Consider the following 72,089-nt stretch of genomic DNA (forward strand, 5'->3'; position numbering starts at 1 on the left):
ACTATAACTCACAATAATCTTATGAGTCTAGCTAATCATACTTTGCCACGTCATCCAAATACTTTGCGTTTCCACGTGTTGTGGTGTTATTAGTTTTGGTAGCAAATGACGGTAATCCCACTAATAGCGACAAATTTCTCAGCCCGTAGTTAAAGTTCAAACTTTTTTTGAAAACTCGAATATGTATAGCCTGGTCTTCTCTTCCTAGCCTCCTACCAGTGCCGAGAAAGTTAATCGGTGGAAATCTCCGGCGAAATTAGTCGCAAATGGAGAAGGAAATTCCGAGCCCTAATTCAAATTCAGCTCACCATTACAACCAGAAGAAGCTCGGGAAGCAGAGCAGCCACATATCCATGTCCGACACCGAGTCACAAGTTAGTCAGATCGATTCCTTCCATTCGCCTCTCCGATCCGACTCGCCTCTCCGCTCCGACGAGCCATTTCCGGACCCAAGCCCCAAGTCTCCGCCGCCGCTGCCCCTGTCTAAGGCGGTTGTTGCAGCAGATAAGCCCTCCTCTCCCCTCTATTCGCCGCGGAAGCCGTCGCCGCCGTCGGAGCACCTCAGGGCGCCTACTACTCCCCCGCCGCCGCCTGCCGTGGACAAGTCGCCGCCGAAGGTGTACTACAATCGGGCGGCCGGAGAGCCCGCGGCCACGAAGGTGAGGCCGGTTCGACATCGTGGGGACTTGGAGGATGGCGAGCGTTGGACCAGGGGGCCGGTTCTTCGGCCTTCGAGGACGGCCGTGGCGGTTACTAAGGCAGCGTTAGGGTTTAGGGTTTGTGAGGTGATTTTCTGCTTGATTTCCTTCTCGGTTATGGCTGCCGATAAAACTCAAGGCTGGAGTGGAGACTCCTGGGATCGATACAAAGAATACAGGTTTAAATCTTATATTCCATCCAATTCTTCTTCTTCGTCTTTTTTTTTTTTTCCTTTATTATGTCTGTAGGAACTAAAATGCCTTTATTCTGTGAGTGATTTGTTCCCTAGTTTTGTTTTCAATGGAAATTAATGGTCAAGAATTAAAAGGATCTTAATCTTATTTCTATATGTACCAACTACACTAATCTGCTTGTAAAGACTGATCTACAATCTTATAAGTTTGTGATTAAGCTCTTTGATTATGTCAATCAATGAATACTAGGTTGATACTTTGTTTCAAATTGTTGAATACTTAATTTAGATATTGAAGCATTAGACTCAAATTTGTGTGCCCCTGTAATAATTCCAATATAATTCTATGCCATTTTATGGGGCTTTGTTTTGCCTATATTGTATTCGCCTTGATTGCGATTTGCATTTATGGCATTGGATTTGATCAGGGGTATGTAGAAACATTGGCAGGAATACAATCTTAATGGGTTGATAATGATATCTTACTGTATACCTTCCAATGATACAGGGCATAATCTGTGGTCTATTATCTCTATTGCATCATGCACTAATATCTTTTGCTAATGTGGCTATCTGTTTTCTTGTTTTTTCTCATTACACTTGCTACCATACTTCTTAGAGTGTTGATACGAATCTTTTTCTTAATCTAATTCTTGATTGCTTTTTCTTTCTTGTGTTTAATCTCCCTACACTTGGTTTAGTTTTCCCTGTATTCTTTAGTAACATTGAATCTAATGGCTGGCACAGGTATTGTTTAGCAATGAATGTTATTGGATTTGTATATGCTGGATTTCAAGCCTTTGATTTATCCTACTATTTGGCCACTGAGAAACACTTCATCTCTCACCACCTGCGTCGTCATTTTGATTTTGCCATGGATCAGGCAAGTTTGCTTTATCAAAACATCTGTATCTCTATATTTCTCTCCCAAAAGACTTTTTTTTTTTTTTTCGGTCAACTTATAATTCTTAGTGTTTTCCTTACACCTAGGGTAAGAAGTTCATGAAATGAAAGATTTTTCCCCTTGGTCTACCTACTGGTTTGGAGAAACAATATAATAGATGTTTATTAAAGTTGGCAATTCTCCAGAGCTTTTTCTGTAATTTGAAACTGATGTCCCGCTTAGGAGTTTGTTTTCTTCCATAAGCATTGATAATTTGATATAGCTATCTTTTTTTCTGTGTTGACGGTTTCATCAAGTGATAGAAGTATCGAGCACAAGTGCTATTATTTATCATCCCTGTTCATTTTGTTATTGTGCTTGTATTTGAGTTTCTTTACCCATGTTATTGCTGCATTCTTCACAGGGAATGCTGATAAATTTACAATTGGAAAAGAATGTCTTTGAGAACAATAGTGCTTTAAGATAAACTTTATTGTTATCTGCACTTTAGTATAATGATACAACTCCTTGAGGGCAGTATATAGACACTATATATTATGTTGAATCTCAACACTGCACCATGCTTACTTCCTAGTAAGTCACCCTTCTTGTTCTTTAGTTATTTAGTTGTTATATGATAAGTAGGTGGACATTAACTATTTAAACACGTCCTTCCACGGTAAGCCACATCGCTTGATGCTGAACTCGGCCCTCTAAGCTGCAATCCCAACATATTAGATATCATAAAACCGGCTTGTTTCTTTGTGTACAAAAGTTGTGAGATTTGCAGAAACTAATTGGATATGCTATGAACATGCAGATTTTGGCATATCTTTTAATGTCGGCATCATCTTCTTCTGCAACAAGGGTAGATGACTGGGTATCCAACTGGGGGAGTGATGAGTTCACAGAAATGGCGACTGCATCCATCGCAATGTCCTTCCTAGCTTTTCTTGCCTTTGCCTTCAGCTCTCTTGTATCTGGTTACAACCTCTGCAACCGCACAGCTTGATCCTTCATTCAGCCAGCATCAATATACAATATATTTGCACTTTTATTTTTCTTTTCTTGTTTCTATGGTTTAAACAAAAAAAAAAAAAAAAAATCGCTGCATAAAGTTCATATATAGTAAATCCCTTCCCCAGAGCTGTACAGCTATAGTGATAGATTAAATAAAACATAATAAAAATAAATGTAATATATAAAAGTTCCAATCAAAATCATGCTTATATATATTGCGTTTAAATTTGTGTCATCTATTGTATTTGGTTTAAGTAATCAATTAGTCTACTCCCTACTTTTACTCTGACTTTTATCAACCCCATCAGCAGTAAAAGTGAAAGTGAAAAAATAGAGATTGAGAGATACAGTAAATACTTACAAGTCACTCATTTTTTGTCCTGATGTGACAATGTTTTAAATTAAAAAAAAAAAAAAAAAAAAGGTGGCGTGATTTTTGTAGAAGTGTAAAGTGTTTCCCTTCCTTAATTATACAAAAACTAGATCACATACTACAAAAATTGCTAAGATAAAAACAATATATACCGGGAGGATTCTTGTTAGAACATGCTCTGGTGATGGATGATTCACCACACCTGTGTGAATTATACTATCAAATAATGTACAGTATACAAATAATATATTTTTAATATATTAAAAATGTACATTGTATTCAGGGAAAATACATTATTTGAGTACTGAAAACACATTACTTTATATAATGTATATTCAGTACACGAATAATGTACTTTTAGTATATTAAAAATGTATTTACCGTATTTAAGTATTCCCACTTTTCTATTTTATGCGTTCAATTCGGTTAACGAGGTTTGACTGAAATTATTTTTAATTTAATTTTTTTATAATATTAAAAAGTAATATTAAACAAAAAAAAAATAAATTTAAAAATAATTAAAAATACCAAAAAATAAGTTTAAAAAAAGAGTTAATTAATATGATATAGAAAGTAATAATTTTGGGCGAGTTTTAGTGCGGTTGTTATTCTATGGACTTGGGTCCACCTTGCAATGTGAATCTAGGTCCATGTTCATAATTTTAGAATTCTATATTCACATATCACAATTTAAAAATTGTAAATATTAAGTAATTTAATTTTGTATATTGAGATTATTAAAATTGTGAATATAAAATTTTAAAATTATGAATAAAAATTCAGGTCCACATTGAAATGTCGACCTGAGTCCATAGCATAATTTGCCGTTTTAGTGAGTCCAATTATTTGGATAACTCAAAAGATAGATTTGTGGCCCAATTTACAAAACTTATCTAGTCAAACTAGTTGGAGAGTCACTAATATTAGTCAAAATATAGTAATATAGTTATATACCTTACGAAATAAATGGAGGTATAAATTATCATTACATCACCATTATCCATCATTTTGCCACCATTTCTTTTTAGTACTATGGACTCCGTTACGGCAAATTATATCGTGGACCATGGTCCACAATGCATTGTGAACCATGATCATAACTGATACTACAGTTGTGTTGAACGGATACTGCAGTTGTGTTGAAAAGATACTGTAGTTGTGTTGAAAGGAAACTGCAGTTGCACGGAACAGAGGCCGTTCATTCATTCCACACAACTGCAATATCCGTTCAACACAGCTGCAGTATCTTTTCAGCACAATTGCAGTATCCGTTCAACACAACTGCAGTTTCAGATGAATGACACGGCCTCTGTTCCGCACAACTGCAGTTCCTTTTCAACACAACTGCAGTATCCTTTCATCACAACTACAATATCCTTTCAACACAATTGCAGTATCAACCATGATCTATGGTCCACAGTATAAGTACTGCTCCGTTACCATCATTTAAATCCCTATATACCAACAATCATTATTTTATTATTATGCCAAGTTTGGTAACATAGTTAACTTATCAGTTAATTTTAATTTATTTGATCACTATTAACTGTTTCATTTGGTTAAACAATCAATATGAGTGTTTGATTAATTAATAATTTATTGTTCCAAAATGTTAAAATTTAAAAAGTTGTTCAAAACAGCTTGTTCGATCAAGTTTTTGAGAAAAATCATTTTGCATGTAATCAACTATCAGCTAACAACTAATTTAATAATTTACCACACTTTTCTACAATCAGCTAATACTATCAACTAGTCAAATTTACTAACTTAATTAATTAACAGCTATAAGCTAACAATTAATTATCAAACACGCCCAAATGGCCATCACTCATCTTTGTACACTAAAAGGCTCCACAATCGAAGGAAAAAAGAGGGACTATCCAGCCCAACAGCAATCATACAATTAACTCTCAAATGTTCCACCATGAATTCTACAAAATGATATTGAAGTTTAACTTGATATTACCTTAATTGCCCACGGTTCCCAACTTTAACAATCATTCATGTTCATTTATTTTCCATTGCATATTTATCACTTATTATATTGGCAAAGACCTTGTGATCCAGTGGCATCAAACCCTTTCTTTTATACAGGAGGTGGTGAGTTCGAGCCTCAGTCAAAAAAAAAAATCACTTATTATATTTCAGGTTTAGGTTTATACTATGTCAACCTAATAAAATCAATACCACATAGTCTTGTAAAATGAATTCCATTACTTATACTATTTCCTTTTTGTCTTGAGTATCATTTCGTAGTCTTATATATATGAAATGGTTCAGGTGTGGGTGTAGCTTCCTGTGCGATTATACGGTTATGCACCTTAAGCATTAAAATGACGCATCTTAAGCACATAAACAAAACACCATTAAGAATACAAATCACGTACCTAAAATTTGTAAATAGTGCACCTTTAATACACAAACAAAGCACATTAAGAACACAAACCACGCACCTAAAGTTTTAAAATGATGCACCTTAAGTTTCAACACTGATGCATCTTAAGCATACAAATCATGCACCTTAAGAAAAAAAACAACACACCTTTAAGAAGGAAAATCACGCAACTTAAGAATGAGAACTGCACACCTAAGTAATTGCACAATCACACTTGAGAAGTCCAACCGCGCGGGAACCCATATATATGTGTGTGTGTGTGTGTGATAAGTGCTTATTTGTTTATAATTTCCCCCTTTCACTAAGCCATTTTGCTTATTGATCATTCCAAATTTAATAAGATTAGGACTAAATTATGTTATTTTGCAAGGAGTTTGGAGGGAACTAGAGTCAAGAGGAACATTTTCAATTTATTTGGAGTCCATGGGAGTCAAGGAGAAGCTAAGAGGATGGATAAAACACTTCCAAGAGAGTCTAAGAGGGGTATTTTCAATGGTTTTGATCATATGGACAAACCAAGGAAAAAGTGAAACAAGTGCCAAAAAGCTTAAATTCCCGCATATATCGGTCACTGTTCGGTATTTGGACAATATATTGGCTTATAAATATCCAAATTGAGTGATTCTTAAGCCATTTGAAAGAAGACTCAAAGGGATACGATTCTTATGAAGACATTAAAGCTTAAAAAGGAAGCCAAAGAGGTCAAAATCGTCCTTGAAGTTGAAGTTCCAAACTTACATATTTCGTCCAACTCTGTCACTGTTCGGTTATTTGACCATATCTCAATCTAGGAATGTCCAAATAAGATGATTCTTGGCCATTGGAAAGCCAACTTGAAGGGCTACAACTTTGTTCAAGACCACAAAGGCCAATGAAATGATTTTGAGGGTGAAAAATAGCCTAGAAGTCAAAGCAGTTGCGTAAAAGAGAGAAATGCAGTTTCTAGAGAGGAGACTCACGGCCCATGGGGGTGACAGTGGATTTTCTACTGATTTACAGTGAAAAAACTGCATTATTAGAGGTCTGGGACATGGCCACCCCCACGGACCGTGTCCCTGGCCGTGGTACCACCCCTGTTCACTATTTAAGCTCGTTTTGAGCATTTTTCAACTTGGTTTTGACTCATGGTTGAACCCTAGACACTCCAATTCGCTTCCTTTCATATTTTTTGGTTAGATTAGACTAGATTTATGTTCTTTAACACTTTTGAAGCTTGTAGTCTTTGATTTGAAGCTTGGATTTCAAGATTCTACCACCCATTTAAATAGGGAAGCTTTCTTTCCCTTATCTCTTTTCTTTTACAAGATTTATGTTTATTACTTGTGCTTTTGTATTCTTTATGCTATTTAATCATGAGTAATTATTTTATGTGCTTGAGTTAGAGTTGTATTATCTATCTTGATGCTTAATTTGTGATTATTGTGAAAAAGGGGAAGAACCTCAACCTATGGTTCATGTGTTTATTAGGGTATTGTGTTTGAATCTTGCTTATGTTTGATGCACACATTCATTGGCATGTATTTGGAGGATTCATTGCCTCAATGAGAGTTGGGTGATGAATTCGTGCCACCCATTGCATAAACCCGATTTCTTCCCATGAAAATAGGAGAAATTGGAGGCTTTAAAATGCTTATGTGCTTTAAGAGCTAGGATTGATGTACCATGAAAGTGGAGCAATCCTTGCTCTAATCCTTGTTTATTTGCTTATAATTGTGGCTTTAGACTAAGATTCCTACGTGCATTCCCGCTTGATTCCTTGGTTATTTATTCTCCCTAACTCCGTAGGTTGTTGAATCATCTAGATGGTAATGCCTCTAACTTGAGTCTTATTTCTTTATTTTGTATTTATCTATTGGTCATATGTGTTTGTTCCACCTTATTGACGTTTGTTTAACTTCTTGTTGATTTCCTTATACTAGTCCCTAGTTTTGTGATTGCATATTGCATGCCATAATCCCCAATCCTCAACGGAACGATATTTCACACCCGTACACTCACCATCACTCATTTTTGCTACACGTACACAAAAAATTGGCGTTGTTGCCGGGGATTGACAATTTGGTGGTTTTATGTGATTACTTGTTTTACTAGCATTAGAGTTTAGGAAATCTTAGGAGACTAAGCTTTTTGTTTGTTTTTTATTACTAATGTGCTTACAAGTCTACATCATTTGATTTGATTGAAAGAGATTTCCCAAGATGGATCAAGGAGGATATTACAATTCACAATCCTATGAAAGGTATGGAGACTATATGTCTCAACAAGGATACTATAATGCCACATCCATTACTCCTTGTACAATTCAAGCCCCACATCTAAATAATTACTATGATGCTCAATTTCAAGACCCTTACCCACCGCAATCCCACTAAGACTCACCTTGTTATTCCCAACTTCCATACCATAGTCCCTATCCTCAACAATACCAAGATCCCCAATATGTTTCATATAACCAATACTCCCAATATTCACATGACTACAATCCACCTCAACATCCTTTCCCACCACAAGATTACTCTCCAAATCTATACCCCCACCCATTCATTACACACCATACCCCCAAGACACTCAACCCCCATAAGATCACTACAACTATTCACCAAGTGTGGGGAGCTATGGGACAGATGAGGAGATTTTGGCGTTACCTAGGCGTTGAGGAGTCACTATTGTACCCAATGATGAATATGATAGTTCTCCCATGGAACCACAAGCAAGACAACCTATTGATGAGGAGATGAAGTTTATGATGGCCAACATACTTGTGCAAATGAATGAGCTACAAGTTCAAATAGACAATTTGATTGCCCAAAGGCAATGCTTGGCAACTCAAGAACCCATTCAAGATTGTCTTCCAATGGGGAGGTTCTATCTACAAGAGTTATTATTACCAAATGAAGGCTATGTGGGTGAAGCAAATGAGAAGATATGTGAGGACCTTGAAGATAAAGATGATGAGGTTTATGATGAGTGCATTGAGATGGAAACACCAAGTTGGGGAGAGAGAGTAGAGTTGCAAGAGAATTATGATAATGAGCAACTTGAAGATGGTCCAAGTGAAGAAGTGCTCAAGAATGATGAAATTGATGAAATTTGTGGCACAAGTGATGAATATCCTTCAATGGATAACACTCCCTTGGGTGAGAATTTTAGAATAACTTGTGAACCGGAAGGTGTCAATGTTTTTGAAGGTGGAGGCCCCCATTGGCCTATATTCATATCCAAGGATTCTTACTTCATTTTGGTGCATAACGAAAACCCAAGGTTTCCATTACTAGCTCAAGAAAATGGACATCAAGAAAAAAAATGGGAATGAAGACTTTGGGATTGGTCAACCTCATCTCTACTACTAAGAAGCAATGTTTAGGAAGAATTCCTTGTTTGACTTGTGGATTAAAAATGGATTTGAGGAAAGACGCATGAAGCTTAGAATAAAGAGCATTGGAATCCTAGCATTTAAAGTAGTAGACTTGTGCATAAAGGAATTTGTTGATGGTCACCATTTGAAGCACTATCTTGAAGAGAAATTTGCTAGGAAGGATGAGATGTTCTTTCTCCAATCCAATGATGGTTGATATTGAAAGGTTGATTCGAGCTAGCGACGTTAAACTTAGCACTTCATGTGATGCACCTCATGTTATCCTTCATTTTATTGCATTTTATTTTCTTCTTTATTTTTCTTTATACTTTTATTTTTGATATATCATGCTTTCACTTGTGTTTTCATGTATATATTCTCTTGACTCTCGCCCAGGAGAAAAATAAGAGCCATTCACAGTCGTCCACGTGTCTAGATCAACAAATCATATGTAATTTTAAAGAAACGAAGCGGTGGCATTTTTGTAAATAATTTAAACTTTGGTGCAAGTAAATGTGTTATAAGTGCAAGTAGCTGGTGCACATTTGCAAGTAAACAGTGCAAGTAAAATCACTTACAAGTGCAAGTAATTTACATTGTTAATATTCGTGCACCTAGGTGCACCTAATTATAACGTTACGTGCACTTAGTATTGATGCTTAGTGTACATTTTACTTGCATTTGTAATACAATTTACCTACACTTAGGTTCACTATATGAAACTGTTACTTGCACCTGTAATACATTTTACTTGCACTTCAAAGTTCAATTATTTATAAAAATGTCACAGTGTTTTTTTTTAAATTAGTATTTCTGATTCGTTAGATCTGGACACGTGGACAGATGACATGCGTTCTCACTTTTTTCCTGAGCAAGGTTCGCACTTGAACGCACTCCTATATATATATATGATATAAGTTATGAAATATTATTCAGGTTGGTTGCTCTACCTTTTAAGTTTATGTCACTATCTACGTACAAAGCTTATATACATGAGGAAACAAATTAAAATCGCTTTGATATATGGATGAGCAAAAGGGCTCAGGTTGTTTGTTGCTTGCTACTCAATGCTATTACTGTATGAGATGCAGATTTCTGATGATAATATAATGCACATGTAGTAATTATGTATATATATGTAGGATGTAATTAAGTAGTACGTACTGTTGTCCTTAGCTTCTGCACACTCAATTCTTAATTGCTTAAAACCCATTATATTGCATGTTTTTATGCCTTGTATTTTGTGTTATAAAAAAATGAAAATTAAGTTTTAAATCATATCATGATGCACCACTTCAAATACATGTAACGTGTCTATAAATAAATGAAAAGTACATAATATGTTAACTACATGCACATAATATACAATTAACATATTGATGGATTTAATTAATCCGGAGGTCTGAATTAATAAACTCGAATAAATAATAGTAAATAGCGAATAGATGATTCGATAGGGAAACTAATGAACGAATGCCGCGGGGACAATTCTTGTATTAAATATAGTGTGTAAGAGTATTACAAAGGGTGTTTGTATTAGGACAATTAAGATAGCATGCCTTGTTAAGACAACAATGAGCTATTTTATACTACAAAGCTCTCTAACCGCCCCCTAAAACGGGGGTTGGTTGTAACAAACTTTGACCGTGGGCCCCCCGAGTCCTTATTTGACCGAACCCTCAAGACCGACTCAGGTCGGCAACCCAGTCGAGGCCCAAGGTGCCGACCCAGGGTCGACACCAACCACGACCTAAGGCCCAAACCGAGGTTTCAAGTGTCGACCCGAGGTCGACACCCACCATGGCCTAAGGCTAACCCAAGGTCCAAGGTGCCGACCCCGGGTCGGCACCAACCACGGCCCAAGTCCACCGAAGTCATGGAGTGCCGACCCAGGGTCGGCACTCGAGCCATAGCCTACATATTCTTTTTTTTTTTTTTAATAATAAAAATTTCTTAAGGAATTATGGATAGGCGTATAAATTTTGAAAAACGACTATTTGAGCAAACTAAAAATTTTATGTCATAAAGTTCCATATCCGAATTCCAATTCCAACAACCGTAAATCGTGTATTATCAAAGTTTGGTACCAACTCACTTCTTCTTCATTACTATTTATTACTACCTTTATTTTAATGTTTGACACCAATATTTGTGTTACGTTACGTTGAGGTGTTATTATATTGTTTTAACCATTAAGCTTACCTATATTATCAAGATATTAATTTTAATTTTGTATGCTATAAAAATATATACTTGACCAAATATATGAGAAGTGCAATTATAATATTATATTATATCATATATTTTTAACATTTTTTCATTTTTTATAATTTTTTATTTAAATTTATGATAACATAATTTCTTCTGTATATCGCCGGGTAAAACACTAGTTCTTCTTTAAAGGAGATGAACGGCCTAAAAAAACTATCACTTACTACGTACACAGAAGATCTTCCTTGGCCAAAAAAAATTAAACTCCCATAAAATCCTCCATAAAGAGTTGTTGAAAATGGAAGGTGGCGAATAAAAAATTTTCAAACCATGAGTAGAGGAGAAGGAAGCTTTATCAAGAACATTTGCTACTCTATTTGCTATCTATAGACATGCACCACATTAACTCATTGGGTAGCTCAAGTGGCAAGTGGGCTTTCTTTGTGGGAAAGAATTTCGGGAAAACTTGGGTTCAATTCTCATAAGCGATGATGGATTGGATCTTTGATTAATGGGCTAAGTATTTTATTAAAGGGTTGGATGTACACGTGAGACCATCCCACACAAATTTTTGCCCTTATATATAATGTTGAGTACTACTAATTCTATTAGAGCACCACTTCAAACACCTCGGCCGTAAATAGGAGTTCAGAAGTTCACATGTGAACTTGTGTACCATTGTGCATTGTTACTTTTGATCTTGTGGTTTGACTTGATAAATACACATCACTGCACCACTTCAAACATTTCGACCTTCTGATATATTATCAAAACGATAGATAGGAATTCACACCCAAATAGTGGTTCACACTAGAACCACACCCTATATATTGAAAACAAGGATGAAGGATTCATTAAGAATTTGTAGATTTGATCATCAATTTTTGCAATATAGATAGATAGATAGATAGATATAAATGTGAGACAATGACTCCTCGCGCATTGCGCGTCAAAAGCTAATGTTTATTGTTTGGGGTATAAAGGGACAATAGAGGAGGCCGTACCTTACCGTATGTCACCCCCACATGCTATGTCAATTATTTCCTCTACAACTGTCACAGTTAATTGTCCCATTCACCAACACCTTATAGGCCTAGCGACTTTAATTTCCTTTTTTTATTTTCTTAATTATATTATTAATTAAAGCCTGATTCCATTTTCAATTACTAAATTATGTTTACTACGTGACTCAGTTTTGTAGTCTAATAATAATAATTCCCACTGCACTTTTGGATCATGCATGAGAGTTATTCATCGCATCAACTTGTTTTAGAAAAGTCAAATTTATATGTTATTATATCCACATATTGTTGATTCGAAATAGAATTAGGTACAACATCTTGTCCTTTAATTACATTCCAATCAAGACAAATTATTTTTTATAAAGCGGAGTCAATAATAAGTTCATGAAAATTTGAAATTTAAAAAATACAGATCACTTGTGGTTAAGTAGATTGATTGATAGATAGGCGATGATAGGAACATAGGAAAAGCTTTATTTGTAAATTAAAAAAAAATGATATAACTTGGAAAAATATCATAACTTTCCATATTTATTAATTATATGTAAAGTGAGGGCAACCCCTATCAAGTTCATCGAACAGTTGACTTGGTAAGTACAAAGTTTCAAATTTAACTCTCAGTTAGAATGACATACTGACCTTCTTGGTTTGTACTGATTGACAATAGATAATCTAGATTGATTTACCTCTTTATGGTCCTTTGTTCATAATTCACATGTAAACCCTTGGCCTCGGTGCAAACAATGCAAGTTAATAATAGTATGGGACAAATATAATGGCGATTAGAGGCGTATAAAATTAAAAATAAGAAATGAAGCTCAAGTGGGCAGAAGCTAGATAGATAGGTGACAAGGACCATAATTGGGTCCCAACTCCCACAAGGATAATTAATTAATTGAAAAGTATGAGATTAGCGACAAGAAACTTTATAATTTAGGAGTTGATAGAGCTGGCGAGGGTATGATAATATCCATCTTTTCTTATAAAGAGATTTCGTGTCAACTGTAATTTTTCAATGATTTTATATTAATTATTGATTTATTATTCTTCTAGCACAAATTATTTTTGTATGGCATGTTGTGAACCACAAAGACTAGTATTTCCTTCCAAATTATAACTTAGACAAATACATGTCCATTTCATGAACTAAAAGACTTTGTGTGATAGTCGTCTCATAGAGCGATATGACTACATCACCCATGCAACATAGTTTTTGTTTTCAAGGAATAGAGTTAATTTCATTTTTGGCCATAAATTTATAGGTGCAGTCACCTTTAAGTCCATTTTTATTAGAATATTCAATTTTGGTCCTAGTATTATTGTGACGTGACCATTTTTGTCATTTATCAACAAAACAGTTTAAATATCGTTAAATACACGGACATTTCGATCTTCAATTATGAATATTTTCTATAAAAAAAATACATATAAAATATAGCGGTTCAACCTACTTTGTATGCAGTGAACATATTAAGTCGATACACCCATAATCCTAGCAATGATCATTGGAGTTCTCTTAAGCATCTAATGAAGTATCTAAAAGGTACTATGGATCTAGGCTTGCACTATGTGGGCTATCATTTTATGTACTATAAGGATATTGTGATGCAAATTGGGTAACGGATAACAATGAGATTTACTCCACAAGTGAATTTGTATTCACTGTGTGGAGCAGCTATATCTTGGAAGTCCGCGAAGCAAAATTGCATTGCTTGATCCACTATGGAATCTGAGATTATAGCAATAAATCTAGCCAGACAAGAGGCCAAGTAGTTACCATGTTTACTGGTTGAAAAACCACTGTGATGGGGGCTTCCAACCCGGCCTACTAGTTGCATTACATTGTGACTCTCAAGCAACCATTCATGTGGCTAATAATAGTGTTTACAATGATTAGATGAGACACATACATGTCAGGCATGAATTTGTGAGGCAATTGATGGAGTTATCACAATGGATTATGTGAAATCAAAAGAACATTCATGGCTGACACTTTCACGAAAGGACTCAGTCTAAAACTGGTATATGAAACATCAAGGGGAATGGTTTTAAAGACTGTTAGGTGACGAATGGGAATAGCTAATACCAAGACCCCCCTAGGAACGACTATTCCCTTTGCAAAGGTAATAGCTCATTCTTAGGAATGTTATTCCAATGACAATAATATGTCTAAAACAAATAATGGAATAGGTCTATTCCAAGAAATGTTATTTCATGAACCAAACATGCGATTAATGAGTTCATAGCCCTAAGAAATATGTGGTCCATTGAGACAGACTTGATGAGCTCATTGTGAAGCCTTTATTGGCTCTTAATGATTTCATGGCTCATACAAGCAGTTTACAATACAACACATGAAATCACGTATTTGAGTGTGAAAGATTAGCCCCCTTCCATGAAAGACTAAGGGCAGTCTTTCTAGAGCACTCATGAGCATCCTGAGGCCATTTTTGGCTAAGTTTAGCTTGTTTGCGGACAGTCTCACAACTTGAAGGTGAGATGCGTGTCATGGGGTTTATAACTCTTACAAGAAGAGTTCAAGACTTGATTCATTATCTATATCGGAGAAGTCCTTATGTCACTACATGTTAGCTCAATCCTTGGGATACTAACACTTAAGCATCAAACCTCACACTACTCATATTTTTGTTTTACATTTGCATTAGTTGGGGATTGTGAGTAAAGCAATCACTCCTAAACAAGTGGATCACCTCTTTTACTCCTAAACTGATGGATCATCAAACTTGCAAACCTAAAGTCACCGAGCTTTAAAGCCTTGTTATAAATAGATCCTCCTCATTACATTCAGGACACTAAAAAAAAAAAAAAAAATCATATCATTCTCTCTTATCCCTCATCTACCTATTTCTTTGAGCAGATAATGTGTGTTTTCCAACTCAAGGTTTCAGGTGTATAAAACTAGAGATTTTATCACGTTACCCGAGGCAAATAAGAGTGAAAATTTTTAGGTCTGACTCAAGTCACATCCTTACTATTCTCACAGTAAGTCATGCGCAAACTAATGCTATGTACCAAAAAAAAAAAAAGAAAAAAAAAAAAAAATCATATCATTCTCTCTTATCCCTCATCTACCGATTTCTTTGAGCAGATAATGTGTGTTTTCCAACTCAAGGTTTCAGGTGTATAAAACTAGAGATTTTATCACGTTACCCGAGGCAAATAAGAGTGAAAATTTTTAGGTCTGACTCAAGTCACATCCTTACTATTCTCACAGTAAGTCATGCGCAAACTAATGCTATGTACCAAAAAAAAAAAAAGAAAAAAAAAAAAAAATCATATCATTCTCTCTTATCCCTCATCTACCGATTTCTTTGAGCAGATAATGTGTGTTTTCCAACTCAAGGTTTCAGGTGTATAAAACTAGAGATTTTATCACGTTACCCGAGGCAAATAAGAGTGAAAATTTTTAGGTCTGACTCAAGTCACATCCTTACTATTCTCACAGTAAGTCATGCGCAAACTAATGCTATGTACCAAAAAAAAAAAAAGAAAAAAAAAAAAAAATCATATCATTCTCTCTTATCCCTCATCTACCGATTTCTTTGAGCAGATAATGTGTGTTTTCCAACTCAAGGTTTCAGGTGTATAAAACTAGAGATTTTATCACGTTACCCGAGGCAAATAAGAGTGAAAATTTTTAGGTCTGACTCAAGTCACATCCTTACTATTCTCACAGTAAGTCATGCGCAAACTAATGCTATGTACCAAAAAAAAAAAAAGAAAAAAAAAAAAAAATCATATCATTCTCTCTTATCCCTCATCTACCGATTTCTTTGAGCAGATAATGTGTGTTTTCCAACTCAAGGTTTCAGGTGTATAAAACTAGAGATTTTATCACGTTACCCGAGGCAAATAAGAGTGAAAATTTTTAGGTCTGACTCAAGTCACATCCTTACTATTCTCACAGTAAGTCATGCGCAAACTAATGCTATGTACCAAAAAAAAAAAAAGAAAAAAAAAAAAAAATCATATCATTCTCTCTTATCCCTCATCTACCGATTTCTTTGAGCAGATAATGTGTGTTTTCCAACTCAAGGTTTCAGGTGTATAAAACTAGAGATTTTATCACGTTACCCGAGGCAAATAAGAGTGAAAATTTTTAGGTCTGACTCAAGTCACATCCTTACTATTCTCACAGTAAGTCATGCGCAAACTAATGCTATGTACCAAAAAAAAAAAAAGAAAAAAAAAAAAAAAGAGAGAGAGAGAAAGTTCTTCATTTTTCTTACTTAGTAAATGAACTTAGGAAAAAAAATCGTGTCTTCAAAAATTTTCAAATATAAGAACATATTGATTAACATGTAAAAAATCACACACTCCAACTTCGATTTACATACAATTTTTAAATGATTTTTTCTATTTAGGTGACACATTTATATGATTTTTAAATGATCTTGATGACAGCAAATCAATGCAAAAGCATAACAAAAGAGGCAATGTCTCTCTTTTGGTATAGACTCTTTCGAATGTAGATCTCTTCTGATTGGCAATGTCTTACTGAAATAAGTGAATTAATTTCAATTTGTTTTAGGAATTATGTTTATTAACTACAATTTATTTGAAATTAATTTTATAATCACAAGTTTCTTTTAATTAACTACTAAAAAAGGAGGTAATAAACTGATTTTAAATTCAAATTAATGTCATATTGAATGCCAGGTCCCCTGTATATTACTTTTCTTCTCCCCTATATATTACTATATATGTTTGTGGCTGCCGTTATACTATCGACTCGCAAGGTGGACCCATCACAATTTATATACTAAATATTTACAATTTACATACTGAAGCATTTAGTTGTGAATATTCAGTATATCAATTGTGAACATTTAGTATGTAAATTGTGTATTTTGAACTCACGATCGGATCCACCTTAAAAGATAGATCTGGATCCACTAAATAATTTACCGTAATTTTTATACACAGACAGAAGATAGTTTCATTTCTTGTTCTTAAGTGGTTGTTCGAATATTAATTTTGTAATGACAATTGTTATAAAGTAAAATTAATTGGGATTAAAATTATTTTTTCCCTTCTATTGAATATCATTGTCGATATCAAGTAGTTGCACATGAATTAGCCCCTCATGAGTCATGACACCCTGATGACCGCTAGTCAAACAGCACCGAGTTGATATAAGAATTTTGTGTATGAGTCAAAAATACGTTCAGCTTTGTGCTGATTCAGTCAACTAAAAAGTAAAAAAGTGTTTTCAAAAAAATATTAAATAAATAAAAAAGTGTTTTGGCAATTTATATAATAATACTAAAAATAAAGTATTCTAATTTCTGATTCTTAAGATGGGATTGATTAGTGAGAGAGTGAGACTACATCTACTAGTTGTAGTTTTTTAGTAGATTTTACAGGTGTGACTGAGAAGAGAAGATGGGAGGGAAGAGAAAAACAAAGGAAAAAAATTTGAAGAGCAAAAAAAATCAATTTAACAACCCAACTGGGCACCTTAGTGTTGCTCACACGAATGAGCAACACTTCCTGTTTGTTATGATGAGTCTCACAAGTCTGATAAAAATCAATGCTTTGCAGAGAGTTTTTATTTCCTCTCTCTCCTCACCTTTTCTCCTCCATATCAAATTACCACCTGCAAAAACCAAGCAAAATCTCCCTATTGGTGATGCTCTAAGCTATTTTTATTTTTTCTCTCCAATTTATTATTTACATTTTACCTTCAATTATTGATTTGTTACATTTGGTGTACAAGTATATTTTTGTTGTCACATTTGGTCTTATGAACCAAAACTCTGGCGACTACTTATTGAAAAATGTAAATTTTATCTCTTTCAGAGTTGTTACAAGAAAAAAAAGTCATCCATTTAAATTTAAATATACAATACTATTACCTACTAAAAATTGTCCTTGGAGAGTATAGCAACTCTAAATGAGGGATTGTTAGAGATTTTATCCGCAGAATCAAATATGCAACAAAAACATGCTTGTGCACCAAATGTGACACAATTAATGTTGGGGACCAAATGTAATATATATATATATATATATATATATATATATATAGGCCTAAAGTGAAGAAATAGATCAAAAAATTATTGTAAGTCAAATAGCTCAAATATGAGTTTTCTGTACTGTAACTGATGAAACTTGATGTCTTTGCTTCTAAATTTTATCTTTGTGACCAGATGAGCTGCCCATTATTAATTGTTGAGTTTGGGAAGACATTTTTATTAAGATCATTAATTGATTATTATAAAAATAAGTAAGAAAGAAGAGAGGGAGGGAGAGAGAGAGAGAGGACCGTATACGGAAGAAGTATACGGCAATGTCCGACACAACCACGGACGCTGAGAAGTGAGAAGAGAGAGAAAAGGGAGGTGGGGACCACAAGCCATCCTAGCTACAACGCGATACAACCCCCACACCCACACCCACATACTGCTATGCATCAAACCGGAGCCTTGTGTTTCTGTTGCACCTCTCACCCCTCTCTATTTTACCTTTCTGTCCTCTCTCTTCCCTCCCCTAATCACCATTTTGTCCTTCATAAAACTACTTCCAAATTCCACTTTTCTCCTTGTGATTAAAGTAACGTTTTATTTCTTTTGCACTAGGTAATGAAACCTTGGATTAAAATATAAAATCCATAGGGTTGTTGTAATTGTAATTTTTTTCTATATAAGAATAAATATTATACTTGGTAAAATTAATGACATTTTTAAATACAATAAGTAGTTTATGATTACGTGACATGTAAGTTAGATGTGACAAAATTTGATTTATTGGAAAGTATATATTGACAACTACTACTTGAGAATGCGAGTGTGTATTTAAAAAATCATTAAGTTTGTTGTTGGTTTTGTGACCCGGGGTAGTCACTCGACGGACTAACATAACTGATTGAGTCAATGAAAGATAAATAATGAATAGAAAGAACAATGAGAGACTCTGTAATTTTAACGTGGAAACAAAAATGTGAAAATCACAAGCCTTTTTTGGCGGTGGTAAGTCACAAATTCACTATTTCGTTAATAGTTTTTGTATATGTTATTTTGTTGTTTTCTCCAAAGAGATGGAGCCGTCTACCTTCTTTGTTTTAAGGACTTTTTATAGTAGGGGAACAAAAATACTAGATGCACTTCCAAAATCATACTCCCAACTTTTACTCCCATTTGTGTTCAAATTTGATTGGAGGATGGAAAGAAAGGAATAGATAAATATCATGACCCCCTATAAAATTAAGCAATCAAAGCATGCCAACTCGTATGGAGTAGAAAATGGGAGTGTGAATTGGGAGTATATGTAGAATTACTTGTAGGGGAATGAGTGATAAATGAGTAATAATGGGGGATTTATGGGTAATAAATGGATAATAATGGATAATAATTGGGTGGTAATGAGGATTTATGGGTAACTAGTTGGAGGTTATGGAAGTATAATTAGGGAGTCAAGATTAACTGATCGTGTTTCGATTGTTGTGTCTGTGCGTCATGCACGAATACTTGCTAGGTGGTACATTTACAAGCCTAAACTGATAGTTGGATTGCACATTTATGTTTATATGTTATATTGTTATATATGCTCAACACGTCCCCTCACGTGTGCAGGAGGCCGATTATTTTTTTTATGGGCTCCAAGTAACACGTGGACCATTTCTTGACTATGATACCAAATTAAAGCATGTGCTCAATCCCAACTAAAAGTCTAAGCTGATAGTTGAATTGGAGATTTATGTTTATATGTTATATGCTCAACCGTACACACTTTTTGGTGAGTTGTAATCATCTGAGTGAGATAAGATCTTCTCCTTAACGGTGAAGTGTATTTTGGTCATTACAAGAATGACAACGTTGGAAAATGATTTAAAATGGGATAAAGGCATTTCGGATATTTGAATAAGAGTGAAAGGGCAAAAGTGGCACAAAAAGGTAGATGTCACAATCATACCCCGGTATGTCTCCTCTGAAGTGGTTCTTCGCACGTTATGAATGTTAGAGCACTGTATAATGTATGTAATGTTATTCCTCACAGAATAAAATAAATAAAATTAGAGAGCCACCGTTACCTCCACCGCCACCGCCCTCCTCCGCCGCGTGCTCCGCCGCATCTCCTCCGCTATCCGCAACTGGAGATCCTCCTCCCGCCGCCGCCGCTTCTCCTCCGTCATCCGCCTCCAGATCCTCCTCCCTCCGCCTCTCCTCCTCCTCCACGCGCAGCTCCTCCTCCCCGTTTCTCGCCCAGTACATCCCATCCGAGCTCTCTCTGCTGCCTAAACGACGTAGTTTCAGGCTTTCAGCTCCTCAACCTCGCGCTTTTCTCACTTCTCTTCACTCCAAGACAAATATTGATATATAGTACTGATAATACAGCGAGCAATTCAAGCGCGGAAGCTCTCGGTCTGACACATTTCATTGGATAAAGCTAGACCTATTTTTCAAGTATCTATGCATAAAACTCGGTAAAAGTACGGATTCGAAGAGGAAATTCCAAAATGTAGCTAGACTGTTAAAAAGCGGAGAAGAAAAACGGTTGTAATTTAAGCAATTTTTGAATTTATTATTTTTTTTTTCTAGGAATTTAGTGTAATTTGATGTGATTTATAGTATGAAGAATTTGAACTGGTTTAAGCAAATTGTGGCGAGCAATGGGAAGCTGGAGAGGCGGCTGTCGCTGGGAGAGTACAAGCGAGCAGCGTCGTGGTCCAAGTATCTGGTCTCCCCCGGCGCGGCGATAAAGGAGGAAGGCGGCGAGGAGTGGAGCGCCGACATGTCGCAGCTCTACATAGGGAATAAGTTCGCGTCGGGGCGCCATAGTAGGATTTACAGAGGGATTTATAAGCAGAGAGATGTGGCGATTAAGCTCATTAGCCAGCCTGAGGAGGATGGGGACTTAGCGGCGTTTCTCGAGAAGCAGTTCACCTCTGAGGTGGCGTTGTTGCTTCGCCTCAAACACCCCAATATCATCACTGTAAGAAATCTCTTCCCAGTTGTTAATGTTATTTTGCATGATCTAGTTTATGCTTGGATTTCCAGCTTTTTTTGTTTTTTTTTTTTTTGGTTTATTTCAAATTTTCAATCTAGGTTAGCTTGTCAAATAAACTGAAAAGGACTTCGTTTGACCCGGTTCACCAGATCAAGTTATCAATTTATCATCCAACGGTGGAAATCGTGAATTGAGTAATTTTCCAGGCAACCCGCATTATTTAACAGATAATGGTGATTAAAACAAGGAAGAATCCAGTGGCTCTTTAATTGTGGGATAATCTTGTTCATATAATCCAGTGGATTTTTCCAGATTACTTTATTGCTGTTACTATTGGGAAAAAGGGAAGGAAGGAATTGCCTGTACATTAATGAGGAAATGAATCTTTTCTCTTAAAGAAAAGTTGGAGTGTAGTGTCATTCTTTTGTGTGATAAAAAGTACAGGCTTTTTTCTCTTGGTTATGTGGATTCAGATCTGTGTTATTTGGTTTACTATCTGATGTGGATGGATTTCTTTCCACTCATGAAAGCAAAAGTTTAGTTTTCTTTGGTGAATTACCAAAAAGCTTGAAAGAAACTATGCTGATAGTCCTCTATCCAGTTAATCTGCATTCTAGTTCAATGGACTGCAAAACAGATAAACTAACGTGAATTTCTTGGGTTCACTACGAAGGATCAAACTTTAGCTGCGAAAAATTTTGGTTTAGTGGTAGGTGTCTGCAATGCACATATATTCTTATTCAGCATAGTTACATGCAAGGAGTTTAGTACTCATTTATTTGCTTGAAGAGTTTAAGGTATGGGCTATGGGGTAATAAACTGTCATTTTGTGTCATACAGAGCGTAATAATGAACATTGAACAGTACATGTTCCTATCTGGAGTAACTTACGCTCATCCCATTGGATTCATAAATGAATGTCGATAGTTATAGCATCTGGCATGATCCTTGCAGCAATTATCTTTTCAGGATTTCTAAATACATTGTTAAACTTGTGTCGTCGTGGTGTTTTCCGACTTCTTTCACTTTCTAGATTTCTTCTTCTTGTGTGCAGTTTATTGCGGCATGTAAGAAACCCCCCGTATTTTGCATAATCACTGAGTATCTACCTGGAGGCTCCCTGAGAAAGTACCTCCATCAGCAGGAGCCATACTCGGTCCCTCTCAACCTAGTGCTGAAATTGGCCCTTGACATTGCACGTGGAATGCAGTATCTCCATGCTCAAGGGATACTTCACAGAGATCTCAAATCGGAAAATCTACTGCTTGATGAAGATATGTGTGTAAAAGTGGCTGATTTTGGGATATCGTGCTTAGAATCCCAGTGTGGTAGTGCAAAGGGGTTCACCGGCACTTACCGTTGGATGGCACCAGAAATGATCAAGGAAAAACACCACACGAAAAAAGTTGATGTTTACAGTTTCGGCATCGTTCTCTGGGAGCTATTAACTGCATTAACACCATTTGACAACATGACGCCCGAACAGGCAGCATTTGCTGTCTGCCAAAAGGTATTATTCATTTTACCATTCTCGTGAGTTCTAGAATATCTAGCAGAGTTGCATTAACCAGGGGAAAAATGCATTACGATTAACCAAGTGATCTATAGGTTGCCTTTACAATTCAGCTTCATAACTTTTGAGAGATTATATCGTCATTACTGGATTCGATATTTGCATGTGTTTACCAAACTATCCACCACTAGACTTCCTAGAGAACTTCTCTTCTTATCTTTCCTCCTAATTGTGGGCATTTATCAGTTAATTTATTGCAGCATCTGAGATTTGTGTATGCTTTTTCTTTTCAGAATGCAAGACCACCGCTACCTTCTGAATGTCCCAAGGCGTTCCAGAAACTCGTTAATCGCTGCTGGGCAAGCAATCCTCAAAAACGGCCACACTTTGAAACAATCGTAACAATTCTTGAAAGTTATGCAGAGTCGCTCAAGCGCGATCCAGACTTCTTTTCATCGCATGAACCCTCTAAGGATGGAGTTCTGCCGCGATGCTTACCTAAATGTATTGGCTGCTGATGATTGATCTGCATCTCTGAGGGGGCAGGAACCCTCTCAAAATTGTGCTTAGCTTATTATTGTTATAATTTTTATAATTATTATTATTTCTGCATTTTTTTGTTAGGCAACCTAAAATATCATCCGCAATGGCAAGTGTCTCATATTTTCCCATTCTGGTTTTAGGTTTCACCTTTGATGTTTCATTGTTGTTAATGAGTGCACTTTCCGTTTGTTGAATATTTGGAAATTAAGGCAATTTCTATATATGGTCTTGCTACTTTTTCTTTTTAATACTATTGATTCTGTTACAATATAATTTTGTTACTTATTTCTTATTTTTTCATACTATAGTGTCTATACGCTCAGTGTGTGTGAATTAAGGATTTCATCCATTTCAATAAAAAAATCATTTGTTATACTTCAAACTACTCCATATAATATGTCAATTCTTGAATTGGATTACTTAAACTTGTGACCTTCCATATGATAAAATGAATTTATTGTAGTAATATCATTAAATCACAAGATACTTAGCAACAAATTATAGACACCATTAATATTTTTGTCAAAACTGTATAATAGGCAGTTTGTAGGATTAGTACAAAATTCACATACCATAAAACTTACATTTTTCCAACCCGACTCATATCATGAATTGAGATCCGTGAAATAGTTTCACAAGAGAATTTGTCTAATATTATTATAGAGTATTCCGTATATTATATTTTAAAAATAAGTTAGACATTTTAAACATGTAAAATAATGATGTTGAATTATAAATGCTACTCCGTATCATATAACAATAGAGTCAACTTTAAAATTAGAGAGAAATGTACGGATAAGTACAACTTCATCAAAGTAAACACAATTGCCACTTGTTGTGTGTATATCCGTGCAGAAAGACTTTATAGCATTTACATCAATTTGATTTTTGCACAATCTTTTAGAAGTCAAATAAGAGAGGAGGAAAAGATAAAATAAAAAATAAAATAAAATAAAAAAGAGAGAGAGATTTACGCGCTCAGGGGCGCGTGCATGTTGCGCGCAGTGTGCACTCCACGCGCAAGCCTTCAGAGCTTAAAATAAATTTCTCTCCTCCTGAGTCCCACAAAAAACTAATACCTCTACTTTTCTCCAGATCATCATCTGTCACTTCCATGTCATCCAAAAGATCAAGAAAAAACTACTAATATGGATGCTCTCCATCCCTAAAATGTACATCCTTACAAGTTGCAAGCTGATGTGTTTTTTTCTTTGAAGATGGGTGTTCTACTATTCGATTTGTTACGCAACATGAATTATTTTATTTAAGCTTTTTACATAATCTAATTTTTATTCGATTATAAAAGCAATATGGATAATTTTTGTTTATTTTAAAAACATAATTTAACATATTTTTACATTTCATTTTAGTTATTTTTAATATTTATTTAATTTATATATTGATATAAAATAATATTTATTAAAATAAAATAATATTTATTGATAAAAGATAATAACTTTTAATGTGATATAAAAGTAAGACACATTTTCGATAGTGAGTTGAAATTGTAGGAATTTGTAGAGATGTAGAGAAAATAGTGAGAGAATTGTAAATTTAATGATGTGAAACTAAAACTCAATTTTGAAAATAAGAGAGTATTCCAAGAATAAAGAAAATCCACTAAAAAACGGAAATAGCGTCGAATCCAAGTCCGTTGCTAAATTAAAAAAAAATGTCGCTATTAACCTCCCCGTGATAATTGGAAAGATGAAACTTGCAAGAGAATAGCAACGAAATATTCCGTCGCTAGACTGTTTCACGGGATTACTGAATTCGTCGCTAGACTACTTCAAGGGATTATTGAATTCATCACTATATTTAGCGGTAGATTCACAAATTCAGTGCTATGTTTAGCGACCTATTCACAAATTCGTTGTTAAACTGTAACAATTAAAATTATTACAATTTGTGGAATCAGCTCGCAAAAATTCATCGCAAATCCGTCTCTACATTTTTGCGTTAAAATTTGCTGCTAAAATTAGCTAAGTATTTAACAAAGGAAATATTTTGTTGTAATATTCATCGCAAATCCCTTGTTAATCCGTCGCTAAATATCTATTTAGCGCACAAATTAAAATTCATCGCTATGTCGTCGCTAGTTTAACAACAGAATAGTTATGCTGCTAAATTTGTCACTATACATGCGCTTTTTAGTAGTGATGTTAGGCTATCCTTACCCCCAACAATTTTCTCTCAGTTTCTAAAATGGATCTCACTTCCACATTATCAAATTTACAAATTCTCTACTATTTGTTTTATATCCCTGCAAATATCTACCACTTTAAAAATAGGTCCTACTTTTCTATTATATTATAAATTTAATAATATAATACTATTAAAAAATAACAAAAATAAAAAACAAATCAATTACAGGGTTGAGGACAACAGTTTTTACAACTTTTAGCTCATTCTCTTTACTCTTACTAATTTATCAATTTATCTCTTCTCTTGTAATACACTTGGCATTAAATAATAATAAAAAAATCTCCTCTCTTACCACAGATTAGAAAGAGATACATTAATAGGGTTGAGGACAGCCTTAGATTGTAGGTGAAAAATATTCCTACAGCTTTGCCGACAAAGTTTTGAAAAGCCTTACAACTAATGCACAGTTTCTAAAAGTTACGAAATAGCATAGTTACGTTGCCCATAAAATGTTTGGACAAAAATACAAGCTAAATGGATTTGGCAAATTATATCATGGATCAGGATCAACTTTTTATTTTGAACTTGGTCTAAAAATATTCTTTAGATTATATACTTATAGTTGGCACATCCTATACCTATAGTTAACCATTTATGTACTTGTTAACAAATAATAATTACAGACACATAAATTATTAACTGCAGACACATAACATGTTAATTAACATTTTTTGTATCTTCAATAACATATTTTATACCTATATTAATAATTTATATGTATATAATTACCATATAATGTATCTGGTTCAAATTTAACACTAGTGCCCAAAGACGGCAAAGAGCACGAACTTGAACTTCAATTATGATCATATGAAGGCCCAATAAGATAAATTCTTCTTTCTTTTGAAACCCAACTAAATAGACCGAAGACTAGTTTATGACAAATTATTGTGTGGACTGTGGTTCACACAGTTGTGTGAATTATGGTCTAAAATGATATTGATTTGATGTTTAAAATTTTTTTATGCATGCACGTGTTAGAATAATGAATATTATTTGGACCAAGATAATGTATTTTATGAGTTAGAATAAAATGTTTGGACAAAAATACAAGCTAAATGAATTTGGCAAATTATATCATGGATCAAGATGTTTTGTGTGTGCACCTGATCCATGATATAACTATTCTAATTCCTTAGTCTTAGGCCAACACAGTAAACCATTCCTTATATTTATGTCAAACGTGAAACAGAAAGAAATTTTAAAGGGGTTATATCATAGTACATATTATTTATACCATCAAGACAGTTTGGCCGAGTGGTCTAAGGCGCCAGATTTAGGCTCTGGTCCGAAAGGGCGTGGGTTCAAATCCCACAGCTGTCATTTTATGCCTCCCACCTCACTCCGCTACATTACCAAACTATCCTTGTGAACGGAATAAATTACCATTACGATTGCAGCTCCAATATTTTTATTTTTTTTATAAAAATTATAATATCTATTGATTTGATTCAAAAAATAGAATATATGTACACTACAACTAAAAATAATTATTATACATAAATTTTACTCTTCAATTATGCATTTACCATACTATACTAATAGAGTATAGAGAATAAGACATAATTTTACTTGAAGAAATGATAGGTGTGTTGTCATTAACTCTAGTAAGAATTGAGCTTCACTTGTTACCTTTTAATGAAAATGGAATTCTATCTTCCTAGGCAACTATCATTTTTTTTAGTAAAATTGTATATTAATGGGAAAGGTAAACGAAAACTATAATTTACGTGTTTTCATTAATACACCAAAGGATTAAGTATTGTGCAAGGAAGAATATTACCCTTTTTCTTTTACTAAAATTATTTCATAATATTCACTTTATTACATTGCATTAGGGATGGGAATAGGCCAGGCCCCTTCATAGGGGCCTACGGCCTGGCCTACTTAGGGCCTAACCTATTTAATAAAAAGGCCAGGCCTAAGCTTAATTAGAAGCCTATTTAGTTAAATAGGCTTAGGCCTATATTTAAAAGCCTAGCCTACAAGCCCGCAGGCCTAGCCTATTTATATATATATTATAATATTTATATTTAATATTTAATTATTATATATTACGAGTACATTTTATATCTAATATATTTATATATATATATATATATATATAATTTAACCCCACTATATATATTGCAAATTAATGTCGCCTTAATATTTTTCATTACTTTAATGATCGCTTATTATGCAGATGAGCCAGGAAATTAAAGTATAACACAGCCAATAATTATCTATAGTTCTTGTTCAATTAATTGATTGTTTAGATAAATTCAATCATTTTTTTGAGTACTATTGACTCCATTACTATGTAGTATCTGTTTATAATTACTTTCTCAACCAAATGAAGCACATAGAGCCAATATCGCCTCCACTGAGCCGAGAACCCACCCCCTCCCATGTGGGGTGCAACCAGGTGCCACTAGACCACAAGGTCTTTGACAAGTTGTGTCTATTTTAGTTTGTTCTCATTTATTATCAACTTTTAATGACGAAATTATATTATGTGATTTTGGGTAATCCTAATCAATTTGGTTGGAGATAATCACAATATTTCAAGTTTGATTCTTTGTGGAAGCTGCTTATTGATTTTCTCGATTTGAGCCGTCAACTATAGACAACCTAAGTTGGTTTAACTTTTTTGTGATCCTTTGTTGGCTAAGGTCACAAAACGAGTTTCACCTTAGCTAGCACACTTTTGAGTAACACTTACGTGTTTCCTTGTAAATCAAACTATATTATATATGTGATTTTGTCTCTTTTAATACATAACTCTACAATCAACCAATTTTGATATTCGAGTATCAGAACAATACTAATTTTAATCTTAGCATTCCCATCATATGTTATCATCAACAGGGAAGTAAAATATTATGGAGTATTATTATTAATTTACTATTATTTTACCCCTGTCATATATTATATATTACAGTGTATAGATTATAATTTATAAATGCAAAGTTGAATTAGTAATTTAGTACATATATTATTGCTAATTTGTTAGTGTATATCTGTATAAGTAGATAACAATTTACAAGTAACATAATTATATTTAAAAAAAATTGACGGGCCCCGCCCATCCCAACGAGCCTAGGGGCGGGGCGGGCTAGGCATTCCTAGATCCACATTTTGAATTGGCAGGCTTTTTAGCCGTCCCGCCACAAAGACTAGCTTTGGTAGGCCCCGCCAACCCGCATTGACAACTCTAATAATTTATAAGCTATATTATATTTGAGCAGAATTTATTCAGCGTATGTCTTCCGATAATGACTGTGAATTTTATCCTTACTAAAAAAAACTATAATTCCCTTTTCTCACTTCCAATGAAAAGCTAAATAACAAAATGCCAATTGCCAATGACCTTGTGGTCTAGTGACATCCGGTAGTGGCATTTGGTTGCACTCCATGTTGGAGGGGGCAGGTTCGAGCCTCAGTGGAGGCGATGCTGACTCTTTGTGCTTTAGTACAGTAGTACTAAAAAAACAAAACAAAATGCCAATTAATCTCGTGTTCTAATCCCTAATTCCAGAAAGAAAAAAAAATGGTAATTGAGTCAATGCTAATTATTGTTGTTCTTGACAGTTGAGATCCAGGAAGAATCGTACAATAATTGGATAATCTTTAAGGAAATATATATAATTTATTTAATTATATTATAGTAAAAGTATATAATTATCATTGGATCCCAATCAGTCCAGCCTTGATCAATGCAGTTTTCGCTAATGTCTAAACAAGCCGTGACACCATCATTATTCCATAAAGCTCACCAACATTTTATCTAATAATAATAATAATAATAATTGATGGATTTAATTCACTCGGGGTGTCCGGATTAATAAATCCAATAAATAAAAGAATAATATTAATGTGGTGATTGCAGGAAATCAATAACAATAGCACAATGATATTTAACGTGGAAACCAAAACGGTGAAAACCACGAGTCTTTTTGGGCTAAGCCAAGCCGAAATCCACTATATTTGTTGCAGGTACATGTACATAGGCAGCCATGGCCATTGAAGAACGAAAAGGTGAGGAGAGAATGATTAATATTTGTAGAAGAGAATGAGTTTGGCCCTTTACTTGATCTTTTCCTGAGCCTTTAACTAATGCCTTTTGCACCGTTATAACTTCCCGTACACTTCCCTATTTTCTTGGTTGGACTCCTTCTTGCTTTGACCAATACTATTATTATTATAAATAATAATATTAATAATAATAATAGTAAAGTATATTATATTATTCCATCAAGAGTCCACTTTCTTAGTGGTGAGTATTTGTCAGCATAAGAAAGTAGAAAGCTAGCACACGTTGAAACAAATTAAACCACATATAACAACACTCGGAGTGTGACGGGGCACTAAAGTTATGACCTTCCCCGCTCGGAGCATTGAAGATCATAATGACAGTCAAGTGCACGGAACACCTAATTTAAGCGTTCATGATAATTATTTCCTGCATGTTGAATAACACATGATTAGTGGTTGACGCCACTAATATTAACTTAAATATAAAACTAAACTTGAAGATAGGTTCAAAAACTAGTGTGACCAACTACATATTTATTTATTGTGACCATTGTTGTAGGAGGTAGCGTGGAGCTTACCATGTAATTTAGATGGCAGCACTGGGCTTGCCTTGCGATATAGTTGGTAGCACGGGACTTACCATACCATATTAATTATGTAAGTGGCAGCATGTAGCTTGCCACATTATATCGTTATTTGAATAAACAAAAAGTTGGCCACATTAAACAGTTGGAAAATTAAATGACATAATAATAATACTTATCTTTTCATAATATATGGATGAGAAGATAATAGGCCAAACAGAGCAGGCCCTCTACAGCCGGCGAACTTCCATCTTCTCCTCGCCGGAAAAGCAAACCACTCACATCCAACTTGCTCATGCATGATGCATGGCCGGCCGGTGACACTCCCCTGCACAGCCAACCACACGAAACTGGCAGAAACATCAGCGCAGCAGAGACAGCAATCGACCACCAAGATGCGAGCATCTACTCTATAGGGCGCCAAACACCGAACATCGCCTCTTTGTCGAACCCAAACGCAGCCAATACGCCGGAGCTGGAACACCAGCACAATGGTAGACAAGTGCACCGCCGCACAGCTTCGGAACTAAAACTGGAAAACTGAAACCGAACTGGAAGATCTTTATGTTGCTGATGAAGGGTCGCTGGATTATATTTGGCGCTGAGAGGTAAGGAGCGGAAAGATGAATTGGCGAAGAAGCACGTACAGACGGGATTGTATTTTACTTATTTGCATGGATATGTCAGATGGACGGGATTGTATTTTACTTATTTGCATGGATATGTCAGATGATGTATTAATTAGATGGAAAATAGAAATTGGATTGAATGGTTGAGATCAGATTAGATGGAAAATAGAAATTGGATTGAATGGTTGAGATCAGATTTGTGTCAATAGAGTATTATTTACATGGATATTGGAGACAATGTATTGGATGGTGTCATTGAAATGAAGCTTGGTTACGTACACAAGAAAAAGCTAATATAAAGATGGAAAAGATGAATAATATATTTCGTTATTGTGAGAAATATGAGAGGGAGAGAAAATTAAACTTGAGTGTTTAATCAGCTCTCAACGAGAGCACCATTGATGGATTTAATTAATCCGGGGTGTCCGGATTAATAAATCCAATAAATAAAAGAATAATATTAATGAGGTGATTGCAGGGAATCAATAACAATAACACAATGATATTTAACGTGGAAACCAAAACGGTGAAAACCACGAGCCTTTTTAGGCTAAGCCAAGCCGAAATCCACTATATTTACATAGGCAGCCATGACCATTGAAGAAGGAAAAGGTGAGGAGAGAATGATTAATATTTGTAGAAGAGAATGAGTCTGGCCCTTTATTTGATCTTCCTAGCCTTTAACTAATGCCTTTCTGCACCGTTATAACTTCCCGTACACTTCCCTATTTTCTTGGTTGGACTCCTTCTTGCTTTGACCAATACTATTATTATTATAAATAATAATAATAATAATAATAATAATAGTAAGGTATATTATATTATTCCATCAATAATAATAATAATAATAATAATAATAATAACTTTAGAATATTTTTTGCACTCGGTTTTGGCAAACTCTTTCTTTTAGACACCGACACTTTCGCTTTGTTAATAGCTAATTATGCTTTACTTTTTGTGGGAAAGGAAATTAGACTATTCATTAACCCACATTCCTAGCTAATCATGTTTTTAACCCACATTTAATTAATACTCTATTCATTTTTTTGAAAGACTATCACAAATATCAATTCTTATATCGTTGATCATGACTCGTATTGTAAGGTAGGTAAACCACTAATATACATATTCACTTGTTTGGGTGTACTCCAAAGTTTCTACTGTCGGACACAATGACTAATTACCTCGCTGAATTGTAGGTACCTTTATTGGGTGTGATCGCTGAATTGTAGGTACCTTTATTGGGTGTGACAGCTGGCATGGAGATTTAAGACTACTCTATACATATTCGTTTTTATTATATTGCAATGTTCTTTCTATGTTGATACAAATTCATTTTTACTTAAAAATAAACTTACAATATACTAAAAGTAACAAATGTGTATTAATGATCCACATTGCAATGTAACACATGCTTCAAGCCTGGCCACATAACGATTGTTTTACCTAATTTTTTAAACTAATTAAATATATGTTGTTTAAAACAATTTTTTTTCAAGTATAATATTAAAAAGTAATAGCTATAAATAATACGGAGTACAAAATATATACAAATTAATTATTTATTTCGGTTCATCTTGTATGAGACCGCTTCGCATGCAATAAATTTCAAATATTTAATACTTTTAACAAAAATGTAACATATTATTATGATTCAACAAATATTATATTTTCACTAATTTTTTTCAAAAAATATATATGTAATACTTTTAGTTAAATTGTAATATTCATTGACTCATACAAAAGTATTAGATTTATGTTTAAAAAAATTATATATTTAAAAGCCGTCTCATATAAGATGGTCTCACACAATTTTTTGTTATTTTCATTTACAAATTGGATCACAATAGCTTTAGGACTTTCAAGTGCAACTTGAATAATTATTGTAATTAATAATTGTATCACATTAATTAATCATAATCATAACATAATTATATAACTATAATAAATTAATAATTAAAAATTGATATATTTTTTTTGACAATAAAATTTGATATATATTTAGTATACAACTAATGGTTTTTTTTTTTTTAACATTCTAGCTAAATGCATTTCTTTCTTAAAAAAAAAAAAAGAAGAAGAAGAAGATGATGAAAATAAAATATAGGAAAAATTGCACTTTTGTCATTGAGTTATAGGGTAAGTGTAATTCTTATTTCTAATTAATATGGAGTTGAAATATTACCACTAAATTAGTCACACAAGTGACTTATTTATAATCCTTTTTATGGATGTTATTTTGAATGGAAACATAAAAACATTAATATAGAAATGACAAAATTATATTGTTGTCCAGTTTTATTCCTTATTTTGCTTATATAGCTTGAATGAGAAATTTTCATTTTAGGTATTTATCCCTTATTTTTGGGTAGTTTGGTCAATCCTCTCTTAATTGTTTTAAGGAATGCATGTCATTGTATTCACAATTTTTGCAATCGAGTACATTTAGGTATGTAAGTTGCTCATTTGTTGTATATATGTGAGGTTGTACAATATAAAAGTTGTATTTTCGCAATTAATTATGAAAATGGAGAACATAATGACGGTTCCTGAATCAATTAAGAGAGTATTGAACTAAAAAATAAGGGATGAATAGTTAAAATGACAATATCTCATTCAAATTATAAGCAGTAAAGAAAAAAAATCATACTAAATCACAATAAAGTAGAAAATCATACTTTTTCTCAAAAAAAAAAAAGAAAAAAGAGAGAGAGTGAAGAAAATCATACTGAAAATATAATTTTGTCATTTCTATAATATTAGTTCTATTTAAGTTTCAATACAAAATAACACCATCTATAGAAGAAAGACTAAATAAGCCACTCTATTGACTAACTAAGATGTGATATTAATTTCACCAAAAAAAAAAGAAGTGATATTAATTCATCACTATTTTTTCTACATTCTACAATTCCAAATCACTTTCAAAATATAATATAATATAATTCAAGCTACCAAAAGCAACACTTATGTGAGATCGTCTCACGAGTCCCAATCCGTAAGACGAGTTATATATATCTTTAATTAATGGGTCTGATCTTTGATTGATGGGTCAAATCTTTGGTCTCATTAATCAAAGATCCGACGAGTCTCACACAAATTTTTGCCTTTGTAAATACTTACAATTGGGGACAATCTTAATTAAGTTAGTTGATCGCACCATTAACTTAGTAACACAGAGTTACAAGTCAATCCCGTGTGAGAGCGGCATATGAAATAATGACTATAATAATTATCAACTCAGCTCCAATAGTTTACTCCATCTAGAGATTTTCTATTTTTTTTAGTTTTTGGCAAGAAAAATGGATATTATTCCTTCAAAAAAAGAAAAAAAGATAGAATTAAATAGTATGCAAGAATTATTTGAGCTGTGTACGGGAAGTAGTTTTGAGTCATGTATGAAGCTCCGTCGCAATAAATGCGATAATATAAGTGTTCATTACCTAGCAGGTGGAAGCTTGGGATGAGTGCATATGTCAATTAACACACTTCTTTGTAAGCCTTTATATTCATGAATTGAATTTATTAAGGATTGGGTATCAGAGTACTGCCCTACCTCTGTATTATCTAAGCCTTCTACTACTCGTGACTGCTTCAAGTAAACCTTTAGCTACTAAACCTAGATATATTTAACAAGTAGTAACCAGATACTCAAAGAACTCTATAATTAAGAGTGTTTGATTTACAACAATCACAGATCACCTACTGAGAAGCAAATAAAATATAGCGTTACATTTTTTAATAGACTAAATAATAATAATAATCGAGTACAAAAAGGAGATAAGTAAGTATAGTATTGTCTTACCAAATACAATTTACGGAGTATGTATAAAATTTAGGACATAGGTGATAATGTAAATTCATTCATGTATTTCGCATGTATATGATGTGTATGGAAATTGTATGAACAAAGGAGTGAAAAAATCCCAGAATTAGCTTGTTCTTGAATGCTTCAAGCTAGGTGACATCTATAGAGAGAGAGAGAGTAGTGGAGAATCCAAAAGTCCCCTCAAGTGAAGGGCTGAGGCCCTTTATATAGGCATCTAGACTCGTATTCTATACCGAATACACGTACAAAAATACGTAGGGCAATATACCCAAGATAATATATATTCCATATCAATAGGTATTGTATTAAAAATACTAAGTAGTAAATTAAGAAAGTTGTAACGTGGGATTAGAATCTTGTACGTAGACACTCGGTGGAGGACTAACTAATCAATGCAACCCCGGCCCTAAGATTTTACACAACTATCTTTGTGTTTGCACTCCCGAACTAGGATTTGGAACTCAACTCACACAATTAGCACGGAAAAGAAAATGAAAGTATAGAGAGCTAATATAGCAAATAGACAATCATTATTGCATGAACCATGTTCCACACAGTTGTGTGGACCAAAAATAAAAAGTACATTATTTTTGTATTGAAGGTACATTATTTTTATACTGTAGATACATTATTTTAGGATACATTATTTTTGTACTGAAGGTACATTATTTGATATATACTGTCAAATAATATACCTACAGTACAAAAATAATGTACCTTCAGTATAAAAATAATGTACTTTTTATTTTTGGTCCACACAGCTATGTGGACCATGGTCCATGCAATAATTATCTAAAGACCAATTTATTTTTCTCTCAATATATATCTCTTTATATAGTTGCATTCTCAACCATTTTGAGAAAGTTATTTTCAATAGTGACTACATAATTTAAAAATTAAAATTTCTAAATGCCACACAACTACACAATTTATTATTATTATTATTCCTTAAAATAATAACCACATAGGGAGAAAAACCCTCTTAACCTTTTCATTTCCTATAATTTTTTTTTTAAGTGCTAACAATGTAGTATCTGTTCATAGTTACTTTCTCAACTTAATAGAAGAGTTAACAGTTGACTCCTCCACTGAGGCTCAGGCTCGGGCTCGAATCCACTCCCATCATCCATGTGGAAGTGTTAACCGGGACACCGAATGCCACTAAACCACAAGGTCTTTGGAGATAAGGCTTGAAATGTTTAAAAATGTTCAAATTAAGATAGAAATAAGCTTTTTGAGACCTACTCTTAATTAATGGGCTAAAAACAACCTAATTTTGTTATCAAATTTATATATTTCTAGAATAGGTCCGTCGGTGACACATGTGAACCTTAACAAATTAACATATGAAAATTAGATGAAGTGACACAAAAATTGATTATGAGAAAACTTGCATTTGAACACTAAACCAACATATAATTAATGTGTGATAAAATGATATGACATTAAATCAACTTCACAAGGAATTATGAAATAGTACTTAAATTGAGTCTAAATTTTTACTCTTGAATTAATTTTTATAGTAAATGATTGACCAAACTTGGGCGCAAAATCAGGTCCTGATCTTGGCACCTCTAAGGTCTCACGCCAAATGGACTTTGGAGGTCTCAAGCCAAGCTCCGAGCTCAGCGCCTTGAGGAGGTCCAAGGCCAAGCTCTTGGGCTTGGGCTCCGTGGCTTCATGGAATGTTGTAGCACACATAGTGGAGGCGTAGACCCGATCAAGGAGGTCCAAACTACCCACCCTTTTCTCGCGGGAGCAGTTGGAGCGCGGTCTAGCTAGTATAAAAGCACTCTCCTCTTTGCCTCATTAAGATATTATCACTCAATTTCTTGTAACAATCTTACACGAGTCTTAAATACAATCTTGTCTTCGTGACACCTATTTCTTGCCTTTACATTTATTACCTTTATCTTTATGCATTGTCTTTTAATTATTGGGCTATTTGAATCGGATTACCCGAGTCAATATAACCCATTAATAAAGTTAAATATTTGACATAAATGTTGTATCACTTGATGTTTTCCTTGAGCTAGCGACTTTAGTTTCTGACAGGCTTGCTTTGCATTATGATTTTTTTTAATCAATTAAAATAATACCATATTAATAAAGAAAAAATATGTCATAATTGACATGACTTCAAAAGTGACGTGTCTCGCATAATTTCCTGAGGTGGTTTTGGAGCATTTAGTTAGCAATGAAAATTTAAAAAATAAAAAATAAAAAATACATTCATTAAGTACAATATCGTGATTATTGCAATATTATTATGACAAGTACAAAGGTAATGTTGACTCGAGTCTTTTAAATTATGCGGTTCATTAGGGGGATGACTTCAATACTTATTTTTCATTTTATTTTTTACTTTTCATGTTAAACATTTTTATTTTTTAATTTAAATATTGATAAATAAAATAACATATACTATATTGTAACGGAGTCCATAGTATTCAAAAAAAATATAATTATATTTTTACTTTTGTTTATTAATTATGAACTCAATCACTTTTTGCCACTCAACTTTCTAAAATTAAATAACTTTAGTATAAAATCGCATTGTATAAAGAAGAGTGAATTTTGGTGGATATGTATTTAAATAATTTGGATACAATTTAATTGATTTGAACATATTTTTTTTAGACTAACGAGGCATTTGATTTAGAGGAGATAATCAGAAAGAAAAGAGTTACAATTTCATGAGAGAATTAGAAAGAAAAGAATTACAATTTCATGAGAGATGAATAATGTGTGAATTCAAATTATATTCTTTACGCTATTGAACCTCAATCTCATGACCTCTCATATGAAAGAGTCACTACATGCCCATCTAAGCATAAGGTGTTGGGCATCTCAAGTGTTATTAATTCAAGTGTGATTCCAGAGACATGGCAAGGGCAAAAATGTCATTTCAAGAGTCTACCAACCACGGTTGGAAGTATTGCCAGAGGAGGCGTTGCTGGAACGGAGGCAAAGGTTGGGGAAAAGTCGCCATCTCTTTTAACTCTGACATTCCACCGCAAAATACATTATTTCCCACTTTGCCCTCACTCTTTTCCCAAAATTCGGTTCACATCCCCTTTGCCCCCACCATGACTGTCTCTCTTTGTAAGTTTGTATGTTTAGGCACTCTGCAATTCTGCAGACCCACCAAAAGGATAGATTCACCCCACCTTCCATTCTCTCCAACCACCCCCCACCCCCCTTTCTTGTATTTTTCTCTCTATATAACACCTACACTTATTCAGCCATTTTTCTTGCCCCCCTCTAGTGGGTTCTTTCTCAGGTATGCTTTACCCTTTTTCTGTTTCTCAGCTAAATAATTCTTCTTTTTGTTGTTTCCCATCATACCCTTTCATTTTCTTGCATTTTCTTGTTCATTGACTTGTACTTTCTGCTTCTGTTTCTGTTTCTGATGGGGGGTTTTTGCTTCTGTAGATATTGTTACTTAATGTGTGCTAAGATCTGTTTAAATATTTTCTATTTTAATGTTTGAATTTTTCATGCCCTTTTTTTTTCCTGATTTAAAAGATTGAATTTTGCTGTTGTATTGCTCCTGTTACTGTTAATTTCTCATGTGTGGACAAATCTGTAGGAGTAATTTGTCTAATTAATGCTTTAAAGGTCAAACTTTTGTTGTCAAGTTGAATAGGGTACACAAGATATATGCATAATATGATATGTACTAGATCTGCTTCTGGATTTTCTTGGCAGAGTTTGTGTATTTGGAAAGGTTGAACTTTTAGCTCTCTAAGATTGTGTTTTGTTTACCATATGGTTGCAGATAAGTTATTTAATTTATTGGGGGGTTTTTCTTGCTGTGGGTGCTAAAAGATGCCTGGAGTTGTTGTGGATGAGATTCATGAAGAAAGGGAGGATAGTGAGTTCAAGGAGAATGAGAATTCTGGAGTTCATAATGAGAATTTAGTTGTGAATGGGTCTCCGAGGAATGGTTTGGCGTCTCAAAGCCCTCGGAATGGGGGAACGGGCTATACGGGGAATGGGGTGGCCGAGCCCTCTATTGAGGAGCTCTATGATAATGTGTGCGAGATGCAGAGTTCTGAGCATTCGCCGTCAAGGCAGAGTTACGGGTCTGATGGTGATGAGTCGAGGATAGATTCGGAGTTGCGCCATCTCGTGGGAGGGGAGATGAGGGAAGTGGAGATAATGGAGGAGGACGAGGAGTTGCAGAAGCCCGGGAATGGGAATGATGATTCCCGTAGTGATTCTGGTTCTAAGAAGGAAAGTTCGTCTACTACAGCGTTGGACAATTCCGAATCTGCAACCAGCAAAACTCCCCCGTCGGGAAAATCAAAGAAAGCTTCTCAATCGCAGTTGGAGTCTGATGCTTCGGGAAAATCAAGTCCAAAAGGGAAAAGTCCTCCGGGGAAACCTTCCCTAGATAAGCAGAGTGAAAAAAGAAAACCGGCTAGGGGAGTTTCGTCTTTGAATAAACAGAAGAGTTCGGCTGTAGGGGGGTTGAAATCACAGAAGGGTACTGAGGACACGTCTGATTCGGGTGTAGAAAATCCCGATCTTGGACCATTCCTGCTCAAGCAAGCAAGGGATTTGATTTCTTCTGGGGATAATCCTCGTAGGGCCCTCGATTTAGCTCTTCGAGCTGCCAAGTCATTTGAAAAATGTGCTGACGGGAAGCCCAGCTTGGATGTGGTCATGTGCTTGCACGTCACAGCAGCAATACACTGTAATTTAGGCCAGTACGGTGATGCTATTCCCATTCTGGAACACTCGATTGAGATTCCCGTGATCGAGGAAGGCCAAGATCATGCCCTGGCTAAATTTGCTGGATATATGCAGTTGGGCGACACTTATGCAATGTTGGGCCAAGTTGAGAACTCAATTATTTGTTATACGACAGGTTTGGGAATCCAAAGACAAGTTCTCGGGGATAATGACCCGAGAGTTGGTGAAACGTGCAGGTACCTGGCAGAAGCTCACGTTCAGGCGTTGCAATTTGACGAGGCCGAGAAACTTTGCCAGATGGCTCTGGACATGCACAGGGATAACGGCTCACCTCCTTCCCTCGAGGAGGCAGCAGATAGGAGGCTAATGGGGTTAATTTGCGAGTCAAAGGGAGACCACGAGGCTGCCCTCGAGCATCTCGTTTTGGCTAGCATGGCCATGGTGGCCAACGGGCAGGAAGCGGAGGTGGCATCTGTTGATTGCAGTATTGGAGACACTTATTTATCTCTAAACCGCTACGACGAAGCCATTTTTGCTTATCAGAAGGCACTCACAGCTCTCAAGTCTAGCAAAGGAGAAAGTCACCCGTCTGTTGCTTCAGTTTTTGTCCGTCTCGCTGACTTGTATAACAGGACTGGTAAACTGCGGGAATCTAAATCCTACTGTGAAAATGCCCTTCGGATTTACGGAAAACCATTACCGGGTGTCGCCCCAGAAGAGATCGCCAGCGGTCTTACTGATGTCTCTGCTATTTACGAATCAATGAACGAGCTCGAGCAGGCGTTGAAGTTACTGCAGAAGGCTTTAAAGATTTACAACGACGCCCCTGGTCAGCAGAGTACTATTGCTGGCATCGAAGCCCAGATGGGCGTAATCTATTACATGTTGGGGCGATACTCCGACTCCTATAACTCTTTCAAAAGTGGGATCTCAAAGCTTCGTGCCAGTGGAGAAAAGAAATCCGCATTCTTTGGAATTGCTCTCAACCAAATGGGGCTTGCTTGTATACAGCGCTATGCCATAAATGAGGCCGTAGACTTGTTCGAAGAAGCACGGGGCATTTTGGAGCAAGAATACGGGCCTTATCACCCCGAGACATTAGGGGTGTACAGCAACCTTGCAGGCACATATGATGCTGTTGGCAGGTATGCACGGTATTTCAATCTCGGGTTCCAATTAATGTTTTGTCTTACTTGACCCCTAGAATAATGCGTAACCTATTTGTTGCTTCACACTTTGAGTGCTATTGACTCTGTTACAATGTAGTATCTGTTCATCAACCTACTGAAGCACAAAGAGTCAACAGTTGCTCCACTGAGGCTCGAACCCACTCCCATCATCCATGTGGGAGTGTAAACCGGGACACCGCACACACAAATGCTACAATTGCTAGCCCTCTTTAATTTATACACAAATGCACACACACACACGCACATCTTCAATTCTCGTTATCATCAATGCAGCTTAAGACTTGTATAAGTTTAGTGTTGAGTGAGTAAATGGTGTATGCAGGCTGGAAGATGCAATTGAAATCTTGGAATTTATTGTGAATGTGCGAGAGGAAAAGCTAGGAACGGCTAATCCAGACGTGGACGATGAAAAGAAGAGGCTGGCAGAGCTACTAAAGGAGGCGGGTAGGGTTCGGAATAGGAAAGCGAGATCGCTAGAGAATCTGCTCGTTGTCAATCATCGTCCTAGTAGTACTGTGAATAACAACGGCATAAAGGTTTGATCACAATGTTTGTATATGGAATGGCATATTGATCCTGTCAAGAAAACATACAAAACAGAAAAGGGGTATAGATGAAGATTTTATTTTTTATTTTTAAAATTATGGGTGTGATTTAAACATGGGGCTGCATTGTGATGTGATTAATTTACCATATATTTATCACAAGTTGTCTTTTTTTTTTTTGAAGTTTCATATGAATGTATTCTTACAAGGTGTAACATTTGTATATCATTGTAAAAGAAAGTTTATTATCCACCAACTCCATGATTCAAAGAGTTTGGATATTATATTGCAGAAGAGAATATATAGAGTTGGAGCTTATGGTACAATGAAAATGAAATGTAGGATCTGTGAGTATGAAATGCAAAGGCAACCACCACAATGAATGATTGAATGATCCACTCATCATTGAGGTTGGTGGAGTTTTTAGTGTAAACAGTTGTCATTCTAGGTATATATATATATATATATATATATATATATATATCCAATTTATACTAGACTAATCTTTAAGTTTCCAGAATCTCTGCTCAAGAGTCGTCGTCGGAGGTAAATTGTAAGTCACTCGAACAACCTCTTGTCAGTCCCTGTCATTAACTTTGCTGCACATTTCACTTTGTATTTTGAAGGCAACAGCTAGTTTGAGGCAATGTGGCTAAAATTAGAGGATTGTGAAAGAATTATCAAAAATAGGTGGGATGGATGGGTTTATTCAAGGTAACTCAGCACATGTAGTCTGGGAAAAAAATAAGAGGGGAAGAGTTGCTTTTTTGAGGTGGAATAAAAGAATTTTGGGTACCTAGAGGAAAAGAGGAAGAGAATTGAGAATAAACTTTAAAAAATCAATACCTATGAGGAAGATCTTACCATCGCAAAACAAAGAGATGCATGCTTTGAATAAAGAGCTTGAAAAGATTCCAGATGATGTGGAAATAAAGATCAAAAGTTCATTGGCTTAAAGAAGGGGTAGAAATACATAATTCTTTCATGCCATGGATAAAAATTACTAAAGAAAATAAGCTGCAGAATGAATTTATTTGATTAATAAATAGTAAACAAGACATATAAAATATGATAGAGTGAGTAAAATATACACATGTCCATATATGTCCTTTGACATGTTAACTGCTAATCATAAACAACTAATCTTACCAAATATCTTTCTATAATCAACTAAAACAATCCATTAGTCAAAACCACTAACACAATTCACTAACCGCTAATTACTAAACAAGGCATTGTCTATCTACTTATATCATTTACCCAATCAAATCTATCACCAGCTGCCTACTTTATCACCACGTATATCTACTTATTTTATCATCACCACTATTATTTATACGATCTATATATTCACCACTATGACTACATATAATATTTTATGTTTTTACTCTATCCATGTTATTAGAAATGACAATAGGTATGTACTTTTCTATTAAACCATTTTCAAATTTGAATCAAAATACAGTTAGAAATTAGAACGACCTAGACATGAATGAATATTACTTGTACCAATTCCATCACGTTTGACATTAGTACTCGAAATCACAACAAAACCTATTTAATGCACTCGCATGCTCGTATGCACACAATTGAGTATCGGGCACGAAAAGTTCACAACTACTTAGATTCGTTTCAAACTCAACTATCAACTATCCAAACGCACCCTATTAGGGTTCAAGTAAACAATATTATTTTACCCATTGCCTTATATGAATATTGTTCATATAATATGAAATTAAAACTAAAAAAGTAGCACAAAATTTTGAATCTTTGATTTGGCCTGGTTCAACGCACATACATGATCACACCACTCAATATTATTGGCACCTTTTATGAGAATTACTTGTACGCTAAAATGAAGAAAAATAATCTAGTTTCAAATAATTGCGTATTTTTTCTTTTAAAATAATATTAAAAATAGATGTTGATCCATGTTTAGAATTTTATAAGGTATCATTTAAGCACAAAAGATTTGACGGCGCATTTTTTTTTTTCTCTTTGGTGTGGTTATTTTTCTCATTAAAATTTTCTTACCAAGATTTTTAATGAGGTACATAAGAGTTCATTCATATGATAATTAATCAAAAGGGTAGTGTTATACAGAATGCGATAATTTGGAGCTTAAGTGGACGTGAACTCAATTACTTAGATTTTTTAGACTTACAATTTTTTTAATCTTTTTAATATTTTTTAAAATTTATGTTTCTTACATTTATAAATAAATAGAGATGTTCATTTATTATTATAACAGTTCATTCACGTGGTAATAACTAATAAGTCAAAGGATCGTTATATTTTCTTTCTCGTTGTATTCTATTGGGATATTGGGATATTGGGATATAACATAAATCAAATTTTAAAGCGATTTTATTTTATTAACAATTAAATAATTAAAAAAAAAAAAAACACTTATAAACCAGCCCTAAACAATTTTTGAATGCCCTTGTCCCTTCCTCTCAGACTCGGCGGTTTCTGTCTTCTGTCGACTCCTCTCCGTCTCTCAGTCTCCCACGCCGTCGCAGCCAGCCAGCAGCCGGCAGTCTCCTCCAACGCGGCGGCGAGCCGGCTGACCTCTCAGTTTCTCACTCTAATAGCAGCCCACAGTCTCCTCAAACCTCAAGGCTCACGGCTCACTCAGTGGCTAGCACAAGCGACTGGTACTCTCACAATATATTGTTTCAAAGCTAAAATATGTTTATATTAAACACGATTTCTATAAAGATTGTAGTTTTTACAGCATTAAGATATACTCTCCCTTTTGTTTTTGCAGGATTCTGGGTTAACTACTTAGAACCAAACCTAAACCTTGCTTACTCCAAAACCCCCCCCAAATACAAATTTAGGGTTTATCATTTTTTGATGAAAAATGAAAATGGAAGCTAAACAACCAAGTACTCTCTCAAGCTTCATCGACCAACCAGTAGTAAGTAGAATTACTACTTTGGGTTTCTTAGAGATGCTTTTTTTTTTGGGAGTGTGTTTATATTCAGAAATGCAAATCATGAATTTTTGTTTTAAATTCTTATTAAGGTCCCAGGTGATGTGATATTGGATCTTTCTTCACTGGCTAACCAAACCATAAAGCTTGGGGGTGGCCTTCGACAGGTTTTCACTCTTTCACTAAAATTTACCTTTCTTTTCTTTCACATTTTTTTAATTATAAAATTTAAGTGCAAAGTTTATATTAATCAACAATTAGAATAATGGATTAGAAGTAAGAATATGAAAGCACTACATACATTCTCTTCACAAGCAGCAAGGATATACTACTCCTTGTATTTTATCAATCTGCTAAGCACTCCTAGCATGTGATATGATTTATTTTTGTTAGTTTGCTGCTTTATGTGATACTTTCTGATGGAAAATGCTCCAATCTTGGATCCTTAAGTTAATATTTATATCAAGGAAGTTAAGGAATATGTGCAAGCAGCTTATGACGGATTTAACACTTAAATGAATTGATGGTTAAATAGAGTCCATGTAGTTAAGCCAAACTAAACTGGGTTTAATGCTTAATTATGTTCAATCACTAGTGTTCTGGGCTTTTAAAGACTTACACATACTCTCAGACTGGTCATGATGTTCATGTTCATTTCTTAAATTCCAGTGATGAATGAGATACACTAAATAGTATGGCCCTATTACTAAATGGAAGAAGTATAGGATAGAAAAAAAATTACAGAAATATAAACAATTGGATTTGTAAATGCCTTTGTGCAGAAATTTAGTTGATTTTTTATTTTATTTTTTGCAGGATTGTGATACTGTATCTGTCATGAAAGCTGGGATTTTGAGATATACAAAGCCAAATAAATACTGGGTTGAAAGCTCACAAAAAAGAGTGAGTATGATGCTTTAAATTGCTTAGAACACTGAACACCAAATGATTTTGATATGGTATTTGTGATAAGTTCGAGTTTTTGTGCTTAATGTTCTCTTCTGCTTAGTATTGCTTTTAATTCATTTCAAAATTTGCCTGAATCTTAATTCATTTCAAAATTCAAATTGTTCTCTTGTGCTTAGTATTGCTAAGGCTCAAACTTAGTGTGAAAATTAATTTTTAATAATAGAAAGTGATTGAAAATTGTTAGTTGGTTGCAGCTATTGAGTATTGATTTACCATGTTAAAATCAAGGTGTGATTGATATTTTGTTATGAGTATTGCTATTCACCCCTAAACAATTTTCCCCTCATAATTTCCCTCCTGACATCTCATTAAAAGTTGATGGGGTCGGCCAATTCATGGCACCCAATGATTATAAGACATGTCATGGAGGGCATTTAGGAGGGGCAAGAAGCATTTTCCTTTTGTTATTTATGAGTCTCTTTAATTGCTATTGTGATCTTTATCACAGGGGTCATATTTTTTAATGTTCCCTAAGTCTTGTATCTGGATTTTTCCTTAGACTTTATTTGGTTCTTTCTATGTGTTTTTTTTTATTTACTTCTATGAAACTATTTAATTTGATGGTATTTCACTTATAGATGCTATGCAAGTTTTTCTTATCAATCGTGATACTCTTTACAGTATGTTCCTTGTGCGGGAGATTCAGTTCTTGGAATCGTGGTCGACACTAAACCAGATGTGAGTAATTTATGTACATCAAATTTGATACTGAGAATGTTCTAATGTGGTAATATTTTTATGAGCTTTATTCTTGGGAATAGGGAGCTTAACTACCTACTAGGTATTTAAAGCTCTTATTGTCTTTAAGGAGATTTAATGTAAGCAAATTTTTATCATGCCATTTTGAGCAATAATTTGATTAAAAATTTTAAAACTAATAGGAAAATGAGTGTTTTGATTCTCAATAATTAAATGCCAGAGATTCTATATGAGTGTATGACTATATGAGAGTACAATATCTCCTTCCCTTATTATTCCTTTAGATGTTATCCCCTGATCCAGTTTCACTTATAAAACAGAGAACAATATACACAAATATATATCTGTGTGTTATGAAAATGAGAACCTCCACTTGATTTTGTAATGAATATCAAAATCTCTTCTGTATTTTCATTTACTTTTACAATTTGAATCTTTTGATGGTGATTGTTTCCAATTCTAAATCATTTTTGAATTGTCCTTTATAATTTTCATTTTTTCAGTTATGTTGTTAAAAGGACTATTAAACATCTCACATTGGTTTATAGTACAAGCCTATAATTCATTGCTTTAGAAAATTGTGCCCCCCTACTAGATTTTTGTGATATGATATGTGCTTCACTGCTTCCCCTGGTTCAAACGGCTATAGATATGCGGTGCTGCAGTTCAACCATCAATGTTTTTGTATCGATTTTTGTTAACCTCAAACCTGTTTTTATCATTGTCTCAAACTAAGTCTAGTTCTTCTGTTTTGTATTTTTGTAGGCTCTGTATTTTTACTTGAACTTTCAATTTGTTTGCATAACTTATTTTGAACATTCATGTACATATTTCAAGATTTATGCTTAATTTTTCTTTTTGGTGACAGAACTTTCTTGTAGACATTAAAGGGTCAATGTTGGCATTTTTGCCCGTTCTAGCATTTGAAGGAGGAACAAGAAGAAACATTCCAAAATTTGAGGTACTTTCTTCCTTTAAATGCTTCTGGATTATGGCATGCAGTTGGTTTCATTTTATGGCTCAATTCAATGTTTTCATATATTTTGACTGGCTTTTACAAATTTTGCTTCTACCAACCCAGCCTTTGTGCTTTTGAAATTTTGAGCAACCATTTACATGACATAAACTTGAACCAGTTCCACATCTGGAACATGGTGCATCTATAGTTCAAGGGATTGCAAAATGATGCTTAAGAGTCTAAATCTTCAAAAAGTTTAGTGGGTGGGGAGGGTAGTTTCAAGAATGAGCTAAATGCGGTTTGAGGCCCCAAGGATCTGTGTGAATAATGAGCTAATGTTGGATAAACTTTTTCACCCAACAGTGTGGTTGGAATGGATAGAATGTTCAATTTCTGTATTTTCTGCTATTTCCTCTTCTTTTCAACAACAGTTTGGTCCTATTCATGGACTTTTGTAGCTCCTTAATGTGTGGCAATGTCTTCACTTTAAAATGCATGTGAAAAAAGCTGTAGGATTACAAGTCTGCAAGTAGATGCTTGTGAAAGAAATTGTTGTTTCCTTGAGGAAATTTTGTTTTATTTTATTTGCTATATTTTCTAGCAGTAAATTTACTGTATAAATTTATTGTCATGCACTAATTAAAATGAACTGAATTTAAATTATTAATGAATCTGATCTTCAATATAATTGAAGATCAAGTACTCCACAATATATATTATCCACAAAAGTATGCTACTGTTTATGCATGGCCCAATATAATATAATACTGTCCTAGATTTGACATGAATATTTTGGGTGAAATATATCTAGAAGAGTAAAAAATCAATTTGGCTACTGTTTATGACCCATCTACATTAAACTCATCACTGATTTGGACATAATGGGTTTTGATTCATTACGATCAGCCTAAAACTGACCCGATGTGCCCATTTATAACCCACAGGGTGCAAAGTCCTTTTGACCTGTTTCTTTTTCAACTTGGATATATTATTCCTTTTTGACTTGTATTTTCCACCACATTCCTTCTTGGTACTAATTATTTCTAGTGATCATCGATTAAGCAATCTATCTACTTATTCAGTATAATGATGAATCTGGATTTCGGATGCATGCTGGGTATTATTAATGTTTTACTCTCTAACTGATTTGGGGAAAGGCAAGTTGTTTAGTGATGACTGAAAGTAGAACTACTGTTGATTTGGATTTGAGAAATTTCAGTACATGTGAATCCTTTTAGTATGTTTATTTTCTTAGTGTGAGAAGCCAGATCACTCTATTATATCTAAAGAAAAAAAAAATATTTCAGCAGAGTATTGTGAAATTGTCCTGGATTTGCTCTGTTTTCTACACACCATCATCATCATCATTGGTGCTATTTTGAGATTTTAAACATATGGTTGTTTTCAGGCCGGAACACTGATTTATGCCCGTGTTGTCAAGGCCAACACCGGAATGAACCCTGAGCTGTCATGTATGGATGGTAAGTTCCACTTCAGCTTAAAGAATTTCTTCTATTTATTGATTTTTCCATTTTTAAATGCTTAACCTTGAGTTTGAAACAATTGGCTGTTTCTGTAGCCTCTGGAAAGGCTGCTGAGTTTGGTCCCCTTAAAGAGGGGTACATGTTTGAATCATCAACTGGCTTATCACGGATGTGAGTATTTCGTAATTTTCTGAATTAACATGAACATGCTTGCTGAAATTTGGAGGAATATCGTGCATCCTGTCTCATATGTTATTCAGATTCCCTAATTCCTTCTTTTATCCTTTCCTTAGACTTTTGAGTTCCCCGACCTGCCCTGTTCTTGAAGCTCTTGGCAAGAAGCTCTCTTTTGAGATAGCAATTGGTTTGAATGGCCGTAATTGGGTACGACACTCGTGCTCCTCTAGCATTCGTTGCATCATTTGGTCTTTCATCATTTATACTAAATAGTTTGTGATGTAGGTAAATGCTCCCTCCCCCGCAACAACTATCCTCGTCTCAAATGCTATCATGAATTCCGAGTCCCTGAGCGCCGTGCAGCAGAAGATTATGGTGGAGAAGCTGCTCCATAGAGTGCAATAATGATACACAAATTTGGAGCTTTTAGCTCCAAAAAGTAGAATCCAGCCTTTTCACATTCTGCATTCAATTACAAGGTTTTTGTTGGTAGGGATAGAGGGATATTCTGTGTTGAATGTAAATGAGGGAATGTAGAGAACGTTCCTCAACCATATTGTCTCACCATTTGGCAGATTAACAACAGCTCCTTCACACGACTATACCCATCAAAGTAATCCAAGGAACAAACAATGTGTGATCTGTGGCCTCTGTTTCAAGAATCCATGTAGTTGAACACTAGAATTGTATGCCTAGGATAATCAAGTGTTGGAAATTAATGAAAAAAATGAGAAAACTATGGTGACATTTATGTAATTATGATGGTGCATCTGGAAACAATTAATAATGCATCCAAGGATAACTAATAATGTCATCATATTTTTTCTTTAACTTCCTACCATTGATTATCCTAAATGAACGAATGAGATTAGTTGCACGTTTTCATAGGTTTACAAGTTCTCATATTATCATTGTCCTTATATATGAAAAATTCTAAGGTGTTGATTAGCACTCATATAACTCTTTTGCCCGATACCACTCCAAAGTGAATGGTTAAAGCTTTGAGTTTATACTAGGTACACATTCAATATTGTTTACACACTTTTTTCTTTTTTTCTTTGAATTTGCACGAGAGGCATGGTGATGATCGGTAGGGGCAAATCCAAAAATACCATTAAGTGAGAATGAAAACTTAAAAAACTTCAAAACGTGATAAAAATATTTGTGATAAATTTGAAATGGTTGGAATAAATTGCATAATATCCCAATTAATATGATATTCTTAAAATACTTTTTATTTTAATTAGATCAACCATATGTATTTCTAGATTAATTTGAATACATACAATTAAAACTTCTAAATTACATTGACTACATAGTACATAAAAACTAAGATTTTCTTTTAAAATATTTTTTATAATTGAATTATAAAACATACTTTGTATCAATTAATTCATCAATTTAAATAATTAATATCAAACTTAACACATTATAAATCTCATAGGGGGTGTTTGGTTATTGGCTTATAAGCTAAATTTTAGCTTATTTGACCAAATTTAGCTGTTTGACCAACCAATAAGCTATTTTGAAGTGTTTGGTAAATGGCTTATTGGCCTTGGCTTATTGGGCCAATAAGCTGAAAATTGAAAAGCTAATGAATGTAGCTTTTTGTATTAGCTTGTTGGGAATAATAGGTATATTGACTATTTTATCCTTTGAAAGCAATATGTGATTTACCTTTAAATGGGTGGTGTGTTTGTTATTTAATAATAATAATAATAATAATAATAATAATTATTATTATTATTATTATTATTATTATAATAACAAACGGGTGATGGGTTTGTTATTTTTAATAATAATAATAATAATAGAAAATAAATACATAATAAAAATTGTTTTATAATACTCGTATATAATTTAATAAGAGTTAAATAAACAAAAATAATTAACTTATGCCCTTAAAAAAAGTATAGATGATATCCAAATTTTATAATTATTTATTAATAAGAGTTTATCTTCTTTGTTATATTTAAAGGTTGAAATAATACAATACACTCATACCCTTAAATGTTATTTTACATTCAATCAGCTACTAGTAAACCGCTAATTTACCAAACAGTTTTTTATAACCAACTAATACAACCAGCTGGTCAAACCAGTTAACGCAACTAGCCATCAACTACTAGCTAAACCAACCAGCTATCAGCCGTTTACCAAACACCCCCATAATTAATATAAAAAATTACAATTAGAGTGGAGTGTAGTCAACAAGTTTTAATCCTTAAATTAGATCTCTTAAAATAATAAGATACATATAACCAACTACGCTACTTCAATCTTTGGTAACTTTTTTTGTATAATAATTTATTATGTACTTCTAATTAAAATATCTATCATATATAAGTGTATATAACATACATATAGGGGTAGAGGTGTGGGTGGGGGAGGAGGGCAGCTGTCCCCATTATCCCCCTCTGGATCCATCATATCCCTGCTGATCGGCATTATATCCTTTCCTCTCTTTCTCTCTTAACTCCAAAGAAGTATTAATTTTTGAGAGTACACTTATAATTTTTTAAGAAAGATAGAAAAAAGAAAAGAATAAAAATCATAATTTATTACTCGGTACACATATTTAGGTAGTGATTACGAGTTTCTTTTATCACCTAAAAAATCATAGTTTAATTTTTGAATTAATCAAAGAATGCTACTTTGATAGAGACTAAAATAGTACTAAATATAGTACTACTCTTGATGAAAAAGACACCACTAGTAACTAGTAAGTCATTATGATTTATGAAGACTATTAAACGTGTCATAAAGTTCCCAAGAAAATGCCAAATGATGGAAGTACACAATTAGGGTTGAAGTCATTTTCTCTGCATGTGACTTCTGAATTCTGATCTCTATGCTTACATTTGGCATTTCGGGCATAGAGTTATTTGTGTTACAATCAGTGTTGTAAAAATCCCGTCTAGACACTAATCGACTGTCTATCGTATTACCATAATCAGTGGTGTAGGCGGCTGGCCAACTAGGCTGTCGATTAGGCCGCCTAAGTGCTGTCTTGGTGCTGACCGCTTAGGCCTCCTAGGCACCGACTAGGTCGCCTAGCCGACCGATTAAGTATTGTTCCCTTCTTTTTTAAATGAGTTATTTTAACTCAAAACGACATCGTTTTGAACGAAATAACCCTAAATTGTTCAAACATTAGATGTTTTTTGGTTAATATTTAATATTTTAGTATTAATTATTAAACTATTAAATAGTTTATAATTATCAAGTCTTAAAAAATTTTAAAAAAAAATAAATTTTTAAAAAATAAAAAATATACGGGCGCCTAGGCGCCCCCGAGTGCCTATGGATTTTTTCAACCATGGTTACAACATTATATACTTCTCCCAAAGGTTGAATTTCCAACCATAAGGGTCACTATGCCTCGACCCGACAAAGCAGGTAAGAGGAGATTACAACATTACGACGAATAATTATTAAAAAATATTTTTACTTATATGTAACTATTAATAATTAATAAACTATTATAAAATAAATTCATATCCTCAAAAGTCATTTGATATGTTATCAGTGAAAGTTAACAACTAACTTTACCAAATACTTCTTCATAAATAGCTAATACTACCTGCTAGTTAAACTAAGTAGCACAATCAACTAATATCTAATTGCTAAGCAAAGCCATCATAAGTGGTGTTTATTTTATATTCATGCAACTGTACATATCTGTTAAGTCAATAAACCATTACTCTTTAATTTCATGTCGAAGTGGAGCAATTAGGAGCTATTCTTGGAAAATTAGAATGAAATTAAAATGGTCATTTTGAAGTATTGTTTTCAATACGGTTTAACAATTTGGATCGGATTAAAGTGGATTCGAATTGTTCTAAGTAAGGAAATGAATTTAATATATTAATACACTAAAAAAGGATATTAGATGAATGAGAAATTAATTTTATTAAAGTTTACCTATAAAAGTGAAAAATGGAGTTAAAAGATAAGTTTCGAAGGAGCTTTTGTCCACTTTGAAAGTAAGTGTAGGTTTATACCAGCATAAATACATTTTTACATTTTGAGCGCTGTAAAAAATGTAGCTAGAAGTCTCTCATTTTTGTAAAAAAAATAATTTCTCATCTAATTTTATGTTTGCATTATATAATTGAAAAAATATTCCAATAAATAAGCAAATTCTAAATCAAAGACGAGAATTCCCATCAAATGAATGTAATATGCAGAATTTATTCCCCGTTCCATTTGATCTGTCTTACTTTCATTTTTAGTTTGTTTCAAAATATTGTTCTATTTCCAAAATTAAACATCACCATCATTCTATATTTTTTTAATTTACTCTTATGACTTTTGCTTTCTTTATTGTTTTTATTTACAAAAGTGAGAACAATGAGGACGTAATTAGAAAACACATAGCATTTACTCTTTTTTTTTTTTTTTTTTTGCGTGTACGTAGGGTTTCCATCGTCGAACACAATGACTAATTCCATACACATAGCATCTCTTTGGATGAGACAGTTGACATGGAGATTTAAGACTACTGCATACCCAATGCCAAGAATCGAATCTTTACTTTAATTTCTTAAAAGGCGTGCATAAAGTAAACGTGAAAATCAATTTGGGACGGAGTGAGTATTCAATTATAAACATTTTACATCTCCTAAACTTGAAAATTAAACTCTTCCCAATATATATCAACAGAGCATCAACGGGCCTTATCAAATAGCCACAATTCTGTGCAACACTCAAATTCATCCTCACAACCACGCATGGTTGAAAAAATCGCTAGGCGCTCCTCGGGCGCTCGGAGAGTACCTAGCGCCTAGGACGCCTAGGCGGGGACTAATTGGCGCCTAGGTGCCCGTATATTTTTTATTTTATTTTTTATTTTTTTAAAAATTTATTTAAATATTTTTAATTTTTTAAAGACAAATAATTATAAATTATATAATACTTTAATAGTTAATACTAAAATATTAAATATTAACCTAAAACATATCTAAAGTTTGTACTTAGAGTTATTTCGCTCAAAAAAATGTTATTTTGAGTGAAATAACTCATTAGAAAAAGAAGAACAATAGTTAATCAGCCAACTAGGCGGCCTAGTCGGTGCCTAGATCGAAGGCATAGGCGGTCAGCGCCTAAGCGGCCTAGGCGGAGTTTAGGCGGCCTAAGCGGTCGCCTAGCCGGCCAGGCGCCTAGACCACCTTTTAAGGTGATACGCTAGGCGGTCGACCGGTGCCTAGCGCCTAGGTGGGATTTTTGCAACACTGTAACCACACAAGCAACAAATTATTGCGAAAGAAATTCAAGAAAATTTTCATTGCGATAAATAGCAACGAAGAAGATTTTAATTAAAAAGGAATAATATGAATAAGTTTCAATAGAAGATACAATAGGGGATAACAAATTTAAAAAACAACTCAACAAATAATTGATGGATCACATTTAAATAAAGAGTTAATTCCAGCAATGGTCCTCCGACTATGTTGATTTTCTAAAAGAGAAAATTGTCATTTTGGTCTACTGACTATAGGGGTTCTGTTAATTTCAGTCCATGACTTTCAAAACTGTTAATTGCATACCAGGACTATTCAATTTTTATCAATTCTGGTCACTCCGCCCAAATTGGCGGCCAAATGTCTTCGGAAAGTCCAAAACCCTAAAATAATGAGGGTATTTTAGTCATTTCACACTTCTTTATTCTTCTCCGGCGAGCTACCATATTATTTCCGGCCACCAAATGACTAAAATATTCTATTGAAACAATACCATATTATTTCCGGCCACTAAAATATTCTTCGATTGGCCGTTTCCAAGCGTTATTGACTTTCAATTTTCTCTTTTCTAAAATTAGTCCCTGACTTTTAATTTGGACAATTTAGGTCCCTTGACTTTCAAATTCTTTCTAATGTTGGTCCTTTTGTCAAATTTTGATTAAATTGAGGTCAAATGAAGGGATAAAATTGTCCGTTCACTTGTATACTCGTATTTCTTCTGTCCTATACGCTATGTATATGAATATAATATCAGTCGAAGAGACACCGTATAGGGCATGAGAAATACGAGTAATAATACACTAAACCGATGAACAGACAATTTTACCCCTTCATTTGACATCAACTTAACCAAAATTTGACGAAAGGACCAACATTGGAAAGAATTTGAAAGTCAAGGAACCTAAATTGTCCAAATTAAAAGTCGGGGACTAATTTTAGAAAATCAACATAATCGGAGGACCATTTTTGAAATTAACTCTTTAAATAAATTAAAAGTTAGAGATAACATGTATGTGATGCAATGGATGTAGAATATCAATTTCCAAGGTGGTCCTGGGAAAACATAATCTCCAATGTGAGTAGTTGAAAAACAAAATATGGCAATTAAATAATTGAGTAAGGTCTATCTTATACGGAGTATTATAGAACTTAAGAGATTATGTGTTTGTAGTTGACATATTCTGTATTTACTGTTAGTCATTTATATATACCTATAAATAAATTGAATATATATAATATGTTAACTACAGACACATAAACTGTTAACTACAAACACATAATATTATGTGTTTGTAGGTAACATATTAAAAACTACTATCATTCCATCTTTTTAGTAATTTGATTTTTAAGTTTGGATTAGGAGTTAATTCTATTTTTTGTCTTAGATTTTATAGGTGACAATTCACTTTTAGTCCTTTTTTATTAAAACATTCTCATTTGGTCCTAGTATTATTGTGGCATGACCAACTTTAGTCCTTCAGTAGCAAAATCGTTGAAATATTGTTAAATACAAAGACATTTCAATCTTTTTTATACAAAGTATGTTGAACCGGTATATTTTTTATATTTTTTTTTTGAAAATATTCATAATTGAAGACGAAAATGTCTTTGTATTTAACGATATTTAAACTGATTTGTTGGTAAAGGACCAAAAATTGTCATGTCATAATAATAGTAGGACCAAAAGTTGATGTTCTAATAAAAAAGGACTAAAAGTAGATTGTCACCTATAAATCTAGGATAAAAAATGGAATTAACTCTTTGGATTAGTGTTTTTAGAATTTCGTTTTGATTTTTTTTTTGTTCACATTGGTGCTTTGGATGTCATTATATTAGGACTAATTGTCTTAATTTTTTGTTTGTGTATTTTTAAAACATTTATTCCTATTATAGAGTCATACATAACCAAACATCAACGTGCTCACCTAATCATCGCAAATTATACCGTGGACCATGGTCCACAATGCATCGTGGATCATGGTCATGGCTGATACTGCAGTTGTGCTGAACTGGTACTGCAGCTGTGTTGAAAGGGAAATGCAATTGTGCGGAACAGAGGTCGTTCATCCGTTCAACACAACTGCAATATCAGTTCAACACAACTGCAATATCCGTTCAACATAACTGCAACTCCAGAGGAATGAAACGACCTTTGATCTGTTCCGCGTAACTGCAGTTCCTTTTCAACACAACTGCAGTATCAGTTCAAGACAACGACAGTATCAGCCATGGTGCATGGTCCACTGTATAACAACTGCCTAATCATGTGCGCAGGGTCTTAGGACAGGTGAATTATTAAGGACGACATCTGTAGCATGTGGCATCAGGAAATTAATGGCCACACATATGTCAATGATGCCTTGTTTGTATTTATTTTCTTCCTTGTAATAGCATTATATTATTGGATCTTCCAAAAAACACTCTTTTATTCCGCATCTACTCCGAGTACAGTTAGGTTGATTCTTCCGAAGAAGAAATGCAAGTAGATTTAAACAATGAAAGATCGACAATGGAGGAGGGGAAGTGTTGGGAATGATTTTAATTTCCTGATATATAATATATGCTTTTCTGTGCTCAGATCGCCTTTGACAAATCACAAGTAACTTTTGGCATGTAGTTTTATCTATATAACATCTTTCTGTAATTCGAGTCTTAGATATCTTTTTTTTTTTTTTTTTTTGAAAATGAGTCTTAGATATCTTTTCCATGATCATTATAATAATTCCTACATGTGCCTTCAAGTGGACTTAATTCTCACACCGAGGGGTGTGACGGTGAGTTTTGAGTGAAATCTACAGTCATTACTTGATGATATGCACGGAGTAAACTCCACTGACGCCAACTGACTCTGTTATAATGTGACAGCCACGCAGTCACTAAGGCTCGAACCCGTCCCCTTCTACATAGGGGGTGCAACCAGATGCCACTAGACCACAAGGTCATTGGCTCCACTGAGGCTCAAATTAAATCTTTTGCTTAGGAAAACTAGAACTCACTTTAACCTAACCAATAAAATCAGAAATACACCCCACTGAAAATTATACATCAAAATAACTACTTTAAATGCCAATTTTAACTCATTTTACCAACCGGACTTTCTATTCCATTCTTTATATAACTATGTTTCTATTAAAAAAATATGTTTTCAGTCTATCAATTATTCAACAAGTTAAGAGTTGTTTTAGTATCTTTTTTAGATTGTCGAAGAGTACAATGGGGATGGAATATAAAAACCAATCACTAAGGTTATTGTGACTACAATACATTATTTTGCACATGATAAACGTTATGTTGTGCATAATATGATTGCTAATTATACACGTTTTAAAATTTCTAATTAATTGAATTGCGTCGTGATGATCGACGGTTTGGAATCACTAATTAATTAATATTTATAAAAATTGCTGACAATATATGGTCCCAAAACTAAGGCAATGTATAGTATAAGATTCGACATTATTTTACACAAAAATGGCTAAGATGCATTTATTTGTTCAAAAAGCAAAACCTCAAGTATGTTTAGTTTGGGATCAGATGAGTTTTGTACAAATCTCTAGCCATATATACTAATTAAATATATGAAGAAGAAAATTGAATGAAGGGATATTTAAAAAAAAAAGAATAAAAATTGGTAAAAAAGATAAAACCCATTAATAGAAAAATAATTTATGTTCATAACTACTTTCTTAACCCATTGAAGCTCGTCTCCACTGGGGTTGGGGGCAATTTATATTGTGGATCAGGGAGATGGTTTCTGTGTATTCTAGGCAGTCATTCTGTGTATTCTAGGCAATCATTCTGTGTATTCTAGGCAATCGTTCTGTGTATTTATGTTAGTAACACAGGTTGTGATGTGTTTGTGCATTCGAATGTTTAGGATGATGAGTTATGTATATTTTGTGTAGGTCAATCTTCTGTGTATTATAGGCAACCGTTCTGTGTATTCATGTTAGTAACATAGGTTGTGATGTGTTTGTGCATTCGAATGTTAGGAGGATGAGTTCTGTGTATTTTGTGTTAATATTCTGTATATCCTAACATTCGAATGCACAAACACATCACAACATGTGTTACTAACATGAATACACAGAACGGTTGCCTATAATACACAGAATGATTGCCTAGAATACACAGAACTCATCTGCATTGTGCACCCTGGTCTACGGTATAACGATCCAGGGTTGGGACTCATGACCTTTCAATTATTGGTAAGAACCCTTTTATATATGTTTGTAAGAGTTAATATCATCTAGGATCCTTCGAGTATAGTAATTTTGTCGTGTTTAGTCCTAAATTAGACTTTCAAATTAATTACCCATTAACTTGTAGTCTTCCGTAGTTCTTCGACTTTTTAAATTATTACCATCTGTGGTTCAAGTTACCATCCATGATCCTTCATAGGAATTTATTTTAATTTAAAAAGTTACACGTCTAATGTAAAATGATATAAGCTCATACAAGACCTTTTTATTTTTATTTTATTTTTATATTTTATTTCGTCTTCGCATACCAAATTGAGCTATATATTTTGCTGTCAAAGATTTGGTTGGACGGGCAGCTACGACCACCGACAGGCAGACGTCACAAGATATTCCATTGCCACATTAACGGCGTACAAACAAACATAAACTGAAAGTATATTTGAAACAAATATTTTAAGGGAGGTGTTATGATGCCATATATAACGATGATATGTAAGTATTTTAAATTTGATAAATTTTTATTTTTTTAAAAAATATTATTTATAAAATTACACGATAAAATTACAAAAAATTTGTATAAAATCATCACACAAATTAATCTCAAAATGTATATACATTAAATGGGTTTAGAATATTTAAAGAAAATAAGAAAAAATAAAATTTATATTACAAACTTACTGCCCAAACCGCATTAAGCAATCCACATTTTTTGTTGAAAACGCAATCCACATTCTTTAATTGAGTTAATTGTATTTTTTGTCCTATATTTATTGGTGTCAGTATACTTTTAATCATTTTTTAAAAATATTACCTTTGGTTATAGTATTACTGTGACATGACTTTTTTGGTACTCTGTCAACAAAAACAATTTAAATAGCATTAAATATAAATGCATTTTGGTCTTTTAAGTGTTAAGTCTTTTTTTGTTTTTGGTTCTAAATTTATGTGTCATTACACATTTAGATTTTATTTTATTTTATTTATTTTTGTAAACATCCTCATTGGTCCTAGCATTATTGTTGCATGATAGTTTTTTTATCCTCACCTCGCTCATCCAACAAATATATTTAAATTAAATGGCATTTAAAATGATGTTATTAACCGCTCAAAATTCTCATTTTCTCAATATAATTGTGCCGTAATGAGAAACTCAATAATTTAATTATAAGTGTGACCCCATTTAATCCCTAAATGAAATTACATGTTAGCATTCTTTATTAATGGTGAGATTTAAACGAAGGGCTAAATGTGGCCTAGAAATAAAGTTAAGGATGTAATTTGACAAAATTAAAAGAATATATAGAAATACATGTGACAACATTATAATAGTCGATGACTAAAAGTGTTTTGTTCTTTCTTAAAAAAAAAATCAATTCCGTTGCAAGGGTAATAGCTATTACCCGGGGCCCCCTGGTATTAACCTATTCCTGAACTCTTAGGAATAGGTATTTTATTATAATTTCTTTTTTACCATTTTTTAAACCTAAAATCATTTTTACAGATTGAATTCATCGCATCACCTCTCTGTCATCACACGCAGATTGAATTCTTCTTTTATGAATTTTTATTTTAATTATATAATAATTATTGCGGCTGCGGCACCACGCCGCAACCCCACACACACACACACACACACACACACACACACACACACACACACACACACACACACATATATATATATATATATATATATATATATATATTATTTATATAAAAAAATTTGTAACTAAGAGCAATTAAGGCTCCTTAAATTATTATTCCTTTTTTCTTATTATTGTTATTAATATTATTATAAGTTTTATTTTATGATTACATAATAATAATATTAATATTAATAATAACATTATTATTATTATTATAATTTTTTTTGAAGATATTATTATTATTATTATTATTATTATTACTACTACTACAACTACTACTACTACATAAGGGTATTTATGTCTTTTAAAACATATTTCATTTCTATTCCTTAAACCAACCAAACACTGTAATATAATTCCTAAAGTCTATTCCTTCTGCGAACCAAACAACAGAATACAATTTCTATTCAATTCCTTGCCTATTCCATTCCTTATGGAATATCATTCCTATTACCTCAAAATTCATTCCGTGAACCAAACGTGCGGTAAGTTTTCACTAAAAAAGTATTGCATATCCACTAAAAGGTACTACATGTTCACTAAAAAATATTACATTTTTATTCAAATGTATTGCATTTTCCTTTAAAATTTCATTAAAAAATAATAATATTTCTTCTCGAAAGTATTATATTTTTACCATAAATTATTAGTTTTACTTGAAAAGTATTACATGATCACTAGAAAGTATTAGTTTTTTTAGTGAACAAATATTATATTTTCATTGGAAAGTGTTGCATTATCAACTAAAATTACTTACAACTAATCTTACCAAAGAGTAATACAATTCGTACTCTTAATTTTTGCTCCATACTTACGTATCATGTTTTAATTCATCTAAAAACAAAGAGTGATTTACAACTTTTATTATTTTACAAAGAACTTTTATTCTATAAAAGTCTGATATATCATTTTCAATTTAAAATGTGCAAATTAAGCACAACATACACAACATGGAATATGTATGATGTATCCTCCCATAATTCAATTTTCGCAACAAACGACAAGAAAGTGATGATGAAAAGGCAGGGAGCTTCTTGCCAAATACATATGGTGTAGACACATGTTTTGTACTGCTAGGTTATGGAAAATAATTCTTGATCTCATCACATGAATTGTATCCTACTGACTAATACTACTGGCCGGTTTGGATTTTTTGCTGCCCCAATTGCTATGCCAAATACAAGGGCTTTCCCCGTGAGGACAGCTTAATTGGTTACAGGAGTGAAGTTTGGGAGGAAAGATTAAGAATCGAGTCTTACCAGCGGTAGTGTGAAGGTAACCTCTCAAAGTGAGAAAGACTCCTTGTGCGAGCGCGCCTTTGTGTTCAGTTGAGTTACCATGATTTACATCCTCTTAGATGCTTTGTCGGGTCTGGACGGGAGGGTCATTGGAGTTGGGGATTCGACCTTTGGGAGAAAAAATACAATGGTTTATCTTAGTACCTTACATGAATACATTTTTATTACGAAGAAATATCTACTACATGCATGATTAACATTAATTATATTTTCCCATGACTGAGATATTATTATATCTTTTGAAAGTTAGAGTTTTTAAATTGTCGTAACTTCGATATAACTTCTCCTAATAGATATATTTGCATCTACAAATATCTGGAGAAACATCTTAAAAATATACATGCAATTAACTTGTTGTATACTAAGGTATTTCATAGTCAAGAACAAATCCATAGTGGGAGCAGCTACCCCCTTCCCCCACCCCCTATCCCCTTTATATATATTGTATGTATAGCTTCGTAAAGTATATACAATCTTTTACAGTTGAAGATATACTTTATAACCCACACGGGTAGCTCATAATTACTCAAGTAGTACATTATGCACAAAGATGCATGATTGAGAACGAATGCCTACAATGTGAGAGTTATATTCAATGTAGCAAGTTTTTTTGTGGACACCAAACACTGATCCTTATATCTAAGAGGTTGAGTCATCATAATTTCCACATCTACCATCCTTTCTGGTTGAAATAATAAATTTTACTTTTTATAGACAAAATACTGTATAACATTTAAGAAAAAAAATGAGCACAATTAATCAATGTGAAGTAGTAAGAGTGTCTTTTTTTTTTTCTTTTTTTTTTCCTATTTAAATTTTAAACTCATGAATGTGGCAAAAATCATTTCATTTAGCAAAGTAAATATTGTGGAATGTGACTTATTTTCCTGTTACACATGACATTGTACCGACGAATCTGGTGTGCGATGCGATCGGGAGTATAATACCAAACTACAATAATGTTGTAAGAAGGGCCACCGTCCAAGCCTTTTCGTTGCCTTATACCACGACGTGTTGAGCGAAGAGGAGGGTATAGCCCTTAATCTTAAAGGATGTACTATGCCTGTAACTAATTCAGTTAGTGTTTAGTCGTCCCTAGTCCCTATAATGTTGGAGGGCGGGCCACCCATTCCATGTGTATTTCTTCTTCCATTTGTCTATTACGTGACACGTTTCGACGCCTAGCAAAACGAGGCCCAAATGCCACATGTGACATGCCCACAGCCTACCCCAATTACATGACGTATTGGCGTCGGGTTGAAATGAAGAAATTAAGGAGGGAAGAAATTGTAATTTGGTGGGAAAAGAAGTGTGTAAAGTAGAAATTTAAATTACGCTATTTAGTAGGGAGAAATAAAAATATTGAGAATGAGAAGGGAAGAAATGATATAAAGACTAAAAATGCTTTTTAATAATAATAATAATAATAAAAGGGCAATTTAGTAATTTTTTTTTCTAGATGTGCTGAATTCTAATTCTTAGGGGATACATGAATTGCAATTCAACAAAATGAGGGAATTGCAACTTCATCCAATCAAACATTGTAGTTTTTAGCTCCGCTGAATTTCATTGTAACTGAATTGCAATTTATGTTAACCAAACACCTCATAAGTGGACCATGTCTAGATTATGGGGGTGTTTGGAAAATAGTTTATCTTAACTTGTTTGACTGGTCAAACAACTATTATGATGGTGTTTTTTTTATTCATGGGTTTAGCTATCAAGAATGAGAATCAAAGTAATAAGTTGTTTTGTTGATAGGTTTTTAGAACACTACTATATGAGATTTGATTACCCCTTTAATTAGAAAATTCATTCCCTAAGGGTTTCATTCCATTAATCATCCTCATAATTGGTAATTTGATTTTTAAGTTTGGATTAATGCTTTTAGATTTTTTTTTATTTTATTTTTGTTCATATTGGTGCTTTGGATGTCTTTATATTAGAAAAAATTGTTGTGATTTTTTTTTTGTTTTTTTAAAACTTTTATTCCCATTATAGGATAATACATAACCAACCAACAATATTGATAATCAATCCAATTCTACCATACTACCATGCAAAATACTTTTACCAAAACTCATTATCATTACCAAACATTTGATTCTCATTCCAATTCCGATTCTCACGTGCGAACCAAACACACCCTGAGGGTTTAGTAAACAACTATTTGACTTAACTTATTAATGCCAATAAGTTAAAAATGAAAAGGCTTACTTTTTTTTTTTTTTTTTTGAAAAGAATGAAAAGACTTACTTTGAGTAGCTCATTGATATCAATTTTTTTGCGTTTTCGTTTTAAAAGTCTAAATTACCCTTAATAGTTGTTGGTTATTGTGATGTTTATACTTATTCATTTTTTCTTCAAATTTACATTTTTAATATCACTAGAAGCGCATAACACCGGACATCTGAAATGAATTTGCCTATGCCACACACAAACACAATTATGTTAACCATTATGTTGAATTACTATTTATTATATTTTTATTTGAAATTATATTTTTAATATTGAATTATTATTAATTAAGAAGTATTTCTTTATAATTTTAACAATATTAATAATAAAATAAAAACAATAGATAATAATACAATACAACGATAACAGTAAATTATAAAACATACTTTAATAGTTAAGTAAATAGCACAATACACTTATGCAATTATATGTCATTTTACGTGCACTCAGTTAAGAGTAATTAATAAATTTACCAAACACTTTTATATCACCAACAAATATTATCAGCTGGTTAAACCAACTAACACAATCAACTATCATCTAAACTAATCAGCTATTAGTTATCAATTAACAACTAATTTCCAAACACCGCCTATGTAGATATAGTTAATCTATTATGTACTTTTAGTTAATAAATAAATTATGTACTCATTACAATTAATATATCATGCATCTTCAGGTTATTTATAGTTATATAAAATGTTAACTGCAGAAACATAATTTGAATGTTGTTTTAGACTAAGATTTACGGTGCAAGATGGACCTTGATCCATGGTATAATTTGAGAAATGTTCCTTCATTTGCTCCATCCAATGAGAGATTATAAGTACACACCTTAGTATATAATGCGTTAGTGAGAGCGGTAAAATTTATTATATAATTGAAATTCAAATTTAAGACCCTTTAGAGCATCATCAACCGTCCATAAATTTTGTAAGTCTTCTCCCAAAAGGTCCCCCATGCTCCGGTAAAGCTTCTGGGAGGATGTAAATCATGATGGTACTGCTTCTGGGAGGATGTAAATCATGGTACCTCAACTGGATGAGAGATTATAAGTACACACCTTAGTATATAATGCGTTAGTGAGAGCGGTAAAATTTATTATATAATTGAAACTCAAATTTAAGACCCTTTAGAGCATCATTAACCGTCCATAAGTTGCTCCCACACTGTCGCTAGTGAGACTTGATCCTTGGTCTCTTCTCCCAAATTTTACCCCTGTAACCAGTTGAGCTGCCCATGCAGGCTAAATTTTGCAAGTCATTTCCCAATTAGGAAAGAGAGGAAGCGGAAGGGGAGAAAAAAAAGAAATTAGAGAAAACAAAAATATGTACAAACAAAAATTGTCTATTAACACGCCTAGTGTGTATATGCAATGCATGTACCCGTTAGGCACTGCTAGTGCGCGCCACTTTTTTTTTTCCCCTTACATGTGAGTCCCACAAAAAAAAAAAAAAAAAAACCAAAAAAAAGTCACTTCCCTAAAAATTGGGAAAATGGTCAAATAGGCTCTCGAACTTTACTTTAAAAGTCAATTAGACCTTCAAACTTTTTAAAGTTGCAATTAGCTAGGTACATAAATATGTCAATTTAGTTTATCAAGACAGACAAGACCCAATTACCTGTTAGTGACCAGGTCACTCAAATTCTGGCAGATGTCCAACAACAAAAATCAACCACAGAGAACAAGGCGCGCCGAAGAAGGCATACCCTTCTCCGACGACTGACCAATCACCTCCTCCCGTCGATTGGAGATGGCAACTGGTTGGTCGCTATCTCCGTCAACTGGAGATAGCTGCCATCTCCAAGGGATGGAGAAGGCGACCATTACCAATCGTCTTCTCCGTTCTGGGAGATGGCGACCAGTTTGGTCGCCTTCTCCGTTGATGAAGAAGGCTACCATTTTGGTTGTCATCTCCCAAAGTGGAAAAGTCTATTGGTAACGGTCGCTTTCTCCTTCCCTAGGACATGGTGACTAACCAGTTTCTATCTCCATCGATGGAGAAGGCGATCATTTTGGGCGCCATCTCCATCGATGGAGAAGGCGACCATTTTGGTCGCCATCTCCGTCAACTGGAGATGGAGACCAAAGTGGCTGACATCTCCCAGGACGGAGAAGGCGACTAGTAATGGTCACCTTCTCCGTCCCTGGGAGATGGCGACCAGTCATCATCTCCAATCGACTGGAGAAGGCGATTGGTTAGTTGCCTTCTCCGTCAACAGCGATGGCGACTGGTTAGTCACCATCTCTATTCTTTGGAGAAGGGTACGCCTTCTTCGGCACGCCTTGTTCTCCGTGGTCGATTTTTGTTGCCGAAGAACTGTTGAAATTTGAGTGACCTAGTATTACAGGTCACTAACATGTAATTGAACATTATATTGATGATTTAAATTGATATGTTTATGTACCTAATTGCAACTTTAAAAAGTTTGATGGTGTAATTCACTTTTTAGGTAAAGTTGGAGGGTCTATTTGACCCTTTTTGCCAAAAAGTTCAATTTCTTATCTCTCCAACATTCTCTCCTCCACCTAAAAACAAATCCAACAATAAACCCCTTTTGGGCTTAGAGCATCCCCAATAAGGGTTTGTTCTTGATGCCGTGAGGTGGAATGCTGCCTCCACTACTTAGTGGAAATTCCACCTTATAGTGGAATGTGCTTATGTGGTAGCAGCTACTTCTCAGTCAAACAAAGAAGTAGATACCGAAAAGTGAATTTTTTGCTTTTCAGATTGTAACTTGCCGAGTGTACTTTTCAAATGTACTTTTCAGAGTACCGTTCTAAAAGCGTTAATTCTAATTCATATGAATTAATTCGATTTAATCTTAAGAATTAACGTTTGTAACTGCCGTGTTTAATTCCATATTAAATTGTTAGTTATGAAGGTTACAAATATGAATTTATTTCATATATTAATGTCATTGTTAATTGCTAATTTAATTATTTCACCATCTCCTATAAATACTTGGTGTTGGCAGATTGGTTTCTAACTGTTTTTGAAGAACTTCAAAATCTGGATTTTCCTATCTCTTTCACGAAAATCAATCTTTATTCTTAAAAATTTATACCAAGACTTCCGATAAATTTTGAAGTGCATGCTCTCATGTTGTTCTAGTTCATTGAGAGTAATATAACTTGAGTGCTCAATTATATTACTGTAATCTATTTTATTCTTTGCGACTGACGCTACAATGCTAGCTCTTAGCACCATCGGGATGTAGCAAATTGATTTTAAGAAAAATATGTTGTATATACGACTTGAATTTCCCTTGTTTCATTCTTTCGTCCGTTAGAGTTTATATTTTCTAAAATGAAAACCCTAGATTTTTATTTATATGTCATAGTAAAATTCGATTTATCAACTCATTTATCCCTACAACCGTAGCGATCAAATGTTAAGTAGGTTTTACCAATTACTAATTTTAGGGAAGTAATTGGTTTATTCAGTATTATTTTTGCAATAGGATAGAGTTATAGGGATCAAATTAAATTTTTTTGATAAAATGTTTTATCATTTAATAATGTGATAATAAAATTCTTTTTATTTATTAATTGTTATGAATTGGCTGAATTTATCTTGTATTAGAAAAATGAATCTACTTATTATGCCATATTAGATGACAAAGAATTTTGGTGAAAATTTTTGATCGTGTGACATGATCATTAGTCTTTCACTCTTTCTTAGTTCACTGGGGAAACGAAACCCAAAAAAAAAAAAAGAAAAAAAGAAAAAAGAAATGGTGGTTCCACTTTTTTCTGCATCAAATGTACCATGTTATTAAAAAATAAAAAACGAAATAAAAAGTAAACATAAGTGTAGAATTATTCTAAATTTTATGTATGATATTTAGTTAGAGTGACTTTTATCCGAGACTTATATCTGTGAGACAGGTCAGGTCAGGATGAAAATATAATACTTATATTGAAATTGTTATTTATAAGAAAAAATGTAATACTAATATAAAAGTATTATATTTTTCTACAAAAGTATATTACACGTACTTTTCCTAACCCAATGGAGTAGCTTAAGTGGCAAGTGAGTTCTCTTTGTGGGGAATAATTTTGGGAGAACCCGAGCTCTAATCATAGAAGTGACGATTCCACTGGCCAACAACCCGGACCTTTAGACGGACGGAAAAAGACCCGGTGGATTTACCAAAAAAAAATATTACACTTTCTCTTTTTTAGAATAAGTATTATATTTTCAAAGTGACCATACCCGTCTCAAGGACGAGAATCCAAATTGACTTTGACCCGATCCAAATTAAAAGTAGATCACATTCAAAATTTTACATCAAAATTACCACTTAAAATGTCAATTTATGCTATTTTTCCAACCTATCATCATTTGTATATTTTCAAAATATTTAGCATGTATTTTATTAAATATTAACTAGTATGATTGCGTAGCTTATGACTTGAAATATAAGTAAGTTTTTTATTGGAAAAAAAAAAAGAAAAAAAAAAGCACATGACATGCACAGTATGCCGCAAGCACTCTATAAATAGTTATCCAAATTAGACATCATTCATATGCTACTATACCAGTTACTGAGTGTGCTAGAAGACATTGGAGAGTTCTTCAGTTCTTTCTTTTCAAGTTATTGGTGTTGTGTTTAGAGGAGAAATTGTGAGAAAAATGGCTCTCAACTTTATCTCATGTGCTGAAACCAAGCCCTTTTCATTCTTCCAATTCCAAACCTCCAAGTCTAACTACAACCTTAGCTCTCTCAAACTCCAAGGTTTCGTTATTATGTGTGTTTAATTATATATATAAATTTTTTTGTCAGACCCTAACTATAGGAGAGACCCCATACTAGTTTGTACTATACCCAGACTAGTCCCTGTTCGCACCGGGTCGACCCAATTAAAGGGCAAAGTGCTGGCCAGATTGATTTTTTTCATATGAGAGGAGCTCAAACTCCTGACCTTTCTTAAAGTACGAGAATGCACGGCCACCCACGCCAACTAAGCTAATTTTGTTTAATTATATAGTTAGAAACATTATATTCAGACACACCCATTTGATTTGTTTGTTTGAGAATATAATGCAATATTTGTTTTAGAGTATGCAACCCCCGGCCCCTTCAATTCCCCAACCAATGTCTATATGTATAGTTTACTATATATATGCTCATATTTTCATATTGAATAAGTCTAGTTTGTCTGAAATCGTCCCACCCTGACACATACAATATTTTTTAGTTAAAACTATAGCACTTTTCAATATATTAATATATAGTATTATATTTTAACTAAAAATTAAAGTATTATACATCTCACAGTGAGATAGTTGATCTTACATATTTAGTTGACGATTATGATGTACATTTTCACATTAATCACACCTTTTTAATTCAACTATATTCCATTGTTGACATCTCACAGTGAGACAGTTGATCTTACATATTTAGTTGCCGACTATGATGTACATTTTCACATTTAATCACACATTTTTAATTCAATTATATTTCATTGTTGACTTTAATTTCTTCTAGAACAAGGACCAAATTAGCTATTGAATTATATATACATAATAACGTAATTAGGTCATCAAACTAAAAAAAAATTGTAATTAACTCAAGCAAGTCAGATTTACACATTGAACAAAAATTGACATGTACTCCAAGTTAACTTCATGTGGTGATTAACATTTTTTTAAAAATAATTTAAAAAAAATTATTTTAACAATTTTAAATATTATTTAAATTTTTTTTTAAAAAAAAAAAAAAAAAACCTCCCCTTTGTCTCTACTGGTGACGAAGCATCCTCTTTGTAATTATAAACGCTATTATAATCTAGAGACAAAAAAAAATTGGGATTATCTCTAAAGTTCAATACTGTTTAACCATTTTAAGTTTGGCAAAAAATATTTAGTCATACAACTTAATAATGTACCATAAAAAACAATACCAAAAAAAAAAAGTTTTAACTTGAGTTAATAGTCTAGAAAGCCTTATTACATATGGGATTATACTATTCCTTTTTTTTTTTTTTCAGAAAATATGTATTTGTACTGAGTTATGTTATATTATTATATTGTTCATCAGGTGGGGTTGCAATGAGGAGAAAGGATAGTGGAATGAGAGTGAAATGTTCATCGCAAGCGGCGGCGGCGCCTGAACCAGCCTGGCCGGGAAGGGCCGTGGCGGAAGAAAGCCGCAAAACTTGGGATGGTCCAAAGCCTATCTCAATTATTGGATCAACCGGCTCTGTTGGAACTCAGGTACATACATTTATACTTTTATTTTCTTTTCTTAAACAAATACATATATGCATACCAACACACATGCCTTCCAACACTTTGGTTGTTAAAAGTCTATTATATAATTGTGTAAATCCAACTATTAGTTTAGACTTTTAATTATATATAATGGAATATATCTTTTAATTTGGTATTAGAGTCAACCGCATGCACAAGATTATTGAGTCATGCATGGGTATAAGGCTGGTCTTTAGTTCGAACTGAACAAATCCTTCAATTAACATTAGTACTTGATAAAAAGAATAATTTACTTGATCGTATTTGATATAGCATCGACATTGTAGAAAATTTATATAATTTTAATATTTGTTAACAAAGTTCTCATAGAAAATTTATATAATTTTAGTATTCACCTCACAAGTAAAAAAGATTCAACAACCTGACTTTAAGAAATATATATGAAAGAAATATAAAGTAAAACCAGACTCAATTATTGTACTGTGTTACAAGTGTTGGTCAACAAACTGAATAAGCTAAGATTCCCAAATCCCAACAGAAAGACAGAATAATGCTCCCCACTTTTTCCATGCAGTAATATTATATTATATTTTCAATTTAGACTCTATTTTTACTCTTTATTTATTTATGTGATATATTCTAATTTATAATTAAAAAAAAAAAAGAAGAGAAAAGAGAGAGAGAGAGAGAGTCATTTTTTATTATTTTTTATTTTCTTTCATTTTTATTATTAGTCTTTTTTATTTTTTTTTTCATTTGATAACTGTACTGTGCAGTGCTTAGAGGTGGTAACAGAAAATCCAGAGAAATATAGAGTGGTTGCACTTGCAGCAGGTTCAAACGTCACTCTTCTTGCTGACCAGGTTTGAATATTATTATATTGTTCATAAATATAATGTAGCATTCTTTATGAATTTATTAATTATTTAAGATATCAATTAACCAATATATAAAATCATTGAATCTATATATGATGCATATTATACATACGCCGCATGCAGGTCAAAACATTCAAACCAAAGTTAGTTTCAATCCGGGACGAATCCTTGGTTGATGAACTCAAAGAAGCTTTGTCTGATCTGGATGAAAAGCCTGAAATTATTCCTGGAGAACAGGGTTTGATTGAGGTTAGTCCTATATATGTATACAGTTGTTGGCTTGGTAATTATAATAAGGTTCTGACTCTTTCTAGGAGCGGATTAAACGGTTAGTTATGGACAACTTAGATCGATTTATCTACTTGTAGTCCTTTGTTGACTAAGATTACAAGAACAATTTATCTTGTACCACCTTTGATCTTGATACAGTAGTAGTTGCGAGATTTTTTCCCTATCAAAAAAACATTAATTAGCATGCAGTTTCTTCTTTCTTAAATTAAATAAAACAATAATACTATATATTGTATTTCAGGTTGCCCGGCATCCAGATATTGTGACTGTAGTTACCGGAATAGTTGGGTGTGCTGGGCTCAAGGTTAATTACCTCTCCTATTATTTGTTTATTAATTAAATACTTGCATTTATATATATAATTGATCGATCTGATGATTTGGTACCTTTTGTAGCCGACGGTGGCTGCCATAGAAGCCGGGAAAGACATTGCTTTGGCGAACAAGGAGACGCTCATCGCCGGCGGCCCTTTCGTTCTCCCTCTTGCTCACAAGCATAATGTCAAGATTCTTCCTGCAGATTCTGAACATTCTGCAATTTTCCAGGTTAACTTATATAAATATTTCTATAATTAAAGATTATTATAGAGTTTATAGCTTATTCTGAGCATTCTACAATTATAAATTTTGTTCAGTAAAATATAAAAAATTTAAACTAATAACTTATTTTGAAATAAGCTAGTAACTACTAATTTATCAAGACTAATTAAACAGAACCTATTTAATTTAATTCTATTCAAAGGGTTTATCATAAAACATAATTAAATATCGTCAGAACATACTATGAATTTTCCAATAAAATTATTTAATTTACCATTATTTCTAGGGGCTAACAAACTATTTTGATGGCAGTGTATCCAAGGCTTGCCAGAGGGTGCTCTCAGACGAATTATTTTAACAGCTTCAGGAGGAGCCTTCAGGTTTCATCAAACTAGCTAATTGGATAAATGTTACTGTATTATTTATTTATTATTTTTTGTATCTACCCGGAAATGAATGTTGTAGTATGGTGTGATGAATGGCAGGGATTGGCCAGTTGAAAAATTGAAAGATGCAAAAGTAGCTGATGCTTTGAAACATCCCATTTGGAGCATGGGAAAAAAGATTACAGTGGATTCTGCCACTCTATTCAATAAGGTAAACCAAAGCCATTTTATACCATGAATATTATTAATAAGTATGTGTACTGCCCCACGCGCTTAGCTCACTGGTTCAGTTTGCAGTATTTTAGAGAAGAGATTAAAGTTATGGACAGATCCCTTGTGGGCATAGACATTTGGCCAGCTCTGCTCAGCCATTGAGATTATAATAATCATTAAATCTTAATATTTATCACATTTGAGTTTACTGGTATTTGTAGGGCTTAGAAGTTATTGAAGCTCACTATCTTTTTGGGACTGATTATGACAACATTGAAATTGTCATTCATCCACAGTCCATCATCCACTCCATGGTTGAAACACAGGTAAAAACATACACCTACACCTTAGAACGCGATCATATTTATATCTTTTTTTTTTTTAATAAAAGAAATTTCAATTAATAATACTGAAGATTAGGTTTTTCAATCTTAACTCAAATCGATGGGCTTACCCAATAAGACTGAAAAATTTTAAGATTATACTTGACATATTTTACCTCGATAAACCAAAATCGATAAGCTCTGTAGCCTGATAGTTCAAGATTTTAGGATTAAGTTGAAGAAATTTTTGCAATAATAATATATATAATGGTTGAATTTGCAGGATTCGTCTGTACTGGCACAATTGGGGCTGCCAGACTTCCGTTTGCCTCTCCTTTACACACTATCTTGGCCAGATAGAATTTACTGTTCTGAGATCACTTGGCCACGCCTCCATCTTTCAGAGTATGTAATTAAGATGGAATAGCTGATTTTAGTATTTTTATTTTGGGCAATTAATTAATTAATTAATAATTTGTTGTATGTATGTATAGGATTGGGTCATT

General features: G+C 33.5%; 5 protein-coding genes and 1 non-coding gene across 6 annotated transcripts in view; all 6 read left to right on the top strand.

Annotated features, from left to right (window-relative positions):
* The first annotated feature begins 180 nt into the window (after positions 1-180).
* Positions 181-3,030, top strand: LOC116006288 (CASP-like protein 4A3). The gene is made up of 3 exons (XM_031246604.1): positions 181-877; positions 1,640-1,775; positions 2,596-3,030. Exons 1-3 carry the CDS (start codon positions 267-269, stop codon positions 2,785-2,787), a joined length of 939 nt encoding a protein of 312 aa, XP_031102464.1. The 5' UTR covers positions 181-266; the 3' UTR covers positions 2,788-3,030.
* A 17,107-nt stretch (positions 3,031-20,137) lies between these two features.
* Positions 20,138-23,425, top strand: LOC116004191 (serine/threonine/tyrosine-protein kinase HT1-like). The gene is made up of 3 exons (XM_031244144.1): positions 20,138-21,106; positions 22,176-22,631; positions 22,928-23,425. The coding sequence occupies exons 1-3, from the start codon at positions 20,744-20,746 to the stop codon at positions 23,150-23,152; spliced, it is 1,044 nt and encodes a 347-aa protein (XP_031100004.1). The 5' UTR covers positions 20,138-20,743; the 3' UTR covers positions 23,153-23,425.
* Positions 23,426-26,625: 3,200 nt separating this feature from the next.
* On the top strand, positions 26,626-26,705 carry TRNAL-UAG. The gene has a single exon. It is a non-coding gene; the product is annotated as a tRNA-Leu (tRNA).
* A 10,874-nt stretch (positions 26,706-37,579) lies between these two features.
* Positions 37,580-41,203, top strand: LOC116007154 (protein KINESIN LIGHT CHAIN-RELATED 3-like). The gene is made up of 3 exons (XM_031247758.1): positions 37,580-37,724; positions 38,223-40,287; positions 40,655-41,203. The coding sequence occupies exons 2-3, from the start codon at positions 38,273-38,275 to the stop codon at positions 40,872-40,874; spliced, it is 2,235 nt and encodes a 744-aa protein (XP_031103618.1). The 5' UTR covers positions 37,580-37,724; positions 38,223-38,272; the 3' UTR covers positions 40,875-41,203.
* Positions 41,204-43,324: 2,121 nt separating this feature from the next.
* LOC116007162 (putative exosome complex component rrp40) lies at positions 43,325-48,930 on the top strand. Its single transcript, XM_031247769.1, has 10 exons — positions 43,325-43,534; positions 43,648-43,800; positions 43,908-43,982; positions 44,632-44,718; positions 45,406-45,462; positions 46,352-46,444; positions 47,850-47,922; positions 48,021-48,096; positions 48,219-48,309; positions 48,388-48,930. Exons 2-10 carry the CDS (start codon positions 43,744-43,746, stop codon positions 48,505-48,507), a joined length of 729 nt encoding a protein of 242 aa, XP_031103629.1. The 5' UTR covers positions 43,325-43,534; positions 43,648-43,743; the 3' UTR covers positions 48,508-48,930.
* An 18,351-nt stretch (positions 48,931-67,281) lies between these two features.
* LOC116011106 (1-deoxy-D-xylulose 5-phosphate reductoisomerase, chloroplastic-like) overlaps positions 67,282-72,089 on the top strand; it is a 5,385-nt gene continuing 577 nt past the window's right edge. The window contains exons 1-11 of the mRNA XM_031250623.1: positions 67,282-67,472; positions 68,781-68,956; positions 69,730-69,816; positions 69,955-70,080; positions 70,364-70,426; positions 70,518-70,667; positions 70,974-71,041; positions 71,147-71,258; positions 71,482-71,586; positions 71,867-71,988; positions 72,078-72,089. The exon at positions 72,078-72,089 is cut by the window's right edge and continues 135 nt beyond it. Coding sequence (XP_031106483.1) covers positions 67,370-67,472; positions 68,781-68,956; positions 69,730-69,816; positions 69,955-70,080; positions 70,364-70,426; positions 70,518-70,667; positions 70,974-71,041; positions 71,147-71,258; positions 71,482-71,586; positions 71,867-71,988; positions 72,078-72,089 — 1,124 coding nt within the window. The 5' untranslated portion in view covers positions 67,282-67,369. The remainder of the gene's footprint in view (positions 67,473-68,780; positions 68,957-69,729; positions 69,817-69,954; positions 70,081-70,363; positions 70,427-70,517; positions 70,668-70,973; positions 71,042-71,146; positions 71,259-71,481; positions 71,587-71,866; positions 71,989-72,077) is intronic.

Source organism: Ipomoea triloba, chromosome 2 (assembly GCF_003576645.1).
Source record: "Ipomoea triloba cultivar NCNSP0323 chromosome 2, ASM357664v1".
Classification (NCBI taxonomy): Eukaryota; Viridiplantae; Streptophyta; class Magnoliopsida; order Solanales; family Convolvulaceae; genus Ipomoea; species Ipomoea triloba.

Coding starts and splice junctions, on each gene's coding strand:
- LOC116007162 (XM_031247769.1), top strand. CDS start 43,744: ATGAAAATGGAAGCTAAACAACCAAGTACTCTCTCAAGCTTCATCGAC. Junction 44,719..45,405: donor TTGAAAGCTCACAAAAAAGA/GTGAGTATGATG, acceptor TACTCTTTACAG/TATGTTCCTTGTGCGGGAGA. Junction 46,445..47,849: donor GAAACATTCCAAAATTTGAG/GTACTTTCTTCC, acceptor GGTTGTTTTCAG/GCCGGAACACTGATTTATGC.
- LOC116004191 (XM_031244144.1), top strand. CDS start 20,744: ATGAAGAATTTGAACTGGTTTAAGCAAATTGTGGCGAGCAATGGGAAG. Junction 21,107..22,175: donor AACACCCCAATATCATCACT/GTAAGAAATCTC, acceptor TCTTGTGTGCAG/TTTATTGCGGCATGTAAGAA. Junction 22,632..22,927: donor CATTTGCTGTCTGCCAAAAG/GTATTATTCATT, acceptor TTTTCTTTTCAG/AATGCAAGACCACCGCTACC.
- LOC116007154 (XM_031247758.1), top strand. CDS start 38,273: ATGCCTGGAGTTGTTGTGGATGAGATTCATGAAGAAAGGGAGGATAGT. Junction 40,288..40,654: donor ACATATGATGCTGTTGGCAG/GTATGCACGGTA, acceptor TGGTGTATGCAG/GCTGGAAGATGCAATTGAAA.
- LOC116006288 (XM_031246604.1), top strand. CDS start 267: ATGGAGAAGGAAATTCCGAGCCCTAATTCAAATTCAGCTCACCATTAC. Junction 878..1,639: donor GATCGATACAAAGAATACAG/GTTTAAATCTTA, acceptor TGGCTGGCACAG/GTATTGTTTAGCAATGAATG. Junction 1,776..2,595: donor TTGATTTTGCCATGGATCAG/GCAAGTTTGCTT, acceptor ATGAACATGCAG/ATTTTGGCATATCTTTTAAT.